General features: G+C 44.8%; 2 protein-coding genes and 2 long non-coding RNA genes across 5 annotated transcripts in view; 3 read left to right on the top strand and 1 right to left on the bottom strand.

The window, feature by feature from the left end:
- Positions 1-20,135: 20,135 nt before the first annotated feature.
- On the bottom strand, positions 20,136-23,970 carry LOC115304316. Its single transcript, XR_003914377.1, has 2 exons — positions 23,829-23,970; positions 20,136-20,270 (listed from the first exon to the last, which is right to left on the bottom strand). It is a non-coding gene; the product is annotated as an uncharacterized LOC115304316 (long non-coding RNA).
- A 265-nt stretch (positions 23,971-24,235) lies between these two features.
- Positions 24,236-40,446, top strand: LOC115303381. Of its 2 annotated transcripts, none has more exons than XR_003914011.1 (4): positions 24,236-24,324; positions 25,022-25,065; positions 27,663-27,723; positions 40,224-40,446. It is a non-coding gene; the product is annotated as an uncharacterized LOC115303381 (long non-coding RNA). The 2 variants fall into 2 exon arrangements; XR_003914010.1 differs by having other exon boundaries at positions 24,255-24,324; positions 24,953-25,065.
- A 12,994-nt stretch (positions 40,447-53,440) lies between these two features.
- On the top strand, positions 53,441-59,975 carry HOXC13 (homeobox C13). The gene is made up of 2 exons (XM_029955618.1): positions 53,441-54,182; positions 59,580-59,975. The coding sequence occupies exons 1-2, from the start codon at positions 53,441-53,443 to the stop codon at positions 59,834-59,836; spliced, it is 999 nt and encodes a 332-aa protein (XP_029811478.1). The 3' UTR covers positions 59,837-59,975.
- Positions 59,976-69,251: 9,276 nt separating this feature from the next.
- Positions 69,252-69,627, top strand: part of HOXC12 (homeobox C12) — a 2,031-nt gene continuing 1,655 nt past the window's right edge. The window contains exon 1 of the mRNA XM_029955288.1: positions 69,252-69,592. Coding sequence (XP_029811148.1) covers positions 69,252-69,592 — 341 coding nt within the window. The remainder of the gene's footprint in view (positions 69,593-69,627) is intronic.

Raw genomic sequence — 69,627 nt, 5'->3', positions numbered from 1 at the left:
TAAACAAAATTTATATTAGATCTTGACAACTAATAATCTATTTAAATTACATTAAAGTATCTAGGCAAAAATTTAATTAAAGACAGAAGTACTGTCAAGCCCTGTAAATATCTTGACAGGTCTACTCAAATGGAACTGATATCACGAAATATTTACATATGTCTGGTGTGTTCGGGAACATCTCGGCAGTGCCTGTGCGGAGCTAATTGTGCTTTCTTTCCAAATCACATTTTTAATAAAAGAGTTTTTTTTTTTAAGAAGAAACATGAATACAAAAAAAAAACAAAAACAAAAACAATTTTAAACATTTAAAAAAAACACAGCTTTTTCATCTGTATAATCATACCACCAAATACCGAATCTTCTACACAGGAGATACTCACAAATGTTGGAGAATAAACACCCAGTGGATAATTTCTTGCATAGAATGTTGACATTTCTCTGTTCTACATACCCATCCCTCCACGGTGTCTGCCTGGATTGATTCTTCCAACTTCATTCCTCATATGCCTCCTCTGCCTCAAGGATCGGTGTTCATTTGATCATAGTCTGTCCTTGAAGTCATCCCAACTCCCCATTAACTGGCAGGGCCAGAGAGGGCCCACAGGTGGTTTAAGTAAGTAATGGGCTCACTTATAAGATATTTATTCTAATATTTATCTCACATGTACTGTGTGCCAGGAACTCTTAGTTCTAGATGCTGAGGATACATCAATTAACAAGACAATTAAAATCCTTGCCTTCATTGTACTTTTATTTTAGTGATTTCATCTGAAGATTATATTGAGAGACAGATTGAGAATGGAAAAGTAAGTTTTTTGTCTACTGTCTGATAAATTTAATTCTAGATCGATCAATCAATCTATATCTCTCTCTTTACATACCTTTGTTTTTCCACTTTGATTTGTTAATTGAGTTCTATCTCTGTGTGGCTTTCTGTTATCATATTTCCCAGTAATGAACACCAACACATATGCCCATGCCATGCTAGACAGACACTGGCATCTATACACACACACTACACATCAATAGTTATCTAATGTACACACTCACTAATCATCCATTCACCCAAAAATCAAACCTCCCAAGATACAGATTACAAGATATGAGATACAAATTATGCCACCTCCCCCCTTCATTCAGATGCATTTTCTAATGTGTGCACATGTGGGTGCACCCAAAACACACCTGCAGACTTTGGCTTTCCTTCTACTCCACCTTCCACCTTTCTCTGGTAAGGAATGGTGTGGGGGTGCCTGGGTGACTCGGTTGGTTGCACATCCGACTTCGGCTCAGGTCATGATCCACAGTCTGTGGGCTCGAGCTGGCATCAGGCTCTGTGCTTACAGCTCAGAGCCTGGAGCCTGCTTCAGATTCTGTGTCTCCCTTTCTCTTGGCCCTTCCCCTGCTCACTCTCTGCCTCTCTCTCTCTCAAAATAAAATAAAGACATTAAAAAAATTTTTTTAAAGGAATGGATGTGCAAACATGCTCCATTTTGTCAGGGACAGAATCTCTGAAACATATCATGTACTCACATTGAAGCAACTTTTATTTATTTTTTTCTTTTATAGTTTATTGTCAAGTTGGTTTCCATGTAACACCTAGGGCTCATCCCAACAAGTGCCCTCCTGCATGCCCATCACCCCCTTCCCCTCTCTCCCTCTCCTATCAGCCCTGTTTGTTCTCAGTATTCAGGAGTCTCTCATGGTTTACCTTCCTCCCTCTCCTCAACTATTTTCCCCTTCCCCTCCCCCATGGTACTCTGCTAAGTTTCTCCTGTTACACTTATGAGTGAAAACATATGATATTTGTCCTTCTCTGCTTGACTTATTTCACTTAGGATGACACCCTCGAGTTCCATTCACGTTGCCATGAATGGCCAGATTTCATTCTTTCTCATTGCCATGTAGTATTCCATTGTGTAGATAAACCACCTTTTCTTGATCCATTCATCAGTTGATGAACATTTAGGCTCTTTCCATGATTTGGCTATTGTTGAAAGTGCTTTTGGAGCAACTTTTAAAATAAGCTGGCCAAGGAGAAAGAGAAAGGGAAAAAATACTTAAAGACCTTCCCCAATAGGCCAGGCCTTTTATATATTTTATTTTATTGAAACTTTAAACCTATACAAATGGTAAATATTACTTGTCTCCATTTTGTAAATGCAGAAACCAAGATTTAAAAAATACTAAATATAGCAATCTTGATGGGGGTGCTTGGGTGGCTCAATTGGTTAAGCGTCTGACTCTTGATTTTGCCTCAGGTTCATCTCACAGTTTGTGAGTTTGGGCCCCACATCAGCTCTGCACTGGCGGCATGGAGCCTGCCTGGGATTCTCTCTCTCCCCCTCTGTCTGCCTCTCTTTTTTCTGAAAAAATAAATAAACTTTAAAAAATAGTGATATTGGGATTTGAACTCAGACCTGACTGACTCTTAGCTTATGATCTTTCTTCTCCCATGCTATGACTGAACCACCACCAACAGGGAAGTGTTAGTTTTGGATTTGTTTTTTATTCAGCAGTGCAGCGGTGTTGTTCTGAGCCAGTGACAAGGGTTATGGATATAGCCCACATTCATGAAACAAAGACTCGGACCTGTAACAAAAGGTGTCTGTGTATGTTAACAGCTGGTAAAACACTATCACAGAGATCTAAGAACAACATATCTCTTTGTGTGTGGTGGTTTACAATTTCTAAATGCTTCCCATCCATTGAGCCCCTTTGATCTTCATACCAAGCCCTATGAAGGATGTAGTCCATGCCCATTTTATTTAAGAAAACTGAGGGGGCAACAAAGAAAAAGGATCAATATTTACCGAGGAAATGATTTCCCTGTCACACACACACACACACACACACACACACACACACACGCATGCACACACACATACACACACCTTACTGGGCTTCTCACGGGGCTATGCATTTTCTCACATATCATCTCTGTGAAATGTTATTGTTTTACCCATTTTACAGAGGAAGAAATATTTGGATCGTATGATGAAACATTGAATTTAACACTTTTTCTTTTGCTTTTTTTAAAAATGTTTTATTTATTTTTGGGAGAGAGAGAGACAGACAGACAGACAGTGCAAGCAGGGGAGGGTCAGAGAGAGAGTGAGACACAGAATCCTAAGACAGGTTCCAGGCTCTGAGCTAGCTGTCAGCACAAAGTCCGACAAGGGGCTTGAACCCACGAACCGTGAGATAATGACCTGAGACTTGAACCCACGAACCGTGAGATAATGACCTGAGACAAAGTCGGCTGCTCAACCGACTGAGCCACCCAGGTGCCCCAACACTATTTTCTAACAAGCTCCACCAATTGGGATCTAAGTCATCCTGATGGGTGGGTATGACACGGACTGCCCTATCAGCTACCAAAGAGGGGGGTTGTTTCACTCAGGGAATGTTTCCTCTAATCAACCCCTGCTTCTGCAGCTTTATTCTATTTCCTTGTGGTTTTTATTTCCCCGGAAAGAATGAAGAACAGCTGCTGGTGGTCCTGTGAGTAATAATTCTTCAGAGCTCTGAAGCCCATTGTGCTGTTGAAGACTGTTGTCCCCCAGTCCCCATGATTTCACATTAGAGTGGATTTAACTCCGAGTGTTGCTATGCAGAGGCTAAAAGGCATAATGTAAGTGGGTCTACTCTTTTTCATTCTCTGGACCCAGAAGACATACTTCACACGGGTCAAATAGCCTTGTAAAAAGCTACTGGCCTGCCCAGTGGCGAGTATGGACTTGAATAGACAGTCAGGGAGGACAGAATGCTGGTGACTTGGTTTTCCCCATCCTTTTCAACTTGCCCTCCTGTCTCTCACCTCCTAGCTTTTTTCTTTGGACATAGGACACTCTCCTTGCTTCTCTCTGCAGATCTAAGTTCACTTCTGTTTCACTGGCATTTCCTGCCACTCCTTGCAAAACACACATGTAGACACACACATGAAATCTTGTGCATAGGCTTCCATTTTGATCCTTTACTCCCTGACTTGGCTTCTCTCAATTTAGTTTCTCCATAGCTTTCCAGCACTTACCTCTGGAGCTCAGTGAAGTGCGTCCTGGGCTGTCCTTGTCTTCCTTTATTGCGGTCCCTATGTCATGTGTGCCATCCCATCACCACCATAGGACTGAACTCTCCCTGTGGAAAAACACTATATCCTCTGCTACCACTGGATTTCCCTCTACCCCCTACACACAAGGTGGTCATGTCAGAAGTGACTGGCTTCCACATCATCTGATGATTCTCCAAGTCAGTGAATTATTTCTAAAATTCCTATTAAAGTTGTGGCTCTAATTTTGGATATGAATCTAGCATTTGTCAAGAACAATTTTTCTTGCTCATGACATTAGGTCAGGGTGACAGGGGAAGTGTGAGAGAGAGAAAAATATGATTCTAGCATTGAACACAATTTCTTGGGCCAATTAACTGAGGCAGTTCACATATTTATTATGTTTAAACTATTGGGTGATTAATTTAGGGAGTTTTATAGGCTGTTTAATACTCTACCAGTATAAAGAATAATCCAGTTTATATAAAAGAAGACAGAAAGAACACTGAGATATATCTGCATCTGATGATGGATATGACAAATGAAAGATGGGGACATTAGAAAAATTTCCATAAATTATATAGTTCAGAATGTGGGTACAAATAGTCAACTCATAAATATTGGCATGTAAATTATTTTTAGAAGATTTAAAATCCTAACCTGACTGTTCCTTGCGTGTCAGCATGCATCTTGCCTACCCTACTCCAGTCATTCCCAAACTGGCATTGCAAACCCTTTCCAATGATGCTTATGTAGAAATCAAATCACTTAAACTCCTTAGGAAAGCCAAATTTAAAAATTAGTCTGATAATTTCTAATATTTCGTTGTCCGCTTCATTTTTTTTGAATGATCAAAAGTTGCCTGAGATTGGGGACTCCTGGGTGGCTCGGTCTGTTGGGTGTCTTAACTTCGGCTCAGGTCATGATCTCACAGCTCGTGAGATTGAGCCCGTCTGCACTGACAGTGTGGAACCTCCTTGGGATTTTCTCTCTCTCTCTCCCCTCTCTCTCTCCCTCTCTCTCTGTCTCTCTCTTTCCTCTCTCTGCGCCTCCCCCACTCACAATCATTATCTCCCTTTCTCAAAATAAGTAAAGGTGAAAAAAAATTTAATCCTCTTAAAAAAAATAAAAATGCCTCCTAGTGTTGTCAACTCTGTCATGCAACTGGTAATTTTAGTAGGAGGAAAGTGCTTTCCTGAAGGAGTCACTTGATTCAAGTAGCCCAACATAGATCCACTGTCAGTTTGCTTTTTGTATGCCTTTGCCTCTTTTATTTTATTTCTCTATAATCTTTCGTTTATTCAGCAAATATCTATTTGGTGCTTACTATGAACCAAGAACTGTATCGTGCTTGTGGTTCAATAGTGACACAATATTGCTGTTTCTCCTAATTAGCAGGTATTTAAAAAGCCTAATAAAGGGGCATCTGGATCGGTTAAGCATTCAACTTCAGTTCATGCCATGATCTCACAGTTCATGAGTTTGAGCCTTGCATCGGATTCTGTGCTGACAGTTCAATCTGGACCCTGCTTTGAATTCTGTGTCTCCCTCTCTCTCTGCCCTTCCCCTGCTCACATTCTGTCTCTCTCTCAAGAATAAACATTAAAAAATTTAAAAAGCTATATTAGGAAAACAGCTGTAAGAAGAAGTTGATTAATTTTCCCTATCCTTGGAGGTTTTACTATTTGAGGGGCAGGCAGTGGGAAGAGGGCCAATATTGCCGGTAGAGCCTTCTCTCGCCTTAGCTCCTGCCCTGGATAGCAGGATGGAGGGGTGGGGGGGGCTGTGCTCATAGTCTCCTCCCACATACCTTCTCACCCTTATTTTCTTGTCCCAGGCCCCCCACCCCAACCAAGAGGGAAGCTGTCACTGTAATTAAGCAGTCTGTAATCAACAAGGTCCCATTAAGAAATAATGAGGCCAGTAATGCAGTGGGTGCTATTGATGGGGGATTAGTGAAACTCATGTGGTTTCCTCTAACTCCCCCACTTTCTGAGGAAGTGGGAGTGGAGAAACTGTTGACTCAGCACTCTTAGCAGTAATGTCTGTGTTCCCCACACACTTCCAAATTAACTTCCTTGCTGAAGGTCGATGTATAGGATGGGGCACAGCTCCCCATTGAATATGGGAGCGCTTTGCTGGTAGGGTCACATCACAGTCAAATCTGTATTCCCTGCACTTGCACATCATAAGTGCCCAATAAATGTTCCATAAATGCTGGGAAAGGGTGGGCTGAAAGCACAGGACCCAAGTGTCCTGCCTTCTTACTCAAAACTTTCTCAAATAAATTACGGCTCCATTAGCATATAGGTAAATATCATTGACTGAAGGAGTTCTTGGTACTAAGGACCAAGGGCTCTTTTCATACACTTCCTATATTGAATCCTGCCTCTATTGTAATTACTTACGTAAAGGGACATACGTTCTTGGACGACAATGACTATTTTACATAGTTTTGTATTCCACAGAGTGTATATTGAGTGCTTCTGAGCCACAGTAAAGCTTGTCTTGCAACAGCAAGGACTGGGATTAGACATAAAGAAAAACTGCGAAGCTAGAAAGTCAATGGACAGATCCCAAGAATATCCCTTTCTGTTAATTTTCCTGAGTCCAGGGGAACAATGAAAGCTACCTGAGGACGAATCAATCGAGTGATTCATGAAATGCTCTATGTAATCTTCTCTGTCAAGTGAACTTGCTCTGTATTAGGATGTTGTTCATCCGCTTTCCTAAAATGAATACCATGGAGTCTAAAGAGGCTTATATGCAAAAGCAGGAGAATGATTTCTCAAAGTGCCTTTTAGCACAAAGCTTCTGGAAGCCTGTGCAACCTTAATGTCTCTTGAGTTTATAGTTTTTTGTTTTTGTTTTTCCCTCAGCACAGGGATTAGAGTTGGGTGGGCCCATCAGGTAACTGGAAGATAGAGGTTTATACAAAGCATTTCTCTACTGTTACACTACTCTCTCAAAGTTGTACATCTCAAGTTGTTCTTCTCAAGGAAAGAAAGAGTTTATAACTTCTTATAAGGTAGAAGGCTCTTCTGAAGGAGGCAATGTGGTGGTTAAAGACATAAATTTCAAGTCACATAAGTCTGGATTTCAGTCCAGGAGAGCTCCAAATCACTCTCCTGGGCAAGTTACTTAATCTTATCCCTGAAACAGTGTTAAGAATACCTACCACAAAGGTTTGTGAGGATTAATAGAAAAGAAGGATGTAAGACACTTTCAAGCATGGTGCCTGGCTAATGGTGAATGCTCAAAAATGATAGTTAAGGAGAAAAAGCCAAAGTAGCTTAAGTTCTTCCCTTCCTAGTAAATGTTATGTAATTTTGCCTAGATTTGGATGAGCTTTGTGATTGTCGCCATGTGACTTTGTGTTTTGTTTCCGCACTTAGACTGTAAGCTCCTCTGGGAGCTGGTATGCTTTGGTATTATTTTTTGACATATTTGAATTCCACAAAAGGTTTTAGGTCAGGGCTCCTGCCTAGGTACCAAATAATTGTTATTGGCCCACCTGCCAGTTTAAATTCGTGAAATGTGTTATTTGATCTATATCAGAGGAGCTTGCTCTGTATTAAGATAGTGTTGATCCACTTTCCCAAGTGCATCTGAGTCCAAAAAACTTATACGTGGTTTGAAGAAAACAAAAGTTAAGAACATACATGTACACTGCGATGATAGGGAAGAAGAGAAAACCAGTGCAGTAAATAGGGCTGAATGAGAAAATTTGGCCCATTAGACTTGGCTGAGCCCACACACCGAATAAAACCTTCTCTTCCAGGACTGGAGGCATGAGCATTGCCAGGCTGGAAACATGAACTCCTGGACTGAAACCACAGCTGCAGAGTAATCCTGGTGCTGGGGGCCATCTCCTTAATCTCCTTCCCTTCCCCAAACTAGATTTCTCCTTTCCCCTGTTTCTTCTCCTGATGAGTTTCTTTCTCTCCTCGTCTGTTTTTTTTTTTTTCCATATCTGTGTGTGTTCTCCATTTTTGGAATCATTTGTAACAAATGTTTTGTCTTGGTCCAGCTTGTTCCTCTTACCCTGCATCTTTGAACTTGGTTGATTGCTTACTCTATCATGTTGTGAACTTAGAATAAAACACATCCCTCCTGATATCCAGTCCTCCTAGAGAAACCCTACTTGCTACCCTTTCCACACTTCATCAGAGATCTCCTGTCTTGGCTATCAATGTCATGGTTTGCTACAAGAAGTGTGGATAATTGAGACAACAGAGAACCCTTCCCAAAATAGTGAAAGGCCTTGGACGCCTTTGGCTTAAAGAATGTGGAACTTAATCCCAGAAAATATAAGAGGTGTAGACACCACTGCCAGCCTTCATCTTCCTGCCCCATGATGTCAGCATTTGTACATTTGAGACATGTAACAAAGAGTGTTAAATGACATTGCTCACCTGGCAACATACTGACAAGTTCCATGGCATGTCCCGCAAAGGGGTAAGTTGATTTGGACAGTAGAAGGCTTTTGCTATTTGGAATATGGGAATGGGGGAAATGGGGCCAGAAAATGTTTTATAGGACAATGAGAGAAGAAATGGCAGAAACACCCAAAGTCCAGTTGACTTACTTAAACGTTGGATATAAGGCCCCCCAAACTGAGGCTTTTGTAACACAAAATATGTTAAAGCCAAAAGTCTCCTGGCCATAACATTTCTCTAGATATGTCTCCTGAAGCAAGGGAAACAAAATAAAAAAAAACTATTGGGGGACACCTAAGTGGCCCAGTTGGTAGAGGACGCGTCTCTTGATTACAGGATTGTGAGTTCAAGCCCCATGTTGAGCATTGAGATTCCTTTTAAAAATTCCTTAAAAATAAACCATTAGGACTACAACAAAATAAAAAGCTTCTGCACAGCAAAGGACACAATCAACAAAACTAAAAAACAACTTACCGAACAGGAGAAGATATTTGCAAATGACATATCTGATAAGGGTTAGTATCCAAAATATTATAAAGAACTCCTACAACTCAACACCCAAAAACAAATAATCCAATTCAAAATGGGCAGAATATATGAACAGACATTTCTCCAAAGAAAACATCCAGATGACCAACAAACATATGAAAAGATGCTCAACATCACTGATCATCAGGGAAACACAAATTAAAACCACAATGAAATACCACCTCATACCTGTCAGAATGGCTAAAATTAAAAACTCAAGAAACAAGTGTTGGTGAGGATGTGGAGAAAAAAAGAATCCTCATTAACTGTTGGTGGGAATACAAACTGGAGCAGCCATCTAGAAAACAGTATGGGGTTTCCTCAAAAAGAACTACTCTCCATTCCAACAATTACACAAGCACACTACTGGGTATTTACTTAAAGATGATGAAAACACTAATTCAAAAAGATGTAAACACTCCTATGTTTACTGTAGCATTATTTATAATAACCAAATTTTGGAAGCAGCCCAAGTGTTCATTGATAGATAAATGAATAAACAATATGTGAGAGATATATATGTATGTATGTGTGTGTGTATATATATGTATATACATATTCCATTATATATATATGTATATATAATGGAATATTACTCAGCCATGAAAAATAATGAACCCTTGCCATTTGCAATGATGTGGTTAGAGCCAGAGAGTATTATGTTAAGTGAGATAAGTCAGAGAAAGACAAATACCATATTATTTCACTTATATGTGGAATTTAAGAAACAAAACAAATGAACATGGAGGATGGGGGAAAGAGATAAACCAAGAAACAGAGTCTTAACTATAGAGAACAAACTGATGGTTACCAGAGGGGAAATGGGAGGGGGGTGAAACAGGTAATGGGGATTAAGAGTATTCTTATCTTGATGAGCACTGAATGATACACAGAATTGTTGAATCATTCTATTATACATCTGAAACTAATACAACAATGTATGTTAACTATATTGGAATTAAAATAAAATTTTAATTTTAAATTTTAAAAAGCCAAAAGGCTCCTGCTTTCAGATAGGAATATTCCTAAACCTATCAAACAAAGAAGCCGTAACACCTCTTATGGGTAGGAAGTTCTTCTGGAGCCTAACCTTAATCCTTCCAGTGCCTTTTCATTTGCCTGTACTAATGTGTTGCTTTGTAATTGTCCTTGGGTTGATTTTATTGTGTGTGTTTTGCCTTCACAGGTAAACTCCTGGGTAGGGCCTGACTCTTTGGAGGAATTTTTTAATCTCCCCCCATGAGGTGCCCATTTTAAGGCGATGCTAGAGCAGAAGCTTAAGAGCAGTGATTAACCAACCACAATTGAAAGCCCAGAAAATAAAACAATCAACATCCTGCATCTGAGGACTTTGCTCCAGACTAAGACATAATCCAACCATTTCCTTTTCCTAAGATAAGTGTTGACTGAAGGGGTCTGTGTGTGATTTTGAGAGGAAAGGACAAACGGAGCTGCAGAACTCAGGTATTGCTTTGCTTTGTGTCTGAGGCTGTGAAAGGGGAAAACAAGTGAACTCTTCTTTGAGATGGCTGAACAAACAGGAGAGAAAGACACAAGATTCAGTGGAGAGAGGTTTATTGGAGCCTTCTGTAGTGCAAGTCACCTACCCTAGTTTTAGTTTGTTTGAATTCTTTGCCATTCCCACCTGTAATTCTGTCTTGGCAAGAACCCCACACTGAACGTTCTCAAAGTACTTTGTAGACTTTAATTAGTTCTGTGGGAAGTAAGGCAAAACTTAGCCTTCATTCTGCCACAGAGATGATGGCAGTGGGGGTAGAGGGAAGGTAAGAAGAAGATGGACAAGCAGAGCAGCTGAGCAATTACTGAAGCCATGTGGTATGGCAGGGCGGGGTGGGGGGGCTGTGCTGGGACTAAAACTCCTGAGTCCTGTGTCCTGAAAAATGTTTCTTAGCCTTTCAGATTCCTAAACAGGTAGTGGGTTCATCCTACTAACCTACTTTGTTAGGGTGTTGTTGATGAGTCTATCCTAGATGATAGGCTTGGAAGATTGTTAAGGAAAGCATGTCATTAAGTCCCTACTCACCCCCTCCTCGACAAATAGCCCTGGAGGGAAGTGGGTGTTAGCCAGAACCAGAAGGCCTCCACTTCGATGGAGGACTGAGATTCTGCAGCAGGAGGAATTTTCCAAGAGTGAGGGAAATCCATGTTGGGGGTTGGGTAGGAGTGGGGAAGGCCTAGAATAGGTAACACATGGCCGGATAGTCCAGAAGAGATCATCAAGAAGTGATCGAATTCCACTAAAGTCATTATGGATGGCTGCTTTCCTAAAATTCAGGACAGTTTGGGTAATAGTTTCCTTTTCTAAAAACAGATAACCTCTCTGAGCCTATCAGAAGAGAATTGTTTTGCAAATTATGGACAAGGTTTAGGCCTAGCATTTTTTTGTGTGTCTCTGGAAGTCATTATAAGTGTTTGAGCTCTGAAATCAGAAACCTGGGTTTGAATCCTTCTTTGTCTCTTCCATCTATCTATTTGGACTTGAGTAAGTTACTTCTCTAAACCTTGATTTTCTCATCTATAAAATGGGCTCAGTAATAGTAATTAACTCAAAGGTTTGTTGGGAAGGTTAAATGCAGCAGTTCAGGTACAGCCTCAGCACAGAGCCTGGAATGAACCATCACCTCACTCTCTTTTCTTTGTGGGTTATACACTTTGGAGTTTATCGATGGTCATTTCTTTGGTCAAGTCCCAATCTTTTTCCTGGCCTCTTGGCTATTTTCTCCCACCCTTCATCAGTGAGAAGCCAGGGAACACTAATACCAAATTCTTTCCCATGTCATTAGGACAGAGCAGAATTAGGAAGCTCAACCTGCCGCTGTAAAAAATATTAGGTAGATTAATACAGCTCTGCACCCTAGGTATGTTCTCATAAAGCCTGGTAAGTGGCTATTTTTATGTTGGTAATTTTTAGATGACTTTCTTTACGATTCTGAAGTAATATTCTCATAGAAACAAGAATCACAGTTAAGGGAAGAGGAATTAATATTTGAATGTGAGACATTTTCCATATCCACATCTAATTGAATCCTCCTGGTCACCCAATAAAGAAGTCATTATTATTATTCCCATTTTATGGATTAAACAACTGAAACTCAGAGTGGCTAAGTAATTCATTCAAAGTCATTCTTGTAGAGATAGGAGAAGATAAATGTGAATGTAGTTCTGCCTCCCAAATCTGTCCACTTTCTACTCATAGTCAATCCTTCAAAACTTACACAAAAGTCACCCTCCAAGTAATTACCTTTGCCAATGGTTCATTTACATGCATTTAAATTTCCCACAAAATTTCCAGGAGAACTTGATTAATCATTAAACATGATCTTGAGTATCAATTTATTTATAAAATATTTTTCCTGATGGTTTAAAACAATAGATATCTACTTTAAGAAATGATCCATATTTCCTTGGTCTGTCAAAGCTGTTGCCAAATAATAAGGAGAACATACTGTATGGTTTCATTTATATAAAACTCTAGAACATGCAAGTTATTCCATAATGACAGACATCAGATCAGTGATTGCCTGGGCAGGGGCTGAGGGCTAGAGGTGAAGATGGCAAAGGGGCAAGAAGAAGAAACTTCTCGGGGTGAGGGGTATGTTTTGTTACCTTGACTATGATGCTGCTTTTTCAAATGTATACTTATGATAAAATTTATGGAAATTTTAAAAAGGTATATTGCTTTCTACACATCATAGCAAAGCGGTTCCATGAGTCTGTGAGCTGCTGAAGGACAAAGGCTGCCTCTTACTGGTCCTTAATCTCTGGTGTCCAGTGCTGTGCCTGGGACAGGCATTCTCAATAAATGGTGAATGGAGGTTGTTGTTTCTTTGAATTTCCACTGATTCCATAGAATTGAAATGTTTAAGCAGTTTCCTAAACACTCATCAGATTGCCTGAACTGAAAGAGCCCTGTCAAGATGATTTTGCAATAGTCTCAGTTCTCAGTGGTTCCAGTTTTACACTTAACCATAAACCTGGGAAGAAATGACACTGATATGTTAACTAAACTTGTTCTGGTGTCAACTAACTTTGTGAGTATCTGTGTCTACTTTGAAGAAAGAAGTTCTAAGAGAACTGAAGACTGATAAGAGGAACATCCATGAGAACAGAACTTGTTTAAACTGTAGATTGTAACTACAGGCTTACAATTTCAATCTTATTAATATATTCAGATGAGGAAGTCCATGTGATAGTGTTTTCTCACACCTCCTATTCACCCTCAACGCATGAGCGCCTGTCCTAATCCACCATTAAAGCCATCTAATGCTAACTCCTACAACTTCCCTCCCCTTTGCCTCTAACCTATTATAATCATGTGGCTTTGCTTCCAAACCTCATGTTTATTAGAGGAGTGTATGGACTTACTACCTTTAGAACAACCTCTCCACTTTTCTTCCCACCCCATCTTCCTTTTTACCCATTCTTGACACATGTTCTCATTTTTCTCACCCAAAAATAACCTTTCTTTGAATCTCTTTCTCCTGAAACTTCTTTAATTCCTTCTCACTCTTTACTCCATCATCTTCCCAAAGCCTCCTTCTCCTTCATTCCTGATCTTGGTTTATGGAATCACCATCCACAGTCTTTCAAGCTAAAACGTTTGCAATTATACTCATTATACCAAGTTGATCAGGCTTGCGACCAACGGAATTGTATTTCAGAATCATCTCTTGAAAACATTTCTCTTCTCTGCCCTGTTTTGGTTAAGATTCTGATCACTAGTATCCTGAACTATTGCAAGAGCCACCATTCATTTCTTTCTACTAGGTGTCTTCCATCTCCAGCCTAACTTCCACGCCGCTATCACAACCAGAATTATCTTAATTATCTTTTTTTTATGTTTTATTTATTTTTGAGACAGAGAGAGACAGAGCATGAGCAGGCAGGGGCAGAGAGAAAGGGAGACACAGAATTGAAAGCAGGCTCCAGGCTCTGAGCTGTCAGCACAGAGCCCGATGCGGGGCTCAAACCCATGAATGTGAGATCATGACCTGAGCTGAAGTTGGAGGCTTAACCGACTGCACCACCCAGGCACCCCCAGAATTATATTTCTAGAATATGAATTTGATTTGGTCACTTCTCTGCTCAAACTTTGGCTCTGTATGAGATACAGGTGAGCACCTTTGTGTGTCTCTGCCCATAAATCCAGCTCCATGACTCACTCTAGGCTACTGCCACATTGAGCTTCTATATTGTCTCATGCTCTGTGAGGCCACATGCTTATTTCATATGGAAACTCCTTACCTGTCTTTCTGTACCGCCTAACTACCACCACTTCCAAGAACATTACACAGATACAATTCCTTCCAACGAGATGCTTTCTCCCCTGTATTCCCATAGCAATTTGTTTATATTTTCATTTTAACATTTATTGTGTTATTTTAAAGTTTTTCAAAAAAAATCTTTTTCTCTATCATCCCTCAATAAACTAATCTCATTCAGGACAAGAATCAAATTTTCTTTGTCATTGTATCTGCCCAGAGCAATAATGGACATGTTACTAGAGGCAGGCCAATAAGCATGTTGTTGAGTGAGTGACTGACAGGAGCAGCTTTCTCCTGGGCAGTCCCAGGCAGTTGTGAAATTAGCATCACTTTTTTTTCCAATGTGCAAAAGGAAGTGCATTAAGAAAGTATGCTACTACAGTTGCAGGGCAGTATACCCCAAAGACAAATGCAAAAGACATTTGCTCTTTTTCTATTGTTTAGATTAACTGATATTTTCTTTTCCTTTAAGTGTGTTTATTTATTTTTGAGAGAGAGAGTGAACACAAGTGGGGGAGGGGAAGGGAGAGAGAGGAAAACACAGAATCCAAAGCAGACTCCAGACTCTGAGCTGTCAGCCCAGAACCCGCCATGGGCCTCGAACTCACAAATTGCGATGTGAGATCATGACCTGAGCTGAAGTCAGACCCTTAACTGATTGAGCCACCCAGGCGCCCTATTTATTTTTTTAACATTTTAAAATGTTTTTTAATTTTCAAGGGGGTAGGGTGAGAGAGAGAGAAAGAGAGAGAGAGCAAGCGAGGGAGGGGCAGAGAGAGAAAGGGGAACAGAAGATCTGAAATGGGCTCTGTGCTGACAGCAGACAGCCCCAAGTGAGGCTTGAACTCACAAACCACGAAATCATGACCTGAGCCAAAGTTGAACGCTTACCCACCTGAGCCACCAGGGGTCCCTATTTTATTTTATTTTGTTAATTCAAATTTTACTTAACATACAGTGCAATGTTGGTTTCAAGAGCAGACTTCAGTGATTTATCACTTACATACAACATGCAACGCTCATCATAACAAGTGCCCTCTTTAATATCCATCACCCATCTAGACCATCACCCACCCACCTCCCTCCATCAACCTTCAGTTTGTTCTCTATCATAAAGAATCTGTTGTGGTATGTTTCCCTCTCTCCTCTTCCCTGCTCTCCACCCCCCCCACCCCTGCTTCCCATATGTTCATCTGTTTTTTTTTTCCTTAAATTCTACCTATAAGTGAAGTCATATGGTATTGGTCTTTTTCTGATTGGCTTATTTTGCTTAGCATAACACATTTGAGCTCTGTCCATGTCATTGCAAATGGCAAGATTTCATTCTTTTTGATGACTAATATTCCATTGTATATATACCACATCTTCTTTATCCATTCATCAATCAATGGACATTTGAGTTCTCTCCATAGTTTGGCTGTTGTTGATAATGCTGCTATGAACACTGGGGTGCATGTACCCATCGAATCTGTATTTTTGTATTCTTTGGGTAAACACCTAATAGTCCAATTGCTGGATCGTAGGGTAGTTCTGTTTTCCAGAGTGGCTGCACCAGTTTGCATTCCTACCAACAGTGCTAGAGAGTTCCCCTTTCTCTGAATCCTCACCATCTTTTGTTTCTTTTGTTGTTAACTTTAGCCATTCTGACCGGTGTGAGGTGGTATCTTATCATTGTTTTGATTTGTTGACTTATTTTAAATGTGTGTTGTTTTCACCTTCTAACTCCAAAATCCTTTTTTTTCCTTTCCTTTTTATTTACTCCTATGTCTCAAGCACTTAGAATAGTGACTGGGACATAATAGGTATTTGATAAATTTTTTTTGAATGAATGAATACATTTTTATTATTCTCAGATATTTCATATGTTTGAATATAAGAGTATTTGTTTCATATATAAAAGAATATATAACATAAATATAAATATTAAATACACAAAACAAATAATTATGTGCCTCCCACCCAGCTAAGAAATAGACTATTATTAATATTAATGAAGCCTCTTTTGTGTATCTATCTGATTACATCCCTTTTCTCTTCTTCTTGAGAAAAACCTCTATTCCAAATTTTGTGCTTGCCATTCCTTGCATTTCATTATGTTTCACTACACATGGATCTTTGACAATAAATTACTTAAATTTTAATGTTTGAACTTTTCTAAATAGTCTGTCAAAGGGGCGCCTGGGTGGCTCAGTTGGTTAAGCCTCCGACTTCGGCTCAGGTCAGATCTCACATTTGTGGGTTCGAGCCCCGCATCGGGCTCTGTGCTGATGGCCAGCTCAGAGCCTGAAGCCTGCTTCCGGTTCTGTGTCTCCTTCTCTCTCTGACCCTCCCCCTCTCATGCTCTGTCTCTCACTGTAATAAAATAAATAAAACACTAAAAAATAATAAATAAATAGTCTGTCATGATATGAATTCCTTAGTGACTTGCTTTTTTCTCTCAACATCATGTTTATGAGATTCATTCCCATTGCAACATATAGATTCAGATCATCTTAACTGCTGTATTAAATAGTTAAGTAAGTGAATATGCCTCAATTTATTTAGCCATTCTCCCATCAATAATCAAGTTGTTTTCAGATCTTTGGTTTTACAAACAATACTGTTTTAAACATTGCAGTATAGGTCTTCAGGAATGTCTATGCAGAATTTTCTCCAGCATGTATATTTACAAATAAACCTGCTGATCACAGATAATATCATACTCAGTGGTGAAAAACTGAGAGCTTTCTCTGTAAGATCAGGAAGAAGACAAGGATACTCTCGCCACTTCTGTTCACAAAAGTATTGGGAGTGCTAGCCAGAGCAATTAGAAAAGAAAAAGAAATAAAAGACATGTATTCAAAGAGGATATATATATATATAGCCAGCAAGCATATGGAAAACAGCTAAACATTATAATCATTAGGGAAATGCAAATAAAAACCACAATGGGCTATCACTTCACACCTGTTAGGATGGCCAATATAAAAAAACAAACAAGCAAACAGAAAATAACAAATGTTGGTTAAGATATAAATAAATTGGAAGCTTTGTGCTGTTTCCTATGGGAATGTAAGATGGTACAGCCATGATGGAAAATGGTATGAATATTCCTCAAAAAAATTAAAAATAAAACTTCTATATGACCAAGAAGTCCCACTTCTGAGTATTTATCCCAAAGAGTTGAAAACAAGATCTCAGAGAAATATTTTGTACACCCTTGTTCATTGCAGCATTATTCATAACTACCTAGAATTGGAAACAATCTATCTATCAACAGATGAATGGATAAAGAAAGTGTATATGCAATACACATACAAAGGAATAATTTTGTAAATCTTGTCATATGCTGTAACATGGATAAATCTGGAAGACACTATGTTAGATGAAGTGGGTCATAAAAAGACAAACACCACATGATTTCACTTTTAGGAGATAACTAAAATTGTCAAAGTCTTACAAACAGAAGTAGAAGGATGGGTTCAGGGGCCTGGGAGAAAGGAGAAGAGTTATTCAATAGCTGTAGAGTTTCAGTTTTGCAAGATGAAAAAGTTCTGGAGACCTATTGCACAATAGGATGCCTATAGTTAACACTGTTGTGCCTGAGGTTAAGATGATGAATTTTACATTATATTTTAAACCCCCTCCCCACACAAAGGATGAACAGAATTGCTGGATAATAGGGTATGGGTATCTTAATATAAAACCAAATTGTTTCCAAATCGGTTGGGCCATTTGCACTTTCATTAGCAGTGTGTAAGAATTTTGCTCCTCATCCTCACCAGCATTTGGTACTGTCATGCTTTTATTTATTTAAAACAGTTTTTTTTACATTTATTCATTTTTTGAGAGACAGAGACAGAGAGTGCAAGTGGGGGAGGGACAGAGAGAGGGAGACACAAAATCCAAAGCAGGCTCCAGGTTCCGAGTTGTTAGCACAGAGCCTGGTATGGGGTTCAAACTCATGAACTGCAAGATCATGACCTGAGCTGGAGTCAGATGCTTAACCAAATGAGCCACCCAGGCGCCTTGGTATTATCATGCTTTTAAAATTTGGCCTCTGGGGTGCCTGGGCTCCTCAGTCAGTTAAGCATCTGACTCCTGATTTCGGCTCAGGTTCTCTTGGGTTCCTGAGATGGAGTCCCACATCAGGCTCTGTGCTGACAGTGTGGAGCCTGCTTGGGATTCTCTTTTCCCCCTTCTCTCTCTCTCTCTCTCTGCCCCTCTCCCTCTTGCATATACGCTCTCTCTCTCAAAATAAATAAATAAACTTGGAAAAAAAAACCATAAAATTTCACCTCTGATAGAGTGTTTGAATTCACATTTTATGGATTACTAAAGAGTTGAGCATCTTTTTAGATGTTTATTGGCTATTTGCATTTCCACTTAAGTGAATGATCTATTCGTGTCTTTTGCCCATTTTTCTATCTTTCTGTTAGTCTTTTCAATTGATTTTTGTCAGTTCTTTGTATATTCTGTGTGTAAATCCTTTATAAGTCAATCAAGTAGCAAATATCCTCCAGTTTGTGGCTTGTTATGTCATTTTAAAAATGGAGACAGTTGAAGAAAATAATCTTTTTTATGTAGTCAAATTTCTTCATGTCTTCCATTATGAGTTACTCTATTTATATCTTGGTTTAATATTTTTTTATATCCTGAGATCACAGAGACATTCTATGTTTTCTCCTAAAAAATTAAAGTTGTGGCAGAATTGAATTTTGAAGAGGTGTGTGAACCTGGAATGGTAAATCAAGAGAGGCTTTCCTTCTTTCATAGGAGGCAGATCCCCAAAGTGATCTATTTACATAAAGTTAGAGTTAAAGCTGCTGTAGAGAGAAATGGTCTTATCTCAGGAATAGTTTCCTGTGGATGAGGGTTTGCAAAGTTTCATTATTGAAGCAATGGAGTCTATTTCATTCTGTTTGGTAGCAGGGGTTGGTTGCTTTGGGGTTGTTGAACACTAGAAAGATTATAATTCAACTGGAAGGGAAGAAGTGAAGAGGCAAGGGACAGATAAAATGATTACTAGTCCTCTGTGAACCTATATATATATCACTAACAGGCTGCAAGGCACAAAGTAAAAATAAGTGTGTACAGCTCTATTTCTGTTTTCATACTTACCCCTTAGCTTTCACTTAGAACTTTCTATATAGCAGAAATAAAACAATCTCAAGAGAATATGGCGAAAACCACAGTGGAAAGGATAAAAAGTACAGCACTGAGCGTTAGAAATACTCTAATTGAGGGCCAACAGAAGTATGGACTCACCTTTTCTGGAGTCTTTGAAAGTCAAACTAAAATGACTTCCGGTGGAGGAAGGAGACCTTTGGAGCTACTTGGATCTTTGCAGAGGATTTTCTCTCAGTCTCATGATTGGGTCATCTGAAAAATCCTTCTTGTTCGACTTAACCTGGGATGGCCGCCCAACGAGAAGGACCTTTCAGAAGGAGCCAGTAGAGAAGGTCTGGGAAGACAAGGAGACAGAAAGCCTGGCCTCTGCAGGAAAGCGGGAGTGGAGTGAGAAGAAAAGCTCCAGAGGAATAGACTGACAGAGTAGGGATGAATGACACTCCTGGCTTCTCCAAGGGGACATCACCATCAACCTTTAGTTTTTCATCCTAAGCTAGTGAAGGGGAGCAAGAGAGGAAGGACAATGCAATGTAAATTATTACACAGCCCTTGGCTTTCAGAGTATCGTCAGTAAAAGAGATTTATGGAGTGAAAACCTCAAGCGTAGGGTTCTAGAAAATGCTCACACCACCTTCAGGCACACTTATCAACTACATTTGTGCATTCATGCATGCGCCCCTCCCGTGTGCATACACGTACATTCACGCCCATAGAAACAGTGTGTATGTTATAGTGTGCAACATAATTTCATTATACTGCAGAAATAACCTGACCATTCTTCTGTTTCTACCAGGCTTCAGGGTAGATCCAACCACAGATGTGAGTTGTGTTCAGGTTGACATGGTATGAGAGGGGCACCTATAAAAGAGATGAGGAGTTGCAGAAGTTGCACTAAGGATTTCAAATTGAATATAGGGAATGATTTTTCTTGAGGAAGGACATGAAGTAAGCAGTGTTTCATGCAGGTTATTCCTTTAACTGTACATAAAAGGGAGTTAAGTTTTCATCCCTAGAAACAGGTAGACTGAGAAGGAGACTCTGCCATTGAACAGACACCAAAAGTGCATCTTGGAAGCTTTGGATAAAAATAAGGACGGAGGGCAATTGGGTGGCTCAGTCAGTTAAGGGCCCAACCCTTGATTTCACCTCAGGTTATGATCTCACATTTCGCGAGTTCAAGTCCCCCATTGGACTCTACCAGCGTAGAGCCTGCTTGGGATTCTCTCTCTCTCTCTCTCTCTCTCTCTCTCTCTTTCTCTCTCTCTCTCTCTCTCTCTCTCTCTCCCTCCCCTGCATGCATGCTTTCTTGTTCTCTCTCTAAATAAATAAATAAATAAATAAATAAATAAAACCTTTTTTTAAAAAAAGGACTGTAACTGCCAAGATGAGACAAATTGATCTTAGGGTAATGTGCATCTGTCTCCTGTCTTCTTCTATTTCAAATTTCCTGGGAGCTGGGGTACAGCCAGGAACTGAGGAAGAGGGATCTTTGCTCTCATGCCCTTGGGTGTTTATTGCCCTGTCTGGGTTTCTCAGGAGTTCACTCAGAGGCTTGCAGACAAGGACTTCTGAGCCAAACCCGTGGCTAAGTCCTGGCTGGTGTGAAGCAGCCTCTTAAACAAACAGAGGCAAAGGGAAGGGAGACTTGGGCTATTGCGAGGGCAGCTCAGCTGTCCTCCTGCTGTGGTTGGCCTTTAGACGCCCTGTACTGATTGTGGCCACTCTTCCTTTTATCCTTTGATTCAAATATTAATGATTGGGTATTACTTTGGGCATTTAACTTTACTCTCTCATGCTTTAATGGTAACAACATCTAGGACATGCCTGCATAAGACTTCAATAAAATTAAGAGCAATTGCAGAATCATCATAGAGCCTTGTGATATAATAATTTCTTTGTATTTGTTTTTATTTGCAATTTATTAGGTTGTGATTGCTGACATGTTTGAACATTTTGACCTACAAAATAGTAACCTTGTAAATTTCACCTGATTATTAAGAACCTACTGTATGTGGGGCACCTCGGTTGCTCAGTCAGGTGAGCATTCAACTCTTGATTTCAGTTCAGGTCATGATTCCAGGGTCATGGGAGTGAGCCCCACATCAGGCTCTATGCTGAGTATGAAGCCTGCTAGGGATTCTCTCTCTCTCTCCCTCTGCCACCCTCTCCCCTGTCTCTTTCTAACATTAAAAAAAAATTGAGAAAGAACCTGCTGTGTGTTTAATAAGAATATAGGGCAATGTGGTAGAATAGGTAAAAACCAGGGCCAAACTGCCTATTTTTTTCAGATCAGCTTCACCACTAAAGTCTTACATAATTTTTCTTGTCTTCCTTCCCTCATCCTTAAGATGGAGATAAAAATAGTACTTACCTTACAGGTTCATTGTGAGAATTTAAATTAGCTGTCATATATAAAGCACTTAGAATAGTGCCTAATTCAAAACAAGTTCAATATAAATATTGACTATTATTACATGCTAGTCACTGCTACTTCATTTAATTTTATTATTCAATATTTCAGGCACACAAAAAGGTATAGATAATACGAAAATTAACACTTATGTGCTCACCTTCCTGCTTAGAAATAAAACATTGCAGGTATAATGGAAACCCCATAGAAACGCTTTCTTTATCATATTACTGTCCCTCTGTTCTCAGAGGTAACTTCTGTCCTGAATTTGATGCTTATCAGTATTATCAAAGTTTTTATGCTTTTACTACATATTTATGTAACACAAGCTATATACAGCTTGTTTTATGTTTCTTAATTTTTGTAAGTGGTGTCATACCATACTTATCTCTCAACTTGCTTTTGGCATTCAATATTATGATTTTGATATCTATCTATGTAGATTCATGAAACTCTAATTTATTCATTTTAACTACTCTGTAGTATTCCATTAAAAAGAATGTGCCACAGTTTATTTAGTCATTCTCCTTTGGGGTAATATTGAAGTTGCTTCCAAATCTTTGCTATTACAAACTCATTATTTAATTTCATAAGCAAATTTATATTGAGAAAATGGCAAGTGTAGCTAAGTGCCATGACCAAAGGAAAGGGTGATAAGCAATTATTTCAGATAAGTAGCCAAGGATTTTCTTCTGGAGGATATTGAGTCAGAAGTGATTATTAAAATTTTTTAAAATGTGTTTTATTTATTTTTGAAAGACAGAGACAGCATGAGCAGAGGAGGATCAGAGAGAGAGGGAGACACAGAATACAAAGACAGGCTCCAAGTTCTGAGCTAGCTGTCAGCACAGAGCCCCATGCGGGGCTCAAACCCATGAACCGCGAGATCATGACCTGAGCTGAAGTTGGACGCTCAACCGACTGAGCCACTCAGGCGCCCCGGAAGTGATTTGTTTTTTAAAAGATTATGATGTCTACTATCATAATACTCAGGAGGTAAAAATGGAAACAGAAAGACTGGCTAGGAGCTTATTGTTATAGTTTAACTAAGAGGTGATGGTGACTTAGATCACGGTAGTAGCGGAGAAAATCACTGAAATGGACAGAGTCACATATATTTAGAAGTTAACCCTAATAAGATTATCCAATAAATTTGATAAAGATTATATAAAAAAGAAGTCAAGGATAACTCTCAAGTCTTTTGCCTAAGAAAATAGATGAATGATGGTGTTATTGTCTTAAATGGAGAACTTTTCATGTGGAAGAGATTTGTGAGGGGTGAATACTGTCCTTTGTTTTGAACATGTAAATTTTGAGATACCTATTTTTTTTAAGTTTATCTATTTATTTTTGAGAGAGAGAGTGCAAGCATGAGCGAGGAAGGTCAGAGAAAGAGGGAGAGAGAGGTACCCTTTGACATGCCCATTAGACAGCCAAGTGGAAACTTTGAATTGGAAGTTGAATATATGAGTGTGGTGTTTAGGGGAAAGGGATAAACGGAATATGTTAATTTAAAAAGTCATTAGCATAATAGCGTTTCTTGCCTTGAAATCTCATGTATTTTTCTCTAAAGGTATTGTACTTTTGCTTTTCACATTTAGACTTTTAGTCCCATTGTAATTAATTATTTTTCTATTGTGAGAGAAAAGAATTTACCCTCATAAGGGTGGCCCATTTCCCCCAGCAGCATTTAATACGTACATAGTTCTGCCTTTTCTCCACTGGTCTGAAATGTCAAATATCAAATTTAAATAGGACATGTCTGTTTCTGGGTTTTCAATTCTTGTAAACTGGTCAGTTTGATTCTCCTTATGAAAATTCCACACCATTTTAATCATTATGTGATTTAGTCAAAGCTTAGTACAAGAACAGAAACAACTCTAGATATTCCAAGCAGAAAGGAATTTACTACATCAAATTAAAGGAATTCAATGCTTACAAAATTGTTGGAAGGGCTGAAAGAACAGTCAGAAGGTGCCACTAAACTCATTAATTTAAGAACATACCTGTGTGGTTGATCAACAGGCCAGTAAGAGGCTGCTCCCACCATCACAGCTGCCAACACTACTTATATATGCCCCAAAGCTTCTGAGAAAAGGCTGTTTTATAACAGCCTATAAATAAAGGCTATTAATAACTTTCTTAGTGAACTCTCCATTCTCCCTCCACCACCCTCCCCCTTACTCGGCTCCTGGCAGGTTCTAGTTCCTTATGGAGAGACCCAAATCTTTATTCCTGAAGGAGCTGTCTGCACAGGGGCGCTCTAATCTTCCATAGTCATGGAGGTCCTGTGAGGCACCTCAGAGGATCCCCTGGGTTTTAAGCACACTCCTCTTTGCTCTTATTGTGAGGCAACAACCCTCTTTCACTCCAGCTGGACCAGAAACCCCTTTGCTTGTTAGGTCAGTGGCATGAAGAGTACAAAATGACCAGGAAGATACAAACATCTCCTGGAAATGTATACCTCTAAACCAGCAGAATCCAAAGTTAAAGAAATGGGAGGTAAGAAAAATGTTCAAGGAGGTCATCATGTCTTAACAGTGAGAGAAGTCAGCCTTATATACACTTCTTAGTGACTAGATCCATATATTTTATCCAGGGAGAAAATATCTCCAAATATGGCTCACCCAATCAGTCTTGAAAGATAGCATCCTAACCTTCAAAGGTGGTGTCTCCCAGTAATTGAGTCTTCATTAGGCCACTCTACAATTCCATAAAATCAGCTACATATGGATGATAGAGTATATGGTAAGACAGTTGAATCCTGTGAGCATGAACACCCTACCTCACTTCTTTTGCTCTGAAATTTGAATGCAAAAAATAGTGTAGGACATCATGGTGGTGAATAAGGCATTTAGTAAGTTGGTGGAGAATTATGCTGACAAAAGCATTGTGGGCAGAAGAGGCAAATCTATATCCAGAAAAAGTAAGACAAAACACCACCTCTTCCATAATGCAAGAAATCCACTATTATCAACCTGTCTTAGCTGGTTCCCTCAGGTACAGTACTGTATGGCTCATTATTGGGCTGTGCTGTTGGCAGTTATCTTTAGGAGGTACATAGCAGCCAGACATGCCTTGGTGAGAGAAAATCTGTTTTGTCGTATAATTTCCAATCTTGCTTTCATAGTTATGATATTAATGAGGACTTTTAGTAAGCCCTGGGTGGCTTGATAAAGAGGCTGACTGACATTTACAGATCCTGGTCATCTTGTCCACCTGATTATAGAGACCTGCTCTTTGGTAAGTGAACATTTACTAGTTTGTAGTTTTGTTGAGTATTCCTACTGTATCTTTGCTATCTAATTTTCACTTTTCTGTTTGTTTAATTATTTGGAGAGAGAGAGAGAGAAAGAGAGAGAGAGAGAGAGAAAGAGAGAGAGAGAGAGAGAGAGAGCCAGAGCGCACAAGCCGGGGAGGGGCAGAGAGGGGAGAGAGAAAGAATCCCAAGCAGGCTCCACACTGTCACTGTGAAGCCTGATGTGGAGCTTGAACTCATGAACCGTGAGATCATGACCTGAGTCAAAGTTAGATGCTTAACCAACTGAGCCACCAAGGTGACCCTCTGATTTTTACTTTTACGATTATTATTTCTTTCCACCTGCTTTGGTGGGGGGAGTTTGCTGTGACATTTTTGCAACTTCTGCAGTTGGGAACTTAGCTCTTTGCTTTTCTTTCTTCATTTCTAATGTATTATCACTATAAACCACTCCCTGATGCTATTTTAGCTGTATCCCATGTATTTTGTGAAGTTTATCTATTGTTCAGTCTAAATATTATTTAACTTCCATTATCAGTTATGCTTTGAAATTTGTTCTTAAATTGCTAAGTATGGGATTTTATGTTTTTGTTACTGCTATCTAAATTAATTCCTTATGTTCAGAGAAATGTAGTCTGTGTAACACTGATTCATTTTGAGATTTGTTTTGTGGCCCAGTGTATGGTCAATTTTTGAAATGTTCTCTACATTCTTTTTTTTTTAATTTTTAATGTTTATTTATTTTGAGAGAGAGAGTGGGGTGGGGGCAGAGAGAGAGGGAGGGAAAGAATCCCAAGCAGGCTTCACACTGTCAGCAGAAAACCCAACACAGGGCTCCATCTCATGAACCGTGAGGTCATGAAATGCTCTGTGTGTTCATACACGCAAACAGCTGTGTATTCCCTAATTGCTGCAGAAAGGGTTCTATATATCCATTAGAGCACGCTTGTTAGTTATTCAAATCTCCTGTCTGTATTAATTTTTGTTTGCCAATTTATCACATATTTGAGGGCTATGATGTTTTCATCTCCAACATACAATAATTCATCAATTTCTGTTTATAGTTTTGTCTGTATGCATTTGAAGTAGTTACATAAAAGTAAGGAATTGCTGTATTTTTCTGGTGAACTGTTATCTTTATGATTATGTATGGGCTACTTTTTTATCTTAAAGTTAATTTTTATTGTGGTACAATACACATAAATATAAAATTTACCATTTTAACCATATTTAAGGGTGTGCAGTTCAGTGTCATTAAGCATGTTCACATGGTGGTTCAAATCACCACTACTATCCATCTCCAAAACTTTCCATCATCTTAAATTGAAATTGTACATATTAACCATTAACTCCGCATTATCCTCTCCCTCCACCCTCTGGTAAGCACTATTCTATGTATTTTAAAGTCTATTTTGCCTCACAGTAGTATAGCCATACCAGCTTATTTGGTATCTTTTTCTATTCTTTTACTCTCAAGCATTCTATGTCATTATGACACAGAATGGCACATACCTAAAGATTTTTTATGTTTTATTTATTTTTGAGAGACAGAGACAGAGATGGGGGGAACAGAAGATCCAGAGCGGGCTCTGTGCTGACAGTAGAGAGCCCGATGTGGGGCTTGCACTCACCACGTGAGATCATGACCTGAGCCAAAGTTGGATGCTCAACCAACTGGGCCACCCAGGCGCCCATAACTAAATTCTTAAATCTAGTCTGACAATCTCAGTCTTTTAACTGGCAATTTTAATTCACTTATAGTTATTGAGTGTACTGATAATTTTTCTTTCTTGTGTACTGTCTTTTTTCTTAAAATTTTAAATGTTTTTTAAATTTATTTATTTTTGAGACACAGAGAGAGACAGCACAAGCAGGGGAGGATCAGAGAGAGAGGGAGACACAGAATCTGAAGCAGGCTCCAGGCTCTGAGCTAGCTGTCAGCACAGAGCCCAACGCGGGGCCCAAACCCACGAACTGTGAGATCATGACCTGAGCTGAAGCCAGATGCTTAACCAACTGAGCCACCCAGCCGCCCCTCTTATGTTCTATCTTATTTTGTACTTATATTTCTTCCATATGTCTCTCTTCTTGCTTTCTATTAAATTGATGAAAAAAATTTTTAATTCATTTTATCCTTTACTGATTTTTAAGTTATATATTCTATTTCTATTCTTTTCATGATTACTATAATTTATAAAAAAATAATCTTATTGGTGGGACACCTTGCTGACTCAGTTGGTCAAGCACCTGACTCTTGATTTCAGCTCAGATCATGACCTCACAGTTCGTGAGTTCAAGCCCTGCATTGGGCTCTGCACTGACAGCAAGGAGCCTGCTTGGAATTCTATCTCTTCCTCCCTCTCTCTCTGTCCTTCCCCTGCTGTCCTTCTTGCACTCTCTCTTTCTCTCTCCTCTCTCTCTCTCTCAAAATAAATAAATAAACATTTAAAAATCCTCAAATTGTCACTCTTATTGTTTGCATAGTTAATGCTTGTTTAGAAATACCCATATGTTTTCCAGTTTCTTTATTCACCATAACTATTCTCGTAATTCTTATTTTTAATTTACTTCTTCCTTCTAGATTGAAATATTTTTCCGGAAATTCTCTGAAGAAAATGTCATTAATGGGAAGTCTACTTGTGGTAAGGAACTTGTTTTTAAACGTTTGTCTGGAAATTTATTCATTTATTTATTTATTTATGAATGCATAAAAGTATCTTGATAAATTTTCATTAAAAATGTTTATTTTTGAGAGCTAGAGAGTAAAAGTGTGGAAGGGGCAGAAAGAGAGGAAGACAGAGGATCTGAAGCAGACTCTGCACTGATAGCAGAGAGCCTGATGCAGGGCTTGAACCCACAAACCATGAGATCATGACCTGAGCCAAAGTTGACCCTGAACCAACTGAGCCAGTTAGGTACTCCTTGATGAATTTTCTTTTAACTCAGTACTTTGAATACATTATTGTCATTTATTGTTACTTTAAGAAAGTTTGCTGTGAATATCATTGTTACTTTGAAGGTCATGTGGTTTTTCTCTCTGTTTGCTGTTGTGCTTTTCTCATTGGTCTTGGAATTGTTCAGTTCATGGCAACATGTACGGATATGAATTTAGTTTAATAGATCCTGCTGAGGACTCATGAAATCTGAATCTAAAGATTCATATCCTCTATTAATTTTGATAAATTCTCAGTTAATTCTGGTAAATTCTCTTTGAATATTGCGTCCTCCAATTCTCTTTATCCTCCTCTGTGAACCAGTAGTTTGTGTGAGTGAGATCTCATTCTCCAACATATGGTTTAGTCTCTAATATTTTCTAACTCTTTATCTCCTTATATTATCTTCTGGACAATTTCCTCATATCTCTCCTTTGGCTCTATAATTTTCCTTTTACTTATGCCTAGGTTTCTTTTGATTCATCCACTTAGTTTTTTTTTTTTAATGCTTATTTATTTTTAAGAGAGAGGGCAGGGAAGGGGAAGAGAGGGGGAGACAGAGAATCCCAAGCAGGCTCCAGGTTGCCAGTGCAGAGCCCTCCATGGGTCTTGAATCCATGAACTGTGAGATCATGACCTGAACCAAAGTAAGAAGCTCAACCGACTGAGCCACCCAGACACCCGTATTTAGTTTATTTTAAACTTTTAAAAATTTGAAGTAGTATGGAAACCAATTGACAATAAATTATATTTAAATTTTTTGATGTATATGGGGTTCTTTGGTGGCTCAGTTGGTTGAGGTCTTGATACCAGGGTCAGGGGATCAAGCCCCATGTCGGGCTCTGTGCTAAGCATGGAGCCTGCTTAAGATTTTCTCTCTCCCTCTGCCCCTCTCCCCTACTCACTCTCTCTCTTTCAAATGAAAACATAAAAATAAATAAAATAAGTGAGAATTTTGAAGTATAACACACATACATAGAAGTGCATAAAAATTTAATGTATTGTTATATTAATTACTGTAGTTACAGAAGTAGAATGTTTCCAGACTCCATGTGCCCTCCATATGCCCCTTCCTGATCACAACTGTCTTCTCCACTAGAGGTAACCACATACCTCACCATTATAGTAATCACTTCCTTGCTTTTTAAAAAAAATATCACTTAAGTATGCATTCCATTTTTTTTTTAATTTGAGAGAGAAAGTTCAAGCAGGGAAGAGAGGCAGAGGGAAAGAGAAAGAAAATCTTAAGCAGGCTCCACACTCAGAGGGGATCCTCATGTAGAGCTGGATCCCACAACCTTGGGATCATGACCTGAGCCAAAATTAAGAGTCAGACACTCAGCCAACTGAACCACTCAGGCACCCCTTAAGCATGCATTCCTAATAGGTTAGTTTCATCTGTTTAGGGACTTTATAAAATAAATACTGCATATAAATGTTTATGTCTTGATCTTTGGACCAATATTACATATTTAATACTCACTTTTTTATTGGTTTACCTATAGTTCATTTAATTTTTGCATGTGTTTATATAATATTCCACTGTTTAATATACCAAATATTTAGCCATTCTACTGCTATGTACATTTTGTAGTTTCCAGTTTCGTGCTGTTAGGAACACTGCTGCTATGAACATTAGGGTACATTTATACTGGTTAATAAGAAGTGCATTTTTGTGGGTTATATAGTATGAAAAAGAATTGCCAAGTCCAAAGGTATGCATACCTTCAATCTTATCAAATAAAGCCATCTTCTTCAATCTTATCAAAAAGTACCATATTTTTAAAAATGTACTGTTACACTTAGTATCAGTAGTGGATCAGTACCCTCATTGCTTAGCCTCTCCAACACTTGGTATTTTAAGAGCATGTTTTTTTGAGCCAATACAATACACATATAATAGTATTTCATTATGGCTTTAATCTGTAACTAGTAATTTCACTAGTTACTAATTAAATTATACACTTCTATCTATTTTTTTTTTATATTTAGTGATTCTCCTAGATATGACCTGTTGGCACTGAACATACATTCCTATTCTCTTCTACTTACCTTTTCATATGAGAGACTCTAGAAAGCAAAATAAATAAACACCTACTTACATTTCCCAGGTTCTGGATACAAATTAGGTTCTACCAAAAAGGTGTACTCATGAAAGATTTGGAATGCAGAAACAAGGTAGGAGCCACTTTTCTGATATTTTTAGTGCTGCACTTATCTTTGTCAATGTGAAAGGCAGGTATGATAAAGATAGTGAGGTGACCCTGGCTTCCACTCCTCAAGCCCACTGAGTGATTTGTAAACTTCCTTGATTCCTTCTTGTTTAAAATACCTAGAGAGATTTCTTTTCAATCCTTAACTCTGTCTGATACAATGACTATTGCACTTCATGTAATCTAAGATGATATCAAAGACACACCATTATTTTATTGACACTAAGAAAGCCACTGCTGCAATTAAACTAAGACAAATGCTTTTCTGACACTTAGCTATTTTTCCTACCTATTTAAAGAGCCATTTTAGACTTTAGACGTGGGTTTTATAATTTATTACTCTTGTGTATTTATAAGAAAAGAAAATATAAAGGAAATAAATGAGTTAGGGCACTTCTAACACTTCTGCACATTCAGAATCCATCTCTTCTTAATATCTTTTAAATTCCATGCTTTTCCACACAATGGCATCTTCTATGACATCAAGAGCATTAGTAATGTAGCATTTCACAAGAGTGCTCCATATTGTCTTCAGGATTTGTTCAAAGTCACTGTCATCCATTCTGCAAATTTTGATGTATATGAACTGGCAATGACAACTACATCCAAAAGGCTGCTTAGCCAGCAATTATTGCAGGCAATACCCTAATTTCAAAAGAACAAAGCACATCTTAGAGTTGATGAAATACGGTCTGTTTTTCTTTTTTTTTAATGTTTATTTTTGTGAGAGAGAGAGAAAGCGAGCACAGGTGGGGGAGGGGCAGAGAGAGAGAGACACAGAATCTGAAGCAGGTTCCAGGCTCTGAGCTATCAATGCACAGCTTGATTCGGGGCTCAAACCCATGCCCGCTGAGATCATGACCTAAGCTGAAGTTGGACCCTTAGCCCACTGAGCCACCCAGGAACCCTGGTATGTTTTTCATATTTAAAAAATTTCCTAGGTTCTTTTTCAAATTTGTTTGTTCTTTTTTAAACAGTATTTAGTTTTTTCTTATTTTAAAAATTTCTTCCTGGGGCATCTGGGTAGCTCAGTCGGTTAAGCGCCCAACTTCAGCTCAGGTCATAATCTCATGGCTTGTGGGTTCAAGCCCCATGTTGGGCTCTGTGTTGACAGCTCAGAGCCTGAAGCCTGCTTCAGATTCTGTGTCTCTCTCTCTGTCCGTCCCTCCCCCACTCATGCTCTGTTTCTCTCTGTATCAATAATAAATAAACAAAAAAAAATTTTTTTAAATTTCTTCCTTTGTATCTTTAATCACATAAGTGTACTTTATTATCTGGATCTGATAATGTATTATCTTAAGTTCTGGGGAATCCAAATCTGCTATTTGATGTATCTGCTGACTTTTGTTCTTTTGGATAGTTTCTTTGCACCTCTGTAATTTTGACTTTTGAGCTTATCTCAAGCAAGACTTTAAATGAGGTTGTCTTCCTTTCAGAGAGGTTTTATACGTTTGCTTATGCCAAGCAATAAAGCCTGGGATCACTTTTTTTTTTAATGTTTATTTATTTATTTTGAGAGAGAGAGAGAGAGAGAGAGAGCACACAGGGGGAGGGGCAGAGAGAGGGACAGAGAGAATCCCAAGCAGAGTCCATGCTGTCAGCACAGAGCCCAAATCGGGGCTTGATCTCACAAATGGTGAGATCATGACCTGAGCGGGAATCAAGAGTCCATCATTTAACCGACTGAGACACCCAGGCGCCCCAAAACTGGGATCACTTTTTTTTTTTTTAAGTTTATTGATTTATTTTGAGAGACAGATGGAGAACGTGTGTGCACGAAAGCAAGTGAGGGAGGGGCAGAGAGCAAGGGAGAGAAAGAATCCCAAGCAACGTCTGTGCCATCCGCACAGAGCCTGACTTGGGGATTGATCTCACAAACCTGAGATCAAGACCTAAGCCAAAATCGAGAGTCAGATGCTTAACCAACTGAGCCATGTACGCGACCCGCCTGAGATCACTTTTTTTTAAATTTATTTTTGAGAGACGGAGAAAGGCAAGCAGGGGAGGGTCAGAGAGAGAGAGAGAGAGAGAGAGAGAGATACAGAATCTGAAGCACTCTCCAGCCTCTGAGCTAGCTGTCAGCACAGAGCCTGATGCGGGCTTGAACTTGCAAACCGTGAGCTCATGACCTGAGCCAAAGCTAATGCTTAACCGACTGAGCCGCCCAGACGCCCCTGAGATCACTTTTAATATTAATTTCTTGGGGCGCCTGGGTGGCTCCAGCAGTTGAGTGCTGACTTTGGCTCAGGTCATGATCTTGCAGTCGTGAGTTGATTCCCGTGAAGGGCTCTGTGTTGACCGCTCAGAGCCTGGAGCCTGTTTCAGATTCTGTTGTCTCCCTCTCTCTGCCCCTCCCCCACTCGTAGTCTGTCTCTGTCTCTCAAAAATAAAGAAACATTAAAAAAATTTAATATTAATTTCTCAACTAAAGAATCCCTACACTATGCATATAAATTTGAACCTCAAGCTGGCATAAAGGGAGGCAAAACCATCTTATTAGATTATGTGTTTTGATATGTTGGAATTCTTTTCCAGAACGCTGACCAAAACAAACTTCTTTTTCCTCTCCCCTTTACCAGTGGGCAGATATTTTTATTACTCTTTCTCTTTATTTGGACCAAATTTTTATTCCTATTTCTGTATGACCATTAAAACCTAATCCCTAGGGGCGCCTGGGTGGCTCAGTAGGTTGAGCATTAGACTCTTGGTTTCTGCTCCGGTTATGATCTCACAGTCTGTGGGTTCAAGCCCTCCTTGGGATTCTCTCTCTCTTTCAAAAATAAATAAACTTTAAGCCAAACAAAACCACCCAATCCTTAAAAAAAAAAAGCAAGGAGATGTATTGACTAGAGAAATGGAACGGAATACAAAGGATCCACTCCAGTTGAATATATCAAATTGGAAAGAATGAATAAGCCAATCTAAAGTTTCTATTCGTGGGGCACCCAGCAGGCTCACTTGGTGAAGCATGTGACTCTTAATTCTGGGGTTGTGGATTATAGCCCCACATTGGGTGTAGTGATTATTTAAAAATAAAATCTTGGAAAAAATAAATAAAATAAGGTTTGTATTCATGTAATCATAACATATAAAATATTCTGATTACTGTTTAACCATAAAACAAAATAAAACAAAACTCAATCCCTTTGATTAGCAAAATCAACAACTACTCCCAAACACACTGTAGGGAGTATTCAGGATAGCTTCACATTTACCATTCAGGTTTTTCAACTCTCTTATTTTTTATCCCTTGGGAGATTTTTCTATTTCTGTCAAGCTCAATTATATATTTATATTTTTTATGTTTATTTTTTTATTTTTGAGAGAGAGAAAGAGTGCAAACAGGGAAGGGGTGGGGAGAGAGGGAGACACAGAATCTAAAGCAGGCTCCAGGCTCTGAGCTGTTAGCACAGAGCCCGATGTGGGGCTTGAACCCATGACCGTGAGATCATGACCTGAGCTTAACTCAGGTGCTTAGCATACGAACCACCCAGGCGCCTCTCAATTATACATTTAACAGAATATTTTAGGGGCACCTGGCTGGCTCAGTCAGTAGAGCATGACTCTTAATCTTGGGGATGTAAATTTAAGCCCCACATTGGGTGTGGAGATTACTTAAAATTAAATCTCTCAAGTAAAATATATTTTATATTTTATCTAGTATTTCCAGGTACTTTATAGTAAATCATTAATTTTTTTTTGAGAGAGAGAGAGCGAGAGAGAGCACTGTTGGGTGCTACACACGTTGGGTGTAGTGATTATTTCAATCTCCCCCACACAATAGTGGGGGAGAGGTGCAGAGGGAGACAGATAATCTTAAGCGGGCTCCACACTGTGGAGCCCGATGTGGGGCTTGATCTCACCACCCTGAAATCATGACCTGAGCTGAAACCAAGGGTCCGATACTCAACTGACTGAGCCACTCAAAAGTCCACCTTGTTAATATGTACTACAAAATTTCTACTTAACAAATAAGAAAATTAAGGCTCAGAGAGGTTAATCATTTCCCCAAGTTCACATAGATAACAAGTGGTGGAACCAAATTTCAAACTGAGGTATTTTGGGGTTTTTTTTTTGTCTCCAAACCCACGCTGTTCTCATGGAACAACAGTTAGGCGGCCCTGCCGTTTTCAATCTCCTAATACTACAGTGACATTCCCATAGTTACAGTTAATTGGATGATTACATTCTTATCTATTACAGCAGAAGGTTTTAGTTATTTGTACTTCATAAAAACACCACAATGAAATTTTGATGAATTTTTGAATATTCTATTTTTTGAAAAATAGAATTCCAGGTTTGGAATCCATTTTAAAAGGACAGTCTTGTCCATCCCTTTGCCTCCAGACAGAGCCACCCTCCAATCATTACTCACAATCTTTGCTAGATGATAATTTCCCTGGGATTTAAGATGCTATAGAAGACAAATGATAAAGTCTTTAAGTCAAACTCCCAGGCTTAGCAAGTCTCCTGGCAGGGTTTTTCTTCCTTACATCTGAATTCATTCTCTCCTTCTGCACTTCAGTCATTCCTGTTCACAAGGGAGAGACAAAAGAGCGTTCCTCATCCTCTATAAATAGCATCTATGGCCCTCCCCATTCCAGAGCAACCACAAACCCCCTACGGAATCACTGATACTTTAAGCTTTCCCTTCTTTCTTCCTTTTTGGCCATGAATTTTTTTCTCGCCTGTAACTCCTGGTGAGTTATCTCCCCTTAATGATGCTGACATACAGGACCCAGATAAAGTGCTATATAAATGCTAAGTAATCACAGCCAGGCTTGGCTTTGTGATACAGGTTATCTCAGGCTGTTGTGTTATGGGATCAGCTCCCTGTTGACGTTCGGATGAAGTTTACCAGCTGTAGACCCCCCCCTTTTTTTTCTTTGTGCAATGGGACAGTTTTGTAAGTACTGGTGCTCTACTAGGAGCCTTCAAAAGAGAGCATGCTACTATTTGCCGGTCTGTGTGTGCGTCCACGGGCACACATATGTGGTACATTAAGGTACAGTGGCATACTAATAGACTTTCAGAACATGGATGCTCTGGGAGATGGAAGCAGACCCTCTGTGCTGGGTATTGAGGATGAAAGTGAGGAGAAATCCAGAGGGGCGCCTGGGCGGCTCAGTTAGCTAAGCACCCGACTGCAGCTCAGGTCATGATTTCACAGTTCATGAGTTTGAGTCCTGCATCACTCTGCGACAGCTCAGAGCCTGGAGCCTGCTTCAGATTCTGTGTCTCCCTCTCTCTCTACCCCTCTCCCACTTTCTCTCTCTCAAAAATAAATAAACATTAAAGGTTGTTTTTTTTTTTTAAGAAGAGGGATTATGATAGAGATGGGTACACAGTCATAACACCAAGACTGGATCTGCTTAAAATGTTAAAAAGAATTATGATTATGATTATGATTTTAGAGAGACTGTGTGTGGGTGAGAGAGAGAGAGGGCACAGGAGGAAGAGAGAAGAAGAGAGAGAATCCTAATCCTAAGCAGGCTCCATGCTCAGTGCCAAGCCCAGTGTGGAGCATGAGTCCACAACACCAGGATCATGACCTGAGCCCAAATCAAGAATCGGTTGCTTAGCCAACTGAGCCACTCAGGTGCATCGCAATGTGACTGATTTTTTCATTGATTTGACTAAATCCTGCCATTGTGTTGACATTGTATAATGTAATCAAATCAAAGAACCCATTTCCAACATTTGTGTCGAATAAGTGACTATAGACCTGTTCGTGCTCAGGTGTATTGTCTGTGTGACACCAACCAGTTCTGGAAAGGTGAAAATTTAAGTCATTAACCCCTAGGTTTTCCCAATATCAGTATTTGGGATTTTGTCATTAGACGACAGAACTGAAAGGTTGTTTAGGCATATTACAGTCAACTATGGTTACCTTCTAATGTTCTTCCCCATGCAAAACTTCCAGACACTTGGAAAACATTGTGTGTGTGTGTGTGTGTGTGTGTGTGTGTGTGTGTGTAATATCATATAAAATATTCTAAGACTACAGGTAGAAGGAATCTTAGATTTTATAAACATTTTTCACATTTAGTAGATGAAGAAACAGAGTCAGAGAGAAAATGACTTACCAAAGGATATTCTACTATTAAGGGACAGATGTGACCTAATTATTGTATTTTTGACTCTTGCAGGATTCAGTGCACTTTTCTCTACAGTACTGTGCTAGTGGGGGTTAGATATGGGACTAATTTCTTGTAGTTCTTTCAGAAAAGGGGCATTATATTGTTTGAAGGAATTGGTTAGCTGTTCTTGTTTCTTTTTTTTTTTTTGAGAGAGAGAGATAGCACAAGCAGGGGTGGCACAGAGAAAGAGGCGACAGAGAATCCAAAGGAGGCTCTGCACTGACAGCAGAGAGCCCAATGGGGGGCTTGAACTCACAAACCGTGAGATCATGACCTGATCCAAAGTTGGACACTTAACCAACTAAGCCACCCAGGCACCCCTGTTCTTGTTTCTTATAGACAAAAATAAGATGATTTAAATGCTATTTTAAGTCTACTGTTCTTAGTCTTTTTTTTAATTTTTTTGTTTTATTTCTTTTTTTGAGAGAGAGAGAGAGAGAGAGAGAGAGCGAGCAGGGGAGGGACAGACTGAGGGAGAGACAGAATCCAAAGACGGGCTCCAGGCTCTGAGCTAGCTATAAGCACAGAGCCCAACGCGGGGCTCAAATCCACGAACCGCGAGATCATGACCTGAGCCAAAGTTGGTTGCTCAACTGACTGAGCCTCCCAGGCGCCCCTCTTAGGTTTTTTTTTTTAATATACTTGTGAAACGAGTATCAGTAACTCCATAGCACTGATGTCTTTATCCAAATCTGAAATGGTATATCTTTTCGTATATGTGCATTTCTAATATATACATGAATGTTATTCAACATCTCTGTGTGTGTATGTATATGAGTGTATGAGGCACGGGGGTTACAGAGGTTAGCATTATGCTTCCCTCCATGGATGTATATTACTCAGAGCCTATCAGTCAAGCTACCTACTAACTTGGTGTCTAATGTCTTTTGTTGGTGGCTGTTTTGTATGCTCCTCTAAAGTGTTCAAGAAGAAACACAATCAGAACATATAATGACATGTACATGCAGCCTTAAACACACACATATGCACAGACCACGGAGACATATGGGCAGGCTCATGTCACAGCACAACCCCTGGCTCTTCCCTGGATCCTCATGTTATAGCTGGCAGATACCATCACCACATCAGACTGGAACCAAGGGGACAGCCTGCTTTTTCAGTGTTTGCTCCATAAAACTGCCCAGAGGTGATAGCGTCACTCTCATTTGCTTAGATTTTACCTCTTTTCTAAAAGGTAGGCAGAGGAAAGACATCTTCCCTTGACAGCATGTTTTTCACAAATACCTTTACCCAGAAATTAATGTTTGCTTCATCTTCTCCTACCAACTTTATAATGCATCTACTTCCCAGCCTTTCCCCCCCATGATTCCCTGATGCACAATTTCTGTTCAACCAGACTCCTGTGCTCTCTCCACCAACACACCCCTTGTCTTCTCCGGGCTCTAAACTGCATAAGCCATTGCTCAACTGTGGGATGGAAGTCTCCTCCTACTTCTGCCCTCAACACCATTTCAGGGTCCCCCCCAGCTCTGAGCCATCTCCCCTCCTTGGGGATCACTCTCTTGTCTGCAGCCCTCCCTCTCATCCTCCCCCTCTTCCTCCTCCTCTCCCTCCAGAGATGTCCCTCTGCTCTCTGTCTCTCAGTCTCTTCACCTTTGCTTCTGGGTCCTGAGTGTCTGTCCCATCTCTGCACACGGATGTGGGGGAGGCTGCCCAGGGGAGGGATGGGCCTGATCTCTTGTCCTGTAGTGGTTCCCTCCCCACTGCAAGCAGTGCCTTCTTCCTGATAGGGCATTTATTGAGAGACTGACTGAAGTAGAAGCTCGGCCTTGATATCGTTCCTATCTCTTTTCTTAATTAATTTGATATGTTTGGCATCAGCCCTGCTGCTAGAGGGGTATTTTCTAGGAGGCAGAGGAGTGTCGGAGGCCTTGCTCCTGTTCTTTTCCTTCCCAAATAGACTAGTATTTCAACCTGACAGCTCCCAGCCGGTCCTCTGGCTATGGAGCATTGAGTGTTTATTTTCCTGATGTTTTTATTCCAAAGTCTTTGCCAGGGTCATGTTGTTGAAGTCTGCCAAGTGACAAGAGCCCCTGACCCTGCTACTGAATCTGTGACACATTTTACAGGAACAGCTGTTGTCAGAAAATTATAGAAGCCAAAGGCAAAAAAAAAAAAAAAAAGCCTTGAGAGGTCATCTTGGACATGCCCCTGTCTCTGGCCTGGTACCCATACATTTCTGCTCAGGTAAATTAGAAAGGTCTGGTTTTCAAAACGCTACACAAGGGTAATAGATGTCATACTCTTCAATTCTCATTCCATTATCTAACAGCCCTCACAGTCAGAATAATGTTTCATTATATGGGCCCACAGCCTTTCCTTTCCACTGTCAGACCTTTTCCACAACTGTTCCCAGAAAGTAGATGATGATGAGCATAACCTATTATACACTTGAAAAAACTGGGAAGACTGGACATAATCCAGAGAAAGTGGCCAAGGGGTGACCCATGACGAGTAACTCAATCTTTAATGCAATCTACATTATTTGCAAAGACCAGAGTAATTTCCAGACAGGCTTAGTGTTAACTAAATGTAGACATCCAAAATTCTTCTCGGATCACAATGGTAAGCAGATTTCCAAGTTCAGATTAGTCTCACCCCCAGATTTCAATGCTTTTTGTCTATGCACGTCCCAGTCTCAGCTCTTTGCCCAGCTCAGGCTCAGAGAATGCTGGTGCCAGTTATCAGCACACACACTTACCAAGGGCCTATGTAATGCCAGGCAACTGGTTGGAAGCAGGAGGAAAATGTCATCTGGTTAATCCATCTACTCACCCCCACATATCTAGATATTTGGAACTGACCAAATGAAGGAATAACCCACTGACGTTCCCCTTTCTCAGCACATAGATAGCCCTAAAGTATTGTAGCCAAGGGGTATCCATGGGCAATGGCTAGCTGCATCATTAGCAGGTCTTTTCTCCACTTGGCATGCTGTGGCTGGACGGGGTTATTCCCCACCTGGTGACCCCAAGGCTGGCCCGAGTGGCTTGGCACTGGTAATAAAGAGAGATGCCAAAATCTCCAAAGTGCCAGGGAGTCTGGCAGACATCCTGACTATCAGACAGCTGTTGTGATTTCCATCAAAGAAGAAGCAGAATGCAAAACAGAACTGCAGGAAGGAGACTGCCCAGTTGCTGGTGCTGGAAAGGGCCAAAAATGGGAACTTATTTCCTGAGAGTGAGTCTAGTCTATATATCTTAAGAAGATGACAGGAGAGGGGGTTAGGGTGGGACTATGGTTAAACCAATTCAAAGCAATATATCCTCATTACCTTTGGAAAAAATGCTTTCATACTAGTCACTTTTGCAAGGGATCAATGGGGGCCATTTCTACACAGTCTAGTGAAGCAAACAGTGATTCTGTATTTAGATATGGAAATATACCAAACCAAATAATTCATAAAATCTACTTAAAATCCTAAATCCTCTAGGTCCACACCTTCTTGTCTATATATCAAATTAACTAATTGCCAAGGTTTTGCTTCATTCAGTGATACGTAGTTTCCACTACAGTAGCCTTGACTTAATTGGTTTATCTCCACAACACCAAGTTACAAAAAACATTGCTTGAGCCCATCCCCCACTCTCTCTACCTCTCAATCTGCTTCTGGGTCTGAAACAACAGCTGAGGATAGAGGAAGAGAAGCATAAGGCTAAGAAATAGAGAAGGCAAACGGCACTTGGCTGGCTCAGTGAGTGGACCATGTGACTCTTGGCTTCAGGGTCGTGAGTTTGAGCCCAATGTTAGGATGTACAGATTATTTAAAAATAAAAATCTTTGAGGGAAAAAAGAAATAGAGGAACCAAAAATCATCCCTTTTCTCCGTCCACAGGCATGTAGGTTACAGCAACCCAAGTTAGGGAAGGGAGAAGATTTCACATTAAATCAAACTCAGAGTCTTGAAGATACACTGGACTGGACATTCTAACTCCAGATTTGAAATTGCATATATAACTTGAAGCTGTTATACAAGAATGAACAGAATAGTCTTGGTGCCTCCTGGGGTTTTAATTCAAGGGTCAAAAAGGATTGCCTAACATCCATTGACATTTACAAGAGGTGATGGAAGATAAAAATCAAGTTGCATTTTGTCTGTTAAAGGGTGTGTTAGTTAAGATGGACTGGGTGGCCATAATATACCCCAAAACGTACAGTGTCTCAAACACAATAGAAAGTTGCTTTTCCCTTAGGTAAGGTCTAGGCAAATGCTTCTTGTCAGTGGAAAGCTCTCCTCTACATGTGAGTCCAGGCTCTTCCAGGATGAATGTCCACTATTTCCTAGGACCTTAAGCCCAGCATCCATACTGAAGAAGGAGACAGAAAGTATGGGAGAGGGGGTGAGGACACATCCACTTGTTAAAAGGTTTGTCCAGGAAATGGCATATATATTCCATTGACTAGAACTCAGTCGCTTGGCCACATCAAACTGCAAGGGAAGCTGGGGAATGTAGTCCAGCTGTGAGCCCAGGAGAAGAACTCCCAGATTTGGAGCAGTTGCTATAGAGACCATCCTGGAAGAGCCTCATGGAGAACCAATGGTTCAAGCACAATAGAGAGCATAACTGTGAGAGTGCTCTTTTCTCCAAAGAGAAGATTATCACTCCCCAAAGAGACTTTTCTCCAGATAGTGTGTGTTGATGAATAGAGGAGAGTAAAGGTGGAAGGGGGTAGAAATGGAGAGAACTCTGGGGTAAGAACAGAAGTAGCCACAATCAGGTACCATGAAGATGGACAAGGTTGGTGTAGCTTGAGTACTGACCTTCCACACGCAGAGACTGATTCCTTCCCCCTATGTAACTTCTGGCTTCTTGTGTAATGAATATGTGCCCCAAGCCCCCAGGTCTTCAGGAGCCTGGAAGTGGACAGCATTCAAAACAAAAAACACCTTTTTGCTACCGAAAAGAATCTCCAGTAAAATTTGCCAGTGGACACAGAAGCCAGTAAAAACCAGTGAAGTCAGAAGAATTGCCTGGCTCTTCAACCCTAAACAAAATCATATTTTACATTAGATTAATTCCAAAACTGAATTTAATTTTTTTAAGTGCCTCGTTTTGGTAGGATCAGAAGACACATCTGGCAGAGATGAGGTCATCACAAGAAGAGTTTGAATATTTTCAATTAAAAAAAAAAAACGCCTCTTTCTGAGTCTCAGTTGAGGTAGAGCAAACAGCTTGGCAGGATCCATCACCTCAGGCAAAGTTTCCTGCAACTCAATCTCCTCTGTTACCTATATCCCGGGCCTCTAGCTCGCTATTAAAAATATAAGGGCGTCTCCATTTCCCCGCAGATGCACCATTCTGCAGCGACACCCACGACTTTTTTCATACATGTGTGAAGTTTCACTGGAGTTTTACATTAAGCACCCTCCCCTGCCTAGTTTATTGCGATGAGTTGGAACACAACGCTGGAAAAACAAAACGGGAAAGAGGAGGTGGTCTATCAAATCCTAAAGCAAAAAGCAGCCAAGGCTTCCCAAGTATATGAAAAAGACTTGTGGAAGAAATAATCCATTAGTGTAGATACCGCGGGGTTGAAATGACTCCCCATTCCTCCTGTGCCATAATTAAGAAGGACCCGATCCTCGCCTTGACGCGTGAGCGGCTCTACGTGTTACAACGCTGCAAAGAGCGGTCTTCAGAGGCTTAGGGTGTCAGCAATCCCTCAGTTTACCACGCCCCTCCTCCTCCCAGCCAGTCCACGCGAAAGCCGGGTCCGGAGGCTTGCAAGGTCCGGAGACCCGCGCCCCGGGCTCGGCTGCGGGGCCGTGTCCCCGCGCCACCGCCCACCAGCCGCTCGCAGCCCGCAGGGGCCTCAGCTCGGACTCGCCAGCAGAGGGACTGCCCCTCTCCAAAAGAAGCTTTGGGGAGCTATCCGTCCCGGGAGGACCAATGCGGGAAAGCGACTGCGTCCCCCACCGCGGAGATGTTGCAGCGGGACCCAGCTCCTGGAAAGGGTGAGGAGGAGCTGGGCTCATGCCCAGCCCTAGTGCGGCGCCAACACGTACAAGTTCCGCTAGGAATGTCTGAAAATCAAATTTCTCCCCATTCGGTTCCCCATCCCACCCCCCTTTGAGTCTATTCCCTTCCAAAAACCAAACACTTGGACGGGCGGGCGCCACCAGGTCTGGGAACTGAGGTTCTCATTGGGACAGATTTCGTTTGGTTCGTGTTGAGAAAATAAGGGTCGGCCTGTCCCAGGGTGGGAACGTGGGGACCTCTGTCTCTGAACTGTGCAAACCTCTGGGGCTCCCCCGAAGAGGAGTGCACTCTCCCAGTTGCCCCAAGGCTCGGAAGGTTCCGTGGAGACCGAGCGTACCACCGGACTCCGGATCACTGGGGTTAGGACAAGGAGAAAGCACTGAGCGCCACTGCCCGCACCCCTCAAAGTCTCCAGCCGGAAAACCCGGTGGAACGCGCGCCGCTGCGGGACAAGAAGGCGAGTCCTCAGCCTGTGCTCCTCCCTCAGCTTCTGCTCTTCCCTCCGCCTGATTTCGGCTTGAGGAGGTCGTCGGTGTTCGAGGGCAGAAGACGAAGCTGCTGGAGAATTAGATAGGAAGGCAATACCCCTGAGTTCCTTGAACGGCCCTGGGAGAGAAGAAAAGTAAATAACCGACTGATATCAAAAAAATAAAGATCTGGAGCCAGATTACGATCATACTGGCTTTTCCGCTGAGGCCCCTCCATGCTCGTCGGATCTGGCTCTGTGCGGGAAGGCACGAAAAGATGCCTTTTTGGCATTGAGAAAGGGGCTCCACCCCAGCTTGAAGTGAGGAATGACGGCTTAAGAAATGGTGGAGAGCGGGGTGTTGAGGGGGTTTCTTCACTGTCCTAGGGGTTTGTAACAAAGCAGATTTGAAGTGATTACAAATACTTTCCCTGTTCACGCAGCGTGGACTTCAGTCTTCAGGTCCACGGGGGGGGGGGGCGGGCGGGGTCGGTCACAGCCGCCAGATTCTCCACGGAAGTGGGCGACGATATTCCAGCATTCTAAAACACATCTTCAGAGCGATATCGTGGAAAAAAAAATCACTTCCTCTCACTTACCTTTTGGTTATTGGAGTAATTCAGGAAAAGGAGAATTTGGGTTGCTTATGGAGGGTCCTCACTGCTGGAGAAGAGAAAAAAGGGAAAATCTAATAAAGAATGGTGACGTTTGCTCTGAGATGGTGAAATGGGTCTCTGTACTTTTTTTTTTTTTTTTTTCTGGTGTAAAAGGGCCGAGCCTGCCTTTCTGGGGAATCAGTTTCTCAAACGATATTGCTCCCACTGTGGTAAAAGGCATAGTGCTAGATACAGTTACCAAAATTGTGTGTGTGTGTGTGTGTGTGTGTGTGTGTGTGTGTGGGCACGCGCACGCGTGCATGCACCCACCCCCGTGTGTGGCCAGGGAGAACAAAGGTTTTCTACTTATACTGATGGAAAACATATTTCTTGGTGGGAATAATGCTGGGGCTCTAGTCTTTTTCCAGAGGGATGGAAGGTGGGCACGACTAGCCCCCTCCACATAATCCTTGTTCTGAATATGCACTTGCAGAGTGAATCTGAGCATTACTCCCACTGATTTGAACCTGCAGATTCAGATCCATATTCCTAGCTGGGCAGAGCATCTGAGAAATCCCTGCTGAGTTCAGAGCCTGAGGAGTGAGCCCTAACAGGCCAGCGTGGACCCAGCCAGGGGCTAGCCTGCACCCAGAGGACCTGAGACCAAGGGAGCAGTTGCCTTGGGGAAAGGGGGCAGGTTAGGATTGGGCTTTCTTCTTCCCAGGATAAATCACTTTGGGGAGACCTTTTTCAAGGATGGGACTAAGCTTTGATGGCAGTGAGCCCACTTTTCTTACTGGCAATATTCAAACGGAGAAAGTCACCGCTATTTATGATCCTGCCCCTACTATTTAAAGTACAAGAGTATTCCAAAGAAAAGATTTAATATAGGAAATTTGTAGACTCAGAACGCACCAAGTGTAGAGTGCATTTGCAATTATGTCCCACTGGATGGGGATTTGTGATCCTGGGTTTCTACATAAAACATGACCATGCCACATCATATGCATGTAATACATGAGCAAATGCAACAAATACGTAGCCACCCCAGAATGAATACTGAGATTTCCATTATGTGAATAATTTGCTTTTCTCCTTATGCCAGCTAAAATGTACACTGCTTTGAAGAAGTATTTTCTCATGGCTTCTCTGCCTCTGTCTTCTGGTCTTTTCCCCCCAACTGTCCCCCACTTTTTTTTTTGAGCCGAGAAGTCTCTCAAAATTTTTTGAAGAATCTTAGTAGGTGCATGATTTTTTAAAAACAACTTCCTTACCCTAAGACTGGGCATCAGAAACAGAAAATAGGTGTTTTTCTTTCTTTCTTTCTTTCTTTCCCATTTGGGAGGTGCCCTTTCTACGGGAACAAGCGGAAGGAAGCTGAGAAGGAAGAGAAAGCTGGCTGATTCTTGGTCCCGCGGCTGTGGCGGTTGTCAACACAAATCTGCAATTAGGATGTGACCCAGTAGATAGGCACAGGAATCCCTGGAAGTACAGGGACCCGACTCCCAGTCCCCCCCACCCCCACGAGGCTCCCTCAGGTACACCTCCCCCCACGCCCAGAGCTCTCAGGGACCTCGTTAGTTTGCCGTAGCCAAACGTACCCACCTGTGCGCTCAGCCACCGGTGCCCACCGAGTGCACGCAAGTGCCTCCATCGGGGATTGCGGGGGCGATTGCGGCCGGCTTGCCGGGTCTGCCGGGCGGCCGCGGGGAGTGCCGCGGGTGCTTCCCGATGCGGGCACTCATCCCGCTGTCCTCCCGTGTCGGCCATTTATTGTCCTGTGTGCAAGCGGTGTTCGCCAAGGTCAAGCTTGGTCAGAGTTAGTGAAATCAAATATTCAATAATTACTCCGTGCAAAACAACAACACCCCCCAAATCAGCCTGTTAAAGTAAACCAAGGGACTCTCCAGGTCTTGGGAGCAATCCAGAGAGAAAAGGGAAGGGAATCAGAGGCTTGGCGCCGGGCTCCCGGGCAAAGGCAGGCGGCCGTGACTGCTCCGGCCGAGAGGACTCACCATCCAGGCTCCGGAAGTGACCCGAATCTCCTAAAATCGTGCAGAGGGGAAAAAAAAAATGCGCTGAAGGAACAGTGTCAACGTCAGGATTCTGCCAAGTTTGGTGAGAGGGCAACTTGGTTTCCTGCAGGCGCGGATTTCCGCTAAGTGATAGCTGGAGAAGGATGGGAGACGGATCTGAGAATTCCACGCTGCAAAGTTGCTCCTGCATAGCCTCACACCTGGTGTCTTCATTCTCTCTTAAAAATAAAATTGTGAAAAGGCATTTATGCCTTACCTATGTTTGAATACCATTTCCCCTTCATAGCTAGCTGCATCAGAGAAAACACTGGTGGAGGTGAATTAATCAATATGTCTGTGCCAAGTATATCTTCATCCACCAAACTGTAGGTTATATCCAGACACACATATCAGCATGGGTCTAAAGGCAATTAAAGGCTTCATATTTTCAAAGTTAAACATGACTATGCTTCATGTTCAAGGGAAATATTTTCAAAGTTTTTACAAAGATTACCTAATTATCCGGATATGGGTATCTGAGGGCACATATCTTGTGTTAATATTTATCTAAAGTTCCCTAAACACCTAACAAAGCATATATTATGTACTTACTTGTCTAAAGATGAAAGTCTATAATAAATGAGACCGAAATAAATCTGTATGACTTCTTTGGGAAATTCAATAATAAGCCAAGCACCGAAAAGAGAGTTGCAAGTATTTTAAATCACAATGCAGATGCTGGCAGGAAAGGATTTTCCTAAGGCTTCAGAGTAGGTGAGGAATTGCACAAGGTCTCCCCTCCCCAAGCCTTCAGAGTGGCATCTCTGCAAAACTTGAGGATTGTCTTTTCTCACATCCATTTGCTTATAGTGGCTTGGAAGAAGGAGGGAAAGCCACCTCTGGGGACAGCTGGAGTTGGTGGGTTCACAGAGTCTCCCCAAGCTCACATCCTTTCCTTTACCCCCTACCCACTCCATCAGCCTGCCCCAACCAGCACCCCTGCCATGACTAACCCATAAATGTCTCCATGCTATGCACACACAATGCACACCCATCACAGCACATGTTTCCCAGAACGGGCACTAACTCTCCAGCGGTGTCCAAAAGCCAGGACTCACACAATCAGGCTCCTTGGGAGTATTGAAGTTCACCAAGTGTGAGGAGCGTGGGGTGGTCTCTCTGCCTTGAAAAATATTTCTTCTTATCGCAGTTAAATTTTCCCTGACTATGCAAGTGAGTGTGGTAATCTTTGGGAAGAGAGAAAATGGATGGTCCTATCTTTCCTCACTCTTTAGATTTCATCAACTTTGCTGAAAGTACAAGGCAATGCCACAACTAAGAGAGAGAGAAAAGTTCTCCTAAAATACTCCTGAGAGAAGGGAAATTTGGGTGAGAGGGAGGAGGCAGTGAGGGAAGGAAGTCTAACAGATGCTCCCCAAGGATATCATAGGGATAGTTTCCCACCAGTCACTAAAACTGCACCACGTTACATCTTTTCAGGAAGATTGGATTAATTACCACCAGTTGGAGTCTTGCTCCAAGGATCCAGACCCACAAACTCCCTCTTGCTTTTCTGCTCCACAGATCCCAAGCAAGTTGGCCATTTTAACAAAGAGTGGTTTATCCCCCTGCCCCTTTTGTTGAGTCTTGGGTATTCACTTTCCTCTTTGTTGGAGATAGGGGAAATTACATTTTCTTTCTTTTGGTAAAGCATCTTCTGAAGGTCCTTGAGTTACTTGTATCCTGCTTGATTATTTTCAAATTAGAATGATGAGGTTGTATGTTCTTCTGTGGCTGGTCTTGTCGAAAAAGAGACTATAATCCATCTAGGGTGGAATTTCCCCCCTTCCTCCTGATGAAATGTGCATATATCCTCCACCATTGCCTCTTAGGGTTCCACCACATTCTGCTTCCCAGCATCATGGTGCCATTAAGGGGGTCTGTCACCTAGTTAGAGATGAAATGTCTAACCTTTCAGCTCTTTTATTTTTAGTCATTGTTTGGGACAGGCTTAACAGTTCACTTTAACACTGAGGAATGATATATTGGGGTCCACAACCTCTCCTTGTCTCGAGGAAAAAAACATTCTTGTGCATATCTTCGTTTAAAGTAACTGGAAATGAGACAGACAGACAGAAACAGAGAGAGAGAGAGAGAGAGAGAGAGAGAGAGAGAGAGAGAGAGAGAGAGAGAGAGGGAGAGATTGGTCAGCCTCCTTTCTAGGAGCCCCAAGTCTAAAACCTTAAAAGATGGAGGAAATGATTGAAAGTGATAAATGCCTTTTCCAAGCATTCGGTGTGTTGGCTTTCTGACCAAAAGGGGCCTTTGTTAGATCTCTGCAAGAAAGCCAAACCCAGCTCCCAGCAAACACTCCTCCATCTCTTCCCCACCCCCCTCACTCCCTTGTCTAACTTGAAAATGAACTTGGACTTCCCTCCCAGACAGGCCCTAAAACCAGGAGAGATTTTATTTGTCTGTTTCTGAAGGGCTTCCTAAAAGGGGGAGGTGTTTGGGGAGGAGAGGAGGGGAACAGAGGGCACTCTCCCACAACAGAGGATGGGGTAGCGGGTAAGGGCTCTGGGGAGGCAAGAAGGGGAAGGAGATATTTGTGAGCCTCTTAACTCCATGTTAATTTTCTCTGAATTTCTTTTGTCAGTGGAAGGTGAAGAGAGGGCAAGTGACAGGCTAAGATGTTGCTGGAAGAGAAAACGGAGTCATAGGGATGAAGATTAGAAAAGAGATGACACTAGGAAAGGAGAAGATGAGGAGGGCTGGGAAGAGGTTCTGAGATGAGCTTGACCAGGCTGGGAAGGCAGGGCCCAGAAGTAGTGGAAGAAAGAGGGTTGGGGTAGGGCCCCTGGGGGTCCCTGGGGGAGGCTTCCTGACAGTTCTACATGGACAGGGCTGATCTCCTCACCCACCCCAGTGCACCACCAGGCAGGGTCTACGATTGTGGGGAGGCTGGAGGAGAATCCAGGAAAAGACTGGTGAGAACAGCCTAAACCCAAACCCCGGTGTGGATCCCTGCAGAACCAGACAGGAGGGTTTGGTGTGGCTCTTTAAACTCGGGGTCAGCACCACATGAACTAAGTTGGCAGCAGAAGGGAGTGGATTTCCCTGATGTCCAAAAGGGAGGGAGAATAAAGGTGGAAGACCCCAGGATGGCAGCTGCTGTCCAAGAGGTGAGTTCCCAGGCTGGGAGGAGAGGTCTGGGTGGACCTTTTCTGAGGCCAGGCAGTAGAGGTGGAGTAAATAAAATTAGAGAAGGTTCCAGAAGAACGCTGGTGCCTGGGAGGTGGCATCTATGTCTCCATACTCCTTGGGTCACCCCAAACCTTCCAGGGCCCAGAGAGGTGGAAGGAAGGAGGATAGGAGAAGACTGGGCTGGGCCAGGGAGCCCTAGGGTCAGTCACTTTTCTTTCCTTCTTCACCTGCCTCACCTTTGCAATCCACCAGGAATTTTCTGTCATGTGTCTCACTCAGCCACACTCTCAGGGGTGCCTTCCATAGGCCTTTCTCTGACTCTCCAAACCCTTCCCATATGTGGCCTCTCCATCCAGAACATCCCTTTCTTTCCTGGATAGCTCAAGCCCTATGTCCTCTGTCACCCACACATCTCCTTTTCCATTCTGTGAGCCCGTGTTCTGGACAGGAAAGGGCCCCCCAAACTATGCCCGCCCACCACGGCCCCAAGTCTGGGCCAGAATCCAGACCCCATGGTGGTGAGGCTCTTTGTTCTCCTACAGCCTCAACCCACCCCTTCCTTTTTTTAAAAACTGGAATTTCTCCCATTTAAAAAAAAAAAATAGGTGGGGGGGCAGGAGCTTAAGAGCATCGAGCTTTTTTTTTTTCTTAAACTGGGGAATATGAAGGAAACAGGGGAAATGATGAGGAAAAGAAAGGAAAATCAGCTGATGTGTAATTTCCAGAGAGAAGAATCTGGGAACAGGGTCCACGCCAACTTCATTCCTCTCCCCCTGCTCCCTAGCCTGGCACTTAAGCTACACCCAGCCCTCAAATGTGCCCTTGAAGCTTGCACCCTCCTGCTCCAGGCACTGCCAACTCACATCTCTGACTTCGTCTTTAATACAGTGGGCCGGGAATTCCACCCCTCAACTTCGGAAAGGCACAAACATCTGCCTCTTAATTTTCCTAGTGTTTTCCTAGGGGAGGTGCAGGTAGATAGGATGGGCATGTAAATGAAGTATGTATACAGAGAAACCGACTAGTAGAGAGCTTTATTTGCATATAGAGGATTTTGGCAGAGAGCTAGGTGTCTTCACGAACACACTGGGTTGTGTCCACAAGTGCATGAGCTGGAACAGTGCACAGGGTCCCAAATCCACCGGCCTGCAGCAAACACCCACCCCCACTCACCCACCCACCCACACCCACACCCGCGCGCGCGCGTACACACACACACTTTCATTGAGAAGTCACACTGAATATCTCCTTTGTATGTTAGAGCCTTCGAAAAGAATTTCAGAGTTGAACTGAGCCTGGAACTCAGTCCCGAGAGGAAGCAGAGGACAGAGTGGCCCTGCCGCCTAGCCCTTGCAAAAAAGGTCCCTTTGAGAAAGGAGCCCAGAGCGCGGCGAGTCTTCCCGACGGGAGCTGAGGGGTTATTTTCCATTTTCCTTTATTTAATGAAATGCTCCGTCTTAACTCCCACACCGGCAGCTCCGCCGCTCGGCTAGAGACCGAGGAGTCACATTCCTTTTCCTTTCTCTTGATTTCCTCTAAACTTCTTCCGCAGTCCAGCTCCACCTCCCCATCGGCACGGCCCGGCGAGGTGTGGCGGTGCGATGCAGGGCGAGCGCCGGCCGAGGGTTCCAGCGCCCGGCTTTCTAGGGCGGGATCGCCTCGGAGATGTAATTACTACGTTTCCAGTGGTGCATCTTCTCCTGGAGTGTTTAATTTGGTTTTATTTGTGTCTCAGCGAGATTCACATTTTTTTTCGGGAAAGGAGGGGGAAGCGACCCCAGGCTTAAAGTTAATCAACCAGGCTTTACTTTCCGCCGCCCGCCCCAAGGCCCCAGCACGCCGCCTCCCTCTGCGCTCTCGGCGCGCCCCTGTCCCGGAGCCAGTTTCAGGCGCGAAATGTCTTGGGGAACCCAGCGAAAGAGCCGGGAATGGTTCAGAGTATGCGGACGCTTCTCCGGACGCTTTTAACCCCCTTAAGTCCTGGGCATTCCTCTCCTCCAGCCTTCCCACACCCCCAAATCTCGGAAGGAGGGGAGCCTACATCTTCTTTGCCTGGTCTTCTTGATGAAGGAGACTTTGGTTCCCTCTCCTCTCATTGCTAAATTTTGGCCGCATTGTGCCCGTAATAAATGGAATTGTAAAATTGCCGGGTTAATTAAATCTATATCTCACTGCAATAGGAACCGTTAATGTCCTTACATAAACCTGGAAAAGAACATACTATTAATTTTATTTATTGCTGGGCCGCCCTGCATCCAGATCCTTCCTGCCGTTCTGCCCCCTAATCCCAAAGGCTAGGGGAAGCGTGTCTTTGGGTCCGGGTCTGCGGAAGAGGCGTCTGGCATTGAGGTAGAGCATTCCTGGACTGGGGAGGCAGCCCCAGGGATGGGTGGGCCGTTCGGGCTCTTTGTTTCTCCTGGCGGCCCCACCGAGCCCGGTCCGCGTAGCCCCGGGTTCTCCGCGCGGACCCAGCACTTCCCAGTAGGAGAAGCCAGGGCCTCCGCACTACCTCTACACCTGCACCTGCGGGCCGGCAGGCCTCCACACCACCCACCCGCAGCAGCAAGGCAGCAGGCTGGAGGGACCAAGGTCACACGACCCAGTCTAGACTGGCCAGACGCTGTTTGCTCTCCTTGTTTTACCTTGACCTTGGACCCTGAGGCAGGGAGCCAGTTTCCTAGCCAAAAGCCAGCTCTCAGCAAGACCCCACTTTCCCCTGGCTCATCTCTTCTCCCTCCACATCATTGCCCTCAACACCCTTTCAAGCTAAGCCAGCTTATATTTCAAGCCTTTCTCTTGTCTTTTCCTCCTACTGCCAGCCCAGCCCAAAGCCTGTTTTTCAGACGCTGAGGTGACCCTTCCGGAGGAAGATCATACTGATAAAGATTACCCGTTTCTTATCCTAACTCACCGACACCGGGCGCTCTCCATTGTCAGATACCACCTTCCCCTTACAGGGAGAAAGGAGGAGGCCAGTGGGCCAGATCTCAGTACAAACCTGGCATCTGCTCTCAGGTTTGAGGGATCCAGTGGGTCCGGGCTAGCCCGGGGTGGGGGTGGGGGGGGCTACTGCTCGGCCACCAACTGTGTGCTGTCTGGACAGGAGCACCCAGCATTTAAAATCTGTGGCAGTAGCAGGAGAGAGGGAGATGCTGCAGCCCCTCTCCCCTCTTTTTCTCTCTCTTTATTACCTCTTCTCCTCTGGGAGGCCCTGTGCTGAAAGGGAACTTGGCTCAATTCCATGGAGATGAGCGCTGGAAAGAGGTGACTCTACTAATGAGCTAAATTGGGCATAGGAAACTCAAGTCTGGAGATTGGGAAGGAGGAGGGGGGCTTTTGGAAAAAACAATAAGTTGGCATTAATTTTTTGCTTTGAAATATGGGGCAGTTTTTAAGCATGAGGACACTCCACACTAAAAAGGAGTGACCCCTAGAAAGCGGTGGGAGCTAAACTTGGCGTTGTCCAGCGGAGAACTGTGTTGATCCTAGCTCTGCCCCTGGCCTAAGGCCGACTCAGCTCAGGCCACGGAGGGGGGAGGCGGGGGGCCCTGGGGCTTAGGTCGGTCCTTCTGGGGTCTTACTGAGTTGCGCGTGCCTGGGAAGGATCCCTCCAAAGGGGCAGGTCCGCGGATTATCTCGCTTTCCACGTTTTCTTTTGTACACCGATCTGAGAGCGCTTGCTCTTCTCCATCACCGGCTTTTTAGCTTTTCTAGACCGGATCCTTCCCCCACTCCCTACACACACACACTGCCCTTTTCTTTGAAAATCTCACTCTGAGGCTTTTTACTTCTATTGTACATTGAAATATCAGTCTATTCTATTGCCCTCATTTTCCTCCTTTCATTCTTTCTCCATTTTTCACTGAGAGCATCCCTCCACGCCCTCCGTGTAGTGGTGTCTGTGTATGTGTGTGTTGGGGCTATTTCATCCTCCCAGCCCTCTTTGCTCTGCGGTCGAGGAGCCGAAAGGATCCCTCTCAGGCAACCCGGGCTTTGGGGAAAGTGGCTGGAAGTCGGAAATGGAAATTCAATCCCGACACCAAAGTCTCTCACTGCGCTGCGTCGAGTTCCTTCCATCCGTGAGCTCCAAGGGATTATGCCAGGGCCAGAACTAGGGCTCCCCACGCCTTGCCAGCGCGCGCTTCTGCCTGCTGTCTAGTTTATTTATTAAGGGAGGGGGCATCAGTTTCTCCTCCACCCTTAGCCCCAACCCCAATCCAGTCCCAGCGATCGTGTTTTGGGGTGGGGATCGGTCTTCCCCACAGACGATCTAAACCTAAACCTAGAGGGAGGCGCCTAGGAACAGTCCTAGCGTCTCCAGTCCCCTTTGCGTCGGCCAAATTCAGCCTCCCCCTCCTCCCTCTCCCTCCCTCTCCCTCCCTCGAGCCTGCCAGGGGGCGTTGCCCTGTCCCTTTAAATCTCCCAGCTCCCTCCTCTTTGCCCCTCCTGAGAGCCAATCAGCAGAGACCAGTTTTCTTTAGCCCCGCCCCACCGCCAGGGGTGGGAACCCCTGGAGAGCCGGCTCCTGCGTCACGTGCACTGGTCGCGTCACTTGGGCGCGGGAGGGGTACAGAGGGGAGTCGGGCAGGAGACGGCGGATTTCTTAATGAAGTGTCCCCGCATGCGTAGAGGGAATGTGGGGAGGGAGGTGGAAGCACCAGGAGGAGGAGGAGGGGAGGGGAAGAGAGGGAAGGGAGGAGGGATGGGGGAGGGGAAAAGAGAGCGAGGTGTCTCCCTAGCTCGCAGCCTCTGGCAAGTGGAGTTTTTAAAAAGCTCGAGCAGATCATGTCATGACGACTTCGCTGCTCCTGCATCCGCGCTGGCCGGAGAGCCTTATGTACGTCTATGAGGACAGCGCGGCGGAGAACGGCAGCGGCGGCGGCGGCGGCGGCGGCGGGGGAGGTGGCAGCGCGGGGGGCGCGGGGGGCGGCTGCAGCGGAGCGAGCCCCGGCAAAACCCCCAGCATGGACGGGCTGGGCAGCAGCTGCCCGGCCAGCCACTGCCGCGACCTGCTTCCGCACCCCGTGCTGGGCCGCCCGCCCGCTCCCCTGGGCGCCCCACAGGGCGCCGTCTACACGGACATCCCGGCCCCGGAGGCTGCGCGCCAGTGCGCCCCGCCGCCGGCGCCCCCCACCTCGTCCAGCGCCACCCTGGGCTACGGCTACCCGTTCGGTGGCAGCTACTACGGCTGCCGCCTGTCGCACAACGTGAACCTGCAGCAAAAGCCTTGCGCCTACCACCCGGGTGATAAATACCCGGAGCCGTCGGGCGCCCTGCCGGGTGACGACCTGTCCTCCAGGGCCAAGGAGTTCGCTTTCTACCCCAGCTTCGCCAGCTCCTACCAGGCGATGCCCGGCTACCTGGACGTGTCGGTGGTGCCTGGGATCAGCGGGCACCCAGAGCCGCGTCACGACGCGCTCATCCCCGTCGAAGGCTACCAGCATTGGGCTCTCTCCAACGGCTGGGACAGTCAGGTGTATTGCTCCAAGGAGCAGTCGCAGTCCGCCCACCTCTGGAAGTCTCCCTTTCCAGGTAAGGAAAGGGCCCGAGTGCCGCCGCCGCCCGGGACCCCTCCCCGCCCCGCCTGCCCCGGGGCTCCGCGCCTCAGCCACCCCCGCCGTCTGGCTCCGGCGCGCCGGCTCTGCTGGGCTGCCGATGGAGCCGGCCGGGCGAGCTGCGCTGAGGAATGCGCCGGGGAAGAAATCTGCTCCGACACGTTTCCCGGAGCTGCCCTGCCGAAAGTGAAGCAATCAGAGGCGCCCGAGCGCCGGGCCGCCGGCTCGGCTCTAGTTGGGAGCTCGCCTCCTCCCCCAGCCTGCTCCTGTCTCACGCGCTGCTCTTGGCCCCCCGAAGCCCCGCTTCCAGCCGGGAATGGGGGTGGTGGGTTGGGCCTTGGGTGCTTTGGAATCTGAAACCACCAGGACAAAATCCTCAGCTCACCGAAAAATTGGGGAAGAAATAAGAACTAACTTGCCTGAATTTTCAAGATCGTTCAGGCACTAGACAGGTTTTTTTAATTTTTGTTTTTTGGACAGGGGTCTAATTTGCCAGTTCTAAAGAAATGCAGAATATTTTCTTTTATTGATATATTTTAAGAATTCGGCCACGAATGTCCTGGATCATTAAAGGATCAGAACTAAAATCTCCGGAGAGGATGTAGAGAGAAGGGAGTTTGCATCTCTCTCCAGGGATATAAAATTTTCTTTGCCTCTTTGGTATACTGAGCTGGAATCCTGCGAGTGTTCCACCACCAACCCCCCCAAATGTCGGGAAGAAAGAGAGTATTCTATGCTTCAAACACAGAAAAGGGGGGATGAGGATGAGAAGTAGGGGACAGAAGACCTGTATTGGATAGATCTGGGATCCAGGCCCAGTCTAGGGACCCCTAAGTCTTTGCCTGTGTATGCTGAGGATTTACCAGCGTCCTGTTCTTTTTTCAACTGAAGCTATTTCTGAACCAGCGGGGATCCTGCAATCCTCACCACTCCCCAGGTGAGATGTATCAGTTCCAGGTTTGTCAAAATCACATCTGGAGCTTAGGAATCTGCACCACGCTGACAAATTACATATCCAGAGCCTAAGTCTGCTCTAGCTATATGCAGAGCTCGGTGGGAGAGGGCTGACTGGCTCCATTCTATTGCATACAGGAGTCCTGGGGGGGGGCCAGAGAAGCCACAGATGTCTCCCATGCTACCTAAAGGGGCCCCCAGCTCTATACGTGAGCTCAGGGACATTTTCACTGGAATTATAGATCTGAAGACCTCCTAAGGGTGGGCCTGAAATTCCTCTGCATCCGGGATTGGGGCAAGGGCAGATGGTGAAAAAAAAATAACTGGCTGGTGTTAGAAGTGTAGAAAATAACATTCTTGTGAATATTATGAGATTACTTAGTATATCAACTGAGTATCAGGGTGAGACCCACACTAGACACCCCATTTCTGGCTGCCAGAAGATTCCAGGATGATAGAATTTTCGTATGTGGTATCATGCGTTACCCTCTCTGTATTGGCTGTTTTTATAGAATAATTTCTGTTACTAACTACCGAATATGAAACACATGATAATATATTTTTAGACAATAAGGAATACCCAGGTAAGTATACAGTCATGTATTATGGAGAGATAGCCCTTTAATTCTCCATCTCACCCAAATGGAAAACTCCTTAGGAGACAGGAGTTCAGCAGGAATCCCTGGAGCAGGGGGAGCCGGTAGGCCATGTGAAGGGACCAAGGGACCGAGGGCAGGGAAGCAGATGTCCACCTGGCCCACTGTGGGCCGAGGCACAGGTGTAGAGCAATGGGCAATGGGTCGAGTTTAGAGAGGTGAAGAGACGGATGCTCCCTGTATAGGCATGTAGAGTGAGGTGGGGGCCAAGGATTGGAGAGAAGCTCAAAAATATCTTTGAAGAAAATAAACATCTTAAAGATTCCCAGGGAGGGGGAAACCTGCTAAAAATAAACACTTTTTGATCATCACCTCCTAGAGAAAAATGTCTTTGAAAAAAAAAATACAGCCCAACTGAGAGTTAATACACTTGCAAATTGCGGCATGGAAATGGATATAAAACTCACTGGGGCTCAGCAGCTATGCGTTCACACACTCCTTGTGTAGAAATAGAATCAGGCTGGTATATCTCAGTGAGTGCAGATGTCCAGGCAAAAAACAGATGAAAAAGAAATTATCTTCAGACATCCTCCACCTTTCTACCCACACAGAGATCTTTTAGAAGTAGTGAGATTTCCAGATAACTCTGTCTATGCAATTGTGGTTTTTTCGGGCAGCATCTAGGCATAAACACTACTGTCTCTCTTGAGCGCCTCTGGCTCTGAGAAACCTCATCTATGGCAGTCTGGGCTGGTGTGGGATATGGAGGCAATTGTTCAGAAAGATCTAGATAATTAGGGCCAAGATGTGTTGTGGCTTTTTCCTTCCCCCAATTATACAGACCCTGTTTCATTGCTTTCCCCCCCTTCCTTTGGTGAGTTGGACACATTTTTTAAACAGAGAGTGGCAAAAATTCCAAGAGAGAATCAGCAGAAATTCTAAGAGACAATCAGAATGAGGAGGGGCGGGTGCGTGGAGAGGGCAAGAAGAGACAGAGTCAGATAGGATTAGGGGAGAGCAATAGAGTAAAACCGTGGGTTCTTTGGGCCATATTGGAAGTCCTAACTGACAAGCCTATGGATTATGGTTGAGAAGAGAAGCTAGGATTTCTAGCTGGACAAAGTCCTCTGTAGGGCACAGAGCTCTGTTGTAGGAGCGGGTGGTCAAGAGCAAGGGGCCGTAGGAACCATACCCATGACCCCAAGAGAAGACTAGAGCTGAGCATTGATCTGATTTTTATTCACTTCTCAAAGGTGTCTATTAGATCCTCAGGTATGAAGTGGGGTGTGTGTGTGTGTGTGTGTGTGTGTGTGTGTGTGTGTGGTGTGCGCACAAGCACGCTTGCGCATACTCTGAAGGGAGGTTAGGGAAGGGTTGATTGTAAAATTAATAACCAAGTCTCCTACTTACTTTAGGCAGCATAGACATAACTTGAGGTCTAAGCTTCCAGATGTTTCTACATCCATGAATCCCAATTCCTTTCTAGACAAGACAGCACACAATTAAAGGGGGCTTCTTTGAGAAGGCAAGACTGAAGGTATTTTTTCCAGGAGGCCAAAACAAGCAACATTTTGGTCAGATCCGTTAAAAACTTGGGCAAATGAAGCTTCGGCATCCTATAGAAAGAAATAACCAATTTAGACCAGTTATCTATTTCTCAAAGCTGACTTTTAAGGACTGGGTTGATTAAACCTCATCAGAAGTTTAGAGTTTGGTTTAGAGGATCCAAAATAGGGTAGGTAACTGTGAGAATTTTGAGAAAATGAGATAAAAAATCAGGGGCGGATGGCTGGTTAATTCAAGAACCCAAACCCACTCTATCTCATTTTGCTCTCCAGTGGAAGGAGGTATTTTGGAGCTAGCCTATTTCCGTTCCAGAACTTATTATGTCATGATGTCAAGTCAGAAAATCTCAGTTTAAAATCTGGCTCTGCTTCTTAAGTTATTTTATCCACGCTGAGTGTTACATTCCTCATCTTGTAAGTTTGGCTTAATAAAATAAACCTGAAAAATATTCTAAGAATTTAAAAAATTTTAAAAAGCCAAATACCTCATGGTATTGCTACTTTTCGTCTTCCTTTTACTCTTGTCCCAGAATCACCAATCTCCTGGATCATGGCTACATCTGTGAGTAAAACAGATCTGAGAACTGAGACATTGGTCAAAATTATCTTGTATAAAAAATTCTTTCGAACCAAAAGGATCTCTGTTAAAGTGAAGTTGTTTTGTTTTTCTGATTTTTTTAAAACCTTGGTCTATTCCTACATAGGCACAAAAAAGTGACAAGTCCAACAATTTTCCTGAGATATTGGCATCATGGAGACAGCCATACCAGGCCATTGGAACCCCCTTTTTCACATATTCTGCCTGAGCACTTTATTGCATTTGATTGTGACCTCTTCTCTTTCGAGCCTGTGTAGACAAGTATTTCTGGGTGAGAGCAGACCCATTGGGAATGGGTGTAGGGAAGGTATTTTATGAGGGTGGGGTGAGAACAAGCACTTCAGGAAGAGCGTGTGTCCACTAAGAATGAAGGGGGATCCTCAGATATTCAGACTTCATCATTGGCTTTTACCTGAAGAAGTCCAACAATTACATTTTTTAAACTTGAGGGGCAAATCATTCAGATAATCTCCCTAATTCCCCACTTCCCCTTGGAAGTGTTGGCATGACCTCTTTATTAACAGGGATGAGCGTGGAGTGGAAGGGGGATGTAAATGACATATATTGTTCTTAGTTCCTGGGAAATTCACAGAGCATAAAGAAATTGAACTAGTAGTGGTGGGGAGAATGAGGCATTTAGGGTTTAAGGTTAGTGTTCCTACATGCGATGGCCACAGTTTGAAGGAATGGAAAGGAGAGGGGATTGGAGAAGAATTTGCTGTTTTGGTGAGTGGACACTTGTAGGCGCAAGAGGAGGGCCACTGAGCTCTTTTTGTAGAAGACTTATGTGAACAATTGATTTTAGTCCAACGTGTCTCCCGGTACCTCCTTCGGTGTGGACTCTACCTCCAGGGGCCTTTTCCCCTATATCTCAGGTCCAGGACTTCCTACCTTGGAGTTAAGTGGCTCACAGCATTGGACTCATACAGCGATGGGCTCCCAAGCAGGCTGGCTTCACCTGGACACTTTTCTTCTCTACCTGTTCATCCAGGGCCCTGATATCCGAGAGCAGAGACAGTGACCAAAGGCATGAGGCCCCATTTGGGGGGAGTCACTGAAACTCTCTTCCAGCCATGCTCTCCCTCAAACCTACAAAGGAACATTTCCCCCTGATAATGGGGCACAGTCTATGCTAATGGATGCCCAAATAATCTAACTGGAGGAAGGCAGAATTTTCCTGAATACCTGCAATCCTCTAGGTCCTTGGACTAGGGTGAAATTGTAGGGACCCCTCTATAGGGACAGGATTCTAAGAATAAGTGCTGTACAGAGCCATATTGGAGCACCCGAGGCAAAATGAAAAATCAGTACTACTGGTCTCATGTTTACTTTTAAATTTGTTATTTTGTTTATCATGGATTTTTTTTGCATTTATATTTTAAGCATTGCCTTAAAATATTATTTATCTGGATTCCCACGTTTTTGGCCCGCCCTCTTTTCAAGTTTGCACTAGGGGCCACACATCAGTGGCTTTGCCTTAGCAGTGGTCTTGCTCATAACAGAGGCACAAAGGATTGGGGGGCAATCCCTCTATCCCCTTGAAGTCCCTACAGGAACCCTGCGCCTACACGGTGGTACAACCTGGGGCGTGCAGCCTGATGGGCCCAGGGTCCAGGCACACGACTGACTTCCTGCCACCCACCTTCTTTCTCTCCCCCTAGACGTGGTCCCCCTGCAGCCCGAGGTGAGCAGCTACCGGCGAGGGCGCAAAAAACGCGTGCCCTACACCAAGGTGCAGCTGAAGGAGCTAGAGAAGGAGTATGCGGCCAGCAAGTTCATCACCAAAGAGAAGCGCCGGCGCATCTCTGCCACCACGAACCTCTCGGAGCGCCAGGTCACCATCTGGTTTCAGAACCGGCGGGTCAAAGAGAAGAAGGTGGTCAGCAAATCAAAAGCGCCTCATCTCCACTCCACCTGACTGCCCATTTGGCCACCTGCCCCGTCTATTTATGTCGCCGCTTTGTACCATAACCGAACCCACCGAAGGACCTTTGCCGGTGCGGACGAATATTTAATGTTAACGAGAAGAGTAGCCGGGCCGCGGGAGGCAGAGAGGATCGGAGGGCCAGCTCCGCAGCCTCCTGCTCCCCACCCCATCCTCAACCCCCACCCCCATGCAGATGGGACCTACTGGCCTCTACAGCTTTGGAGGTGGGTGTGGGTGGGCTGTGGGAGGAAGGCTTTCGGCCTCCACTTCCCTTTGCCTTCAACCTTGGCTTGCCAGACAGCCGAATGGCAGCAGAGCGCCCTATCATTCCAACCAAAGCAGGGTTGGGGGACCCCAAATGACCCCATTCTTGCCTCACCTTTTGCCCAGGCAGGTTGACGACCCTTTGGAGGGTGGGGCCTCCGTGCAGGACCTGGCGAGCTCATACGACCCCTCCAGTTCCTCCTCCTGTTCCCAGTCCCTACCGCGCTCCTTAGTTAGGCAAGATTTCCCAGTTAAGATTTTCTGTGCATATTTTAAAAGTCGCGTTAATATTAATGATAATTGTTAGGGATCTGGCATCGTGATTGGAGTACAGACAGCATGTAAGTTTTCTTTCTTTCCTGTTTCAACAAAAGCTGGAATTGGTGGGGGAACGGCCTGCTCCCACCTCAACCAGGAAACTGAATTTCTCCGGAGCCCCCACTCCCTCTTCTGCTCTGCTCTCAGTGTGCAGAGATCCAAGGAGGATGGAAACTCCAACCACGCTGCTAAATCTCTCTCTTTCTCTCTCTCTTTCTCTTTTTCTCTCTCCTTCCTCTCTCCCTCCCCCTCTCTCTACTGGGGATCAGGCCAGGCACAGAAGCAGAAGGTTTTTCTAAGGAAGGGGCAAACTTCTTTTCCAAGGCGATGGAGAGTGAGTCCCTTCGCCGAGCCCCTCTCCAGCTGCTCCTCCATGGGCGAAATAACTGAGGAGACAGCCTCCCACTTTCACTTTTACTGGTTGTCCAGAGGAAAGCAGTTTTCTTCCAGGAGGCCAAAATAACCAGCCCCCAATTAACCAGCTAATGTAGATGCCCGCCTAACATTTCCCTCCTCAAAGGCCAACTCACTGCTGAGGGGGGGAGGATCCCTCACCTTCTCCCTTCCCACTGGTGCATTACAAAACAGTGTTCTTTTGAAATGTTCATCAGAAATAGGCTTTTTTAAAATGTTGTGTACCTGTACATAGTATTGTGATGTCTGAATGGCAACGTACTGAATGCAAAAAGAAAAAAATCCACAAACCTGTTTTTAAAATAAAATCTTTTTTTTTTTTTTTGCCTTGATCTTATTGCTCAGATTTCTGCTGAAGACCCTTCTGTCTGCTTGCGTGTCAGGGCCATCTCTCTGATGCCCTGACTCAGCCCGAACGGGCAAGGGGAAGCATGTAGACATTACCCCCCAGCTGGGTAAACTCCAGACTCCTATTTTGTTCCACTTATGTTTCTAAAGTGAGTTATTTGGGTTGTTGATATGATCTAGACAGGAAAAAAACTCCTTCTGCATAGATGGGTGTATGTTGGGAAGAAAAGGATGTCATCAGCAACCAGGAAAGGCCTGGAAGCAGGTGAGTGAGAAAAGGATGTTGTGTGGGTTTCAGTTAATAGTTGGGGATCAGATCTGGATTTAGGAGGTGAGAAGGCAGCACCCAGTTGGAGCTGGATGCTGTGGTGGGAGCGGACAGTAGGGAAGCGGCGGGGAGGTAACCTCCGGCTCCTGGGGGTCCTCCTGGCCCCAGAAGGGCAGCCAGTTCAGGGCTGGGGCTAGGAAGGGCCTGCACAGCCTGTCCTGCTGGTGTGCAGCCCTCAAGCTCAGCATTCCTTGGCTGCCGTCTTTTGTTTCCCAACAATCTATGCGGAGCCATCAAGCTGCTAGGACCCTTTGGTCCTCCAGTTCACTAAGCCAACCCCACCGTCCTTCTCCAGCGGTCCTGGGAACCACAGTCTTCGAGGCAGTCAGAAGCCGTGTAGACTCTGCCACTAATTTGTTTTCCCTGTCGCGTGCGTCTGTCCGTGCCTATCTCCCTATCTGGCGGAGTTAATGAGATCGTTAAGTTGTCAGGTTAAGAGACTTTTAAAAAGCAGTATAGCCTAAAACAATGTTATCTCAGATTAAATCTTTACTGCAGCAATTTTTATTTATATATAATATTTTTCCTCTCCTGAGACACAGAAAGACTGGAGGCACTGGGTTGGAAATCAGAGTTCTCCAATCTCCCTTTGCCCAATGACTGAATAAATTCTTACAATTTTATTTAAATAAACATTTCGGGGTGGGAGTCACACACACACACACACACACACACACACACACACACACACACACACCGCAGAGTCTGACAAAGAGCCTCAATAATTCCCTCTCTGTAGAGCCTCTGCTTCTGGTACGGCTGCCAGTCTCATTCTACTCCATTTCAAGTCTGGGTTAACTGTCAAAGAATCACAGGCTGGGAAGTGGGGGGGTTGATGGGGGGAGAATAAGTGAACCTCCCAGGAAGAAGGCCCGTTCTTTATTCCATCTTCCCTTCTCTCACCCCCGCCACCTTAATTTCTTCCCAAAACCTGAGTCTCTCCTGAGATGGAAAAAGTAGAAGACTAAATGTGTGTCAGAGAAAGGGACTGAGCAGACAAGAATCCTGGGCTCTCTTGATATGGGCCCCCCTCCTTCTTGAGTTAAGGGTACATTGGCTTGTCCCATGACAGCCATAGATACAGTGGAAGTTGGAAACTGTGGGAAAAGAGAAGTCTAGAGTTCTCCAAGGGATCTCTCCACTTCTGCATGCAACCCCACATCTATGAGCCAGTCTTCCCACACAGAGGGACCCTCTTTAAGGCCCCAGAAGGGGGCGATGGAAAAAAAGGAGAAAGCTTATGCAGACTCATTGGGACCCTGGACACCCAGGCAAAGACTGCAGTCCCTCTGAGTCCCTGGGAGCCCCAGTGTACCGGGGTAGGGCGTTTCAGTCCCTCTTCTGCACTGAATTAAATATGCCTGCATGGGTTTTGGAGGATTATCTTGCCCCGGATCTGTTTGGGAGATGCCTCTCCCCTAAGAGTAAGCAAGCATGAGAATGGCCTAAGAGTAAGCAAGCATGAGAATGGCCGTGAGCCCGGGATTGTGTGAGAGTGTGTGCTGGGGAGGCCAAGTTGGGAAGATGTGTTATTCTTTACCTGATTGTATTGGTCCCTTACCTTTTCTTCCTGCAGGAGCTGGCATTGTCTTTGGGGACTCTGTGAGACATTTCTGTGAAGATGTATGTATGCATCTGCAGGCGTGTGTGTGTGTGTGTGTGTGTGTGTGTGTGTGTGTGTAGAGCTTGTGACCAGCAGAGAATTTCCTCAGCCTTCACTGCCCCTTGTGTGTATGCAAGATGTAAGTAGGCATGTTGTCATCTCAGAGTGTAAAGTGTGTTTTCTTTTCTTTATCCAAATATGTAAGTAGCCTTTCTTTCTAAGGCCAATCTCCTAGTGTTGATGTGAGAGTCTGCAGTACACATGAGGTTGCAAGGGGACACACGAGGTGTGAGGGCTGTTCAGCCTTTCTCCTCTTGGACTGAGGCTCCTGTGGTCTTTCTCATAATCCAGTGTCATCCCCCCATGCCCCATGCCCCCCCCCCCGCCATTCCGCAGGCCAGGACTAAGAAACCCAGCTGGGTGGGACCCTTACAGGACTCTCGATCTGGAGGTCACTTTACCAGGCTGCCAGGGAAGGCTCAATTAGATCCTTTCCTGGGCTTGGGTGAAAAAACCCTTCCCCACCCACATCTTAGTGCCCAGACCCAGGGCCAGAAGAAGGTGGGTAGTCCCACAGCCAAGAACCCACCTGAGGGAGCAAGGCCAGCAGTTCTCAGGGAGATCCCTCCATGACGGTCTCCAGACCATCTGCTCCTGGGGCTCATCCACAGGCGGCTGGGTCAGCAGGCCAGTGTGGGTGTGAGGCAGGGGCGGTCCCTGGGACATTCTCCATCTTTCAGGGATTGGAGTTGGGAACCCTGAAGCAGGTCCTCCTATTCAAAGGCGAGCTCCCTGCCTTAGGATCCACCTGTATCCGACTTGGATGGTGTCGGGAGCCCACCAAAAAACTCCAAGTGCTGGTTTAGGCAGATGTGTATCCAGACCTGTGCTGGTGAAGGATTGAGGGGCCCTGGGGAGCGAGGGGCTTCTGGGAGGAGGAGGGGGCCAGAGCTTTTTCACAACCAACCAGGCTCTTCCTCTTTTAGCCTTGACCGTGACTAGGTCTTTCTGACCTTGACATCACAAGGAGCACAGGGAAGGGGGGCAGGGTGGAAAAGGCCTTGATCTTCCGGTGGCCAGAGAAGGGGAGGGCCGCTCGCCCCCTTGACGCGCCATCCTCCTTCCCGCCAGGGCCCGCCGCCTCTGTTTACACACAGAGGAGGTGTCGTCTCCAGTCTAGACAGGGGCGCTAATAACGCCCATAAAAGGCGGCCTCTCCAGAGATGTTCTGCAACTCAGCTCCCGCGCGCCTACCGCTGGCGGATCCCTCCGCCTCCTCCGCCCCGCCCTCCTCAGATACCAGGCTGGGCCTGCGGCGGCCTTGGGGAGGGGGCACCCAGAAGGTTTCTAGAGGCTGAGAATCCCCGCCCCGCACCCTTCTGAACCTCCTCTGTCTCCAAAGGTAAGTAGACTCCCGCTCTTCCAGCCCAGCCTCGAGATTAGCAGCACAGCCTCCCAGCCCTACCCGCTCCCTGGGACGGTTGCCCCCACCACAGCCCGCCCGCGCACCCCGCCTTCCCCTCGCCCTGCCCTGGACTGGGGGCTTGGATTTGAGAAGCAGTGGATGGCTGGGCAGCGTAGACCCCAAGCATGTCTCAGCCTCTCGCCAGTCCTAGGCCTGGCCAGAGGCCATGGTCACTGTGAGCCGCTGGCTATGGGGCAGAGGGCACTCGGGTAGTCCTCACCCCATGCGGAGCTTCGAGGTCTCGGGAAACCAGGCCCTGGGCTCCCGGATGCGGTGGAGGCGGCTGTGGGTGTGGCATGTGGTGAGAGTGGTTTTCTTTTTTTATTATATATTTTTTAACTTGGTCCCCACACCTTTCCTGACACTCAGTAATTCACTAGGTGGAGGAGATCCTCTGCTGGTGGAGGGGGAAAATGTCAGAGCCGTGAAACAATTTAACTGTTAGTGCACCGAAAGAACAGAGAAGAGGGGGGAAGAGGGCCCATTTAAGGATGCTCAGGTGAGAGGTGGAGAAATGGTCTTCCAGATGGTCCCTCCTGGGACCCCCCCCCCATTTCTTGAGTGGCTGGGGGCTTGTGGTAGGAGGGGACCAAGAGGTGCCGCAGAAGGATTGGAGGAGGTAAAGACATTCCATGCTGACCCCAGGCCTGTTGTGTGAGCCTGAAAGTCTGACTGGGCCCCTCACCCAAGGTTCCTTTAATGCCCCCCCCACTTCCCTAGAAAGCAGCACCTGGAGAAGGGGTATCCCAATCTTCTTACATCCTGAACACCTGGAGGTGTGGCTGGCAGCGATGTGGGCTCCCACCCATGGAGGAGTTAGTGAAGGGAAGAAAGAGGAGACTAAGTCCCCCTACCTCCATCCCTCAGCCTTGTCTGAACCCGACAGAGATGCTGAACCAAGGCTGATTGCCCCGAAGGAATGAAATAGAGAGGTCTCAGGGTCGGATGGGAGCCCAGACTTTCCTCATCTGCCGCTTTTAATCTTCCCCTATCCCCCCTGCCTGCTCAGTGCCTACACAGCCTCCAAGGGCGGGCCCTGACTCATTTGCATACGTGGCAGAACCATTTTCTGCAAACTAGGCAGTGACCTTGAACTGGGCCAACGAGGCCTCTCCACTGACCGTGGAGAAGGCAGCACTGCGCGGAATAATTCTAACCTGGGGTCGGTGGGAGAGCCAGATTATGGCAGCCGGCAATCGCCCCGCAATGGCCTACGCCTCCCGCAGCCGCTTGGCCCCTGCCATCAGAGCCCGCGTGGATGTTATGATTAACTCCTGACGCCTGGCTCGGCCACGGTGGGGACTCAAGGCCCCCTGCACAGAGACGGCGAAGATCAAGATGCGGGAGGGATGCAGGCACAGACAGAAGGCACAGGAGCCAGCTGGTGGGTGCGGGGGAGCACGAGGGCCGCCTCGGGTCTTCCAGGAGAGCCTTGGGCCGCGTTCTAGCCTTCAGTTTTAATTAACCCCTGAGTTAATGAGCGGGACATGGTTGAGACAGGCCAGCTGAAGCAGGAGCTGGTAGCTCAGGGGCCAGCAAGCAGGCCACCTCTTCTAACCTTGTGATTTGTGAATGTGCGCGAGAGTGGACGCACAGATCGTACCGCGGTTCCAGAGCCCGAGTCTGGCCAATTACAGTTTTGCGTGTGGGCTGCGAAATGCGGACGGATAAAACGCGGCCAGACGCGGCTGCCTGGCGCTTTAGGCGGCGAGTCCCTCCCGGTCCCCTCCTTCGGCCCGCACTCGGTTCCCGTCCGGCAGCTCCCGCCGAGGCCGGTTTTAAATTTGAAGCTTCGCACCCGAGCCTCCCGCCGGCCCCGGGGACCCAATCTGGGCGCGGCGTTCAGGGACCTGTTTGTGGGGAGCTCTGGTTAAGGAATGAGCTGAGCTGCTTGTGTGGCGGGGTTCCCCGAAGATGGGCACATCAGCGGTGGGGCCCTGAGCTTGCCTGGGTCCTCGCCGGGATCCTGAAAACCCTTAGGCTCACAATGGGCCTCGAGGAGCAGAACCCTGGAGATGCGAACGTGGCTGACGGTTCTCGGTGGCTCTCCCTGAGAGGAATCAGGGTCAGCTGCGCGGAACGAGGAGGGATTTGTGCGCGTGCCATTGCCCACAGAGTCCGAAACCGGGGGAAAGGGGCCTTTTCAGCTGGGGCCAGATCTGACTGGGAGAAGCTGCGTGTCTGGAAGAGGGAAGCCCTCAGTCCCTAATCGTTTCACCCAGCGTTGTCTCTGCCGCCCGGTGGCCGCTGCTCTATGTACTCAGCGGCCTGGCCGGAGGGCAGCGTGCAGGGCTCTGGGCCCGAGATTTTTGAGCTAGGGAGGAATGGGGGAGGCTGAGATCTTACTTCTAGGGTCCCATCTCGTGGAGACTAATGTCATCTGGAAGCGTAAAAAAGAATGGAAGACGCCCCTACCCTACTCGTACTAGTGATTACCCCGAGCAGCTCCGCTAGCATCCCTCACACCAACAATAGCGGCTGAGCACAGAGGCCTGGAGGCCTGGAGATCTCGCTGCCTGGCGCAGTGTTCTGGTTGAAAACAGCAGCAATATTCAAGTCACACCTTTTTTTTTTAATCTCTATGACCCAAATAAAAATTTTTAATTAAATTTTCGGTGGTGCTCATTAATGCATCTCGAAAAGGGGGCATAACTAGGATGTTGGAGATGCTGTGACGTTGGGTTTGCCGCTCAGAGATGCTCCTTTCTGCAGCCCGGCAGCCCCTTAATCAATAGGCATGTAAGGCCCATCCAGGCGGTCTCCTGCCCGCTGCCCAGCGCCCCGGCTTGGGTGACTGCATGGGGCCAGCATCTCACCGCTGGGCCTTGGTTCTGGCAAGTGGGCCTGGCGGAAGTGGGGCGGGCTCCTGGGGGCGGGAGGGACCAAGCCGGATGGCCAGGCCGCCGGGCCGGGAAGGGGAAGCGGGGCGAGGAGCGGGCGCCGCGCTGTGAGCTCTGAGCTGCGCCGGGCAGGGCGACGCTCTTGCGGACAAATTTCTGTCTGAGGGAGCTGTTCGGGTTTGGAATATGAAATCGCCTGGCGAGCTGTGGAATTCGAAGAATCTGAATTTCTCTCTGCCGCATCCTGCAGAGGAGAGAGAGAGAAAAGGGGAGATGAGAATCTTCAGCTTCCATCTGCTTTTGTAGGTTCAGCTCATTCTCAGATACTTAACTTTCACCTCCAAGGGCTGCTTTATGCTGAATTCTCCCAGAGATTCTCGGTTTCTCCATCTAGCTCTTCCGATGTTTTCCCATATTTAGACGTTTGCAGAACTATGTATTTTGCCTTATATTGGTTAAAGCCCTGCATATTGTAGAGGAGCCTGAAACAATTGAATAGAAATCCAAGTATTTTGTCTACTGGACACCAATAGCATACACTTAGTTTTGAAGGCTTTGTTTTGTTTTTTCATTTTCATCCGCTTATCTGTATTCTATGGACCTAGTTGAGATCAGTTGTTGTTTCCAGATGCTGATTAATCTCGTCAATGGCCAGCATTGGGTTCTCAGCCTTGTCTGGAAGGAGCCGCTGGGGTTAGCACCATAAATTTAATTTTAACCCCTAACAAGATCATTCTCCGCAGTCTTCTTCCTCACCCCCAGCACACCTACTGGCATTGGCACTGCTATCTGATGGTCCCAGTGGCAAGCTCAGCCGGAGTATGGGGTCGCCTCCGAAGGGGAAATCGAGAGCCTCTCCGGCCAGCCAAAGCCCTGCTGGAGTCCCAGAGCCTCTTGCTGCAAGGACTCTGGAAGACCCCCCAGAAGCCCATGTGAGCCACAAAAGTCACAGGGAAGAGTAGCTCAGGCCCCCAGATTTTCAAGAGCAGGTAGTCAGGTCCACATCGAGCTGGGCACCTCCTTTTTCTGCTTCTTCCTGCCTCCTTTCTGCATCCTTCCTATAATGGTGAGTGAAGTGTGAGGCTAGGGTGGCTCCCAGCTCCCGGGGGAAGGGGTTGGGAATACCCAGCATTACAATTCTCCCATAGTCCTTCCTAGAGGAGAAGACCCCAAGTGTCTCCCCAAATTCCTGTGCAGAAAGAGCTGAGGAAGTGAAGCACAGCAGCAGCAGGGCTGGGAAAGATAGTGGCAGGGAAACCTGTCCTTACCCCCACTTCGCCTCTACTGTAAATAAACCCGGAGCCAAAGGGCTCATCCGTCTCCTTAAACAGCCAGTAAACTTTATATGACACAATATCTAATAGTAATTTATTGGGGAGATATTGTAAATTCCAACGGTTTTAGTTAATAAAGGAGCTAATTAAAGAGGGGCAGGCTGTGCTTGGCCAGCTGTTGGCGAGAAGATAATACATCTGGGCGGGGTGGGGGGGAGTGCATGTGTATGTGCTGGTATTTTTGGTGTAGCTTTTTCCCTCTTGCCCCGTGTCGGGCGATTGACTCACTCTCTGCATTAGGTTTTATGATATTTTTAAAAACCAGAAACCAGCGAATAAATCTGCCCCTGAGTTTTGTCTCTCCCCCCACCCCCAGAGTGGGGAAGGGGGAAGTTGGAGTTGGTGCAGGGTGGGGGGATTCGCTGTCCCCACCCATCCCCCTGGCGGCGGCGCCCACGTGAGCTGGATGGCCAATGGGTGGCCGGTGCAGGTTTAACTATGTTTAATGTCAGATAGCAATAAAGTAGAAGCTGCCGGTCGGGCCCCGCGGAAATGGGCGAGCATAATCTCTTGAATCCTGGGTTTGTGGGGCCGCTGGTGAACATCCACACGGGAGACACGTTCTACTTCCCCAACTTCCGCGCGTCCGGGGCGCAGCTGCCAGGGCTGCCTTCGCTGTCCTACCCGCGCCGTGACAACGTGTGCTCGCTGCCCTGGCCGTCGGCGGAGCCCTGCAATGGCTACCCGCAGCCCTATCTCGGCAGCCCAGTGTCGCTCAACCCGCCCTTTGGCCGCACGTGCGAGCTGGCGCGCGTGGAGGACAGCAAGGGTTACTACCGCGAGCCGTGCGCCGAGGGCGGCGGGGGCCTGAAGCGTGAGGAGCGCGGGCGCGACCCGGGCCCGGGAGTCGGGCCGGGGGCGGCGCTGC

This window comes from Suricata suricatta, chromosome 10 (assembly GCF_006229205.1).
Source record: "Suricata suricatta isolate VVHF042 chromosome 10, meerkat_22Aug2017_6uvM2_HiC, whole genome shotgun sequence".
NCBI lineage: Eukaryota > Metazoa > Chordata > Mammalia > Carnivora > Herpestidae > Suricata > Suricata suricatta.
Note: the sequence above shows the minus strand (reverse complement) of the source record. Positions and strands in the feature narration are given on the sequence as shown.

What these genes read in the sequence shown, in the direction of transcription:
- HOXC13 (XM_029955618.1), top strand. Translation starts at nt 53,441, where the DNA reads ATGACGACTTCGCTGCTCCTGCATCCGCGCTGGCCGGAGAGCCTTATG. An exon ending in CTGGAAGTCTCCCTTTCCAG is followed by an intron (nt 54,183 to 59,579) that starts GTAAGGAAAGGG and finishes CTCTCCCCCTAG; the next exon opens with ACGTGGTCCCCCTGCAGCCC.